Source organism: Azolla caroliniana, unplaced genomic scaffold (assembly GCF_043228905.1).
Source record: "Azolla caroliniana isolate FFs.n. ecotype wild unplaced genomic scaffold, voAzoCaro1.0.p SCAF_6, whole genome shotgun sequence".
Classification (NCBI taxonomy): Eukaryota; Viridiplantae; Streptophyta; class Polypodiopsida; order Salviniales; family Salviniaceae; genus Azolla; species Azolla caroliniana.
Genome location: NW_028230441.1, coordinates 22,937,731 through 23,009,819, shown reverse-complemented (window position 1 = coordinate 23,009,819; position 72,089 = coordinate 22,937,731). Strand labels below are relative to the sequence as shown.

The following is a 72,089-nucleotide window of genomic DNA, read 5'->3' as shown; positions in this document are numbered from 1 at the left end:
TAGTTGTTCTGAGGAGCTTTCCCCTCTTGACTTGTGTGGATGCGCTTGTAGGTGCACGTTGTATGCGTGAAATGGGCGAGCTTGTATTTGATGGTTGAATGCATTGGAATGTAAAAAGAGAGCAAATGCTAAGCTATACACACAAGGATTTGAATTTGCACAATTGTGCTATATGTACAAGTGTTTTTAGGAAGTTTTTTTAATGTTCTTATGTAGTAGGTTGTGCCTGTCAAGGGTTAAAATCAGGAAATGAGTGATTGGGTTTGGGTGAAGAAAATGTGATGAAAGTGCATCCTAGAAGTGAATCCTACACTTGGCATCATGCATTGGAGGTGAATGTAAAGTTTTGGTTCTAGTGTAGAGTTGCTTGCAAAACTAGTAGCAATAGTATTGATGTGTAGGTCTTTCGATGTTCGTTTTTCTACCTCTATTTCCATTATCCTCGAGGCGAGCCTTATTGTGTCCTCATTCCTCACTTTTGTTTTGAGTGTTTAAGAGAATCTTCTTGTATTTTGTTCCTCATTAAAGTTTTGAGCGTCACACAATTGGAAAGGCACCACAACATCAAAATCTAGAGGCACACATTTAATTCTTTTTATTATTATAAAGCAATTACCATATTGGACTTGCTCGTTGTTCATAACGATTTTAGGGTTTAATGAATGGGAATCCCTTTAGATTATAAATGAACTTGGTGCTTAGAATATGCAACCTAGAACTCATGAGCATTGCATGACAGGCTTGGTTGTACAAGGCCCAACACTAAAGATTTTGGGATCATGTACCAAGTCCCATTGTTGTGGCAGGGTATGTATGATGGGAGAAAAGAGTTGGAATCCAAGTGTACAAAAGGTTAAGGGTTTGGTTGAAAATGTAACTAAGAGGACATATAATGAGCTTAAAGTAAAAATAAAAGATAGATTGACAAGAGTTAACAACTTAAACTAATAAGGTCGAGGCTTAGAACCTTGTTCGGATCTTTGAAGGGATTACTAAGAAAGTTATAGCAATGAAGTTAATATGGACATCTAGATAGGTCCTTTTGTAAGATAAGAATATGTCCATATTAAAGGAGAAACTACTATTTTTATCTGGTGGAGAAACTCCAAAATGGTATAAAGAACTATGATTTTCGTAAGAGGCAAAATTCTAGCTCAAAATTCCATTCAATCCATCACCATCACCGAAAACACTCTAAAATGGTCGAAACAAGTGTTTCAACTCAAAAATCTAGACAAACTTGCCAACTCTTTCAATATTCAAACATTTACATCGAGAAATTAAACAACTAGATGTGAGGACCACCTTCCGTCATGGTGATTTGAAAGAAGACATTCATTAAATAACAGCATGAGAGAGAGCTTAGTAAGTCTTTTCCTATTAAGAACTTCAAACCATCTAAGCAAATCCTTAGTACGAAGATAACCAAGGATAGAGAAAATAAGAAACTTTTGACTATCTTAGGAAAACACATTCAAAAAGTTCTTGAGAGATTCAATCAATGCTCTAGTCATAGGGCACTTTAAACTTAGTATGAATAATGCCCTACAAATGAGAAAGATCAAGGAGAAATGAGACATATACTGTCAGGAATAGTGCTAAAGCAGAGATGGAATTAGTACTAAAGAAGAGAAGTACTATTAGAACTAAGAGGAGGGGACTGCGTAAGACTCCCGAGAGAGAGAGAAAGAGAGAAGAGAAAAGAGAGAAAGTGAGGATGAGAGAGAGAGAGATGATGATAACAGCCAATATATTATGTGAAGGATAAGTACAAAATGGCTAAGAGGCTTAAGACTGGCTTTGAACCAATTTGGTTCAACATAATGCCTAGTGCCTTCTTTTATAGTGTTCTCAGGAGTAATCCTGAAGCTTCTAGAATGTTCCAGAGAAATCTAGAATATACATTAATTTCCTATAATAAAACTTAAATGAAAAATAGATGGTATAATGGTCTAGAGCTCGACCCATATAACATAAGGGCATGGGTTCGATTCTTGCCATATCATGACACTATCTCCCCCTTAAAGCGACAAGTGGAACGAGTCGACGCTGATTGCGGACCGGGTTTGTCCGAATACTTTCGATGGAACTCAGCAAGAAGATCTTGAGCATTGGCGACATGCTCGACGGGTTCCCAAGTACGTTCACTCAGACTATAGCCGAGCAAATCGACCAAATAATAAATTTGGAGTCGAGGATGGCAGCAACTTCATACTCCGGGCTGGCGGCGGTGGTGTAACACGATTGGGAAGAGTGTTTTCTTTATAAGGTTCAAGAAGAGAACTATGGAAGACCGGATGTATCCGAAGATGCGGAGGAAGATCAAGGCGGAACGTGACATCATTAAGCTTACCGGTAATACGAAAAGGACCGAGTCGGCGATAATCCAACTTGTCGCACGGTCGAGTAGTCTTGATGTGACGACGTAAAAGCCATACTCGATGTCCGATGGCAAAAGAGAAGGGAAGCCGATGACTGCGGAGGAAGATCAAGGCGGAACGTGACATCATTAAGCTTACCGGTAATACGAAAAAGGACCGAGTCGGCGATAATCCAACTTGTCGCACGGTCGAGTAGTCTCGATGTGACGACGTAAAAGCCATACTCGATGTCCGATGGCAAAAGAGAAGGGAAGCCGATGACGATCCGCGTAAGTCTTCTGTGTCTGTTGAGCATGATGAAGATGAGTAGAGAGATCCATCTGGATCTTGCGTAGTCTTTCCAAATGATCCTCGGCTCGAGGATTGGTAGGTAGCTCCGGGGTGTCAATCATCGACTAGCGAGGATGAGAACCGGTATAAGTGTAGAATGGGGAGACTCGAGTCGAGGAGTGAATGTCAACATTATTATACGCAAACTCCGCAAAGTGGAGAATCTCAGCCCAATCGTCTTGTTGATAACTCAGGAAACACCGGAGATATTCCTCCAGCGTTTGGTTTGTTTGTTCCGCTTGCCCATCGGTCTGAGGATGGTAGCTAGAGGAGAGGTTGCAAGAGACCTTGAGCATCTTGAAGAGATGCTACCAAAATTTGGAGACAAATTGCAGTCCTCAGTCATTGATGATACTGTCTGGGAGGCCATGATGCCGAAATACCTCACGCATGACAAGGGCGGCGGTTTCCTCGCTAGTGATGGCCTTAGTACACGACACAAAATGTGCCATCTTCGTATATCGATTGACGACGGTTAAGATAGCATCGAACCCCTTCGAGACCGGTAGATCTGTGATAAAATCAAGACAAATAGATTGCCACGGCTTACTTGGAATTGCTAAGGGTTCCAACAAGCCATATGGATGGTGTCGTGGCATCTTTGCTCGACAGCAAGCATCACAGGTCCGAACGTAGTCGTCGACAAAACGTCGCATATGGGGCCACCAAAAGGATCGTTGAACTAGATCCAACGTCTTAGTGCTACGGAAATGTCCCGCCATATGGGTGTCATGACAACTTTGGACGATTTGAAGACGACAGGAGCAATCGGGGACATATAGAAGCTTTTTAAAGAATAACAAACCATCATGATATTTGAATTGTCGGTAGTCCATACCTGGTTGTTGAGACTGGGAACAGGATGCCCGAGAGGTATCAATGTGCGCTTGAATGTCTTCAACAAAATTGTCTGTCTTCAAGTTCGCACGTATGGCATCGGTAATCCGGGAATCCATTGGGGTGTGAAAAATCCGCGTTGTTTGCAATCGTGTTGGTCCCAATATTACTTGCTTTTGATTATCAAACGCTGGATCACCAGAATGAGGTGCAAGATATGAACGTCGTGATAGCGCATCTGCTTTTCCTTGTTGCTTCCCCGGTCGATATGTGATTTTGAAGTCGAAACGCGTGAGGAATTGAGCCCACCGAGCTTGCTGTCGATTTAGCACCCGAGCGTTCTGGAAATAAGCAAGGTTTTTGTGATCACTAAAGACGATGACCTGATGTGGAGAGCCCTCTAAGAAATGCCGCCATTGCACAAAGGAATCCACGATGGCTAATAACTCCTTGTCATGTATTTCGTAGTTGATTTCCGCGGCATCGAATTTGCGCGAATGGAAAGCCACAAGATGTAACTCTTCTTTATCTCCTTGTTGAGAAAGGATGCTACCGAGGGCGAAATTTGATGCTCAACTGTCACATCGGACCGCTCGATTGATTGCCTCCGTAAGAGACTTTGGTTCTTCGGGAAATGTTAGAAGTAGATCTTTGACATCGTTTTGCAAGCCGTAGCGAAACTGCTCCATTAGTGCTTGATCATCCCAGGGGATATCTAAAGCGAGTAGACGGAAATCCGCCGTGTAGGCAGAGGCTGGACGATCGGCTTGACGCAATCGTCGGATCTTGTTGATCGCCGTCCTGATGCTGTCGGTGTCTTCAAAGCAGGCTTTAAACTCACTAATAAAATCTTCAAAGTTATTAACCAATGCAGATTGTTTTTCTAGAATCGGAGCGAACCATGCTAAGATTGAGCTGCTAAGCAACGTGCCTATTAGGCCGACTCGGGATGCATCAGTGGGGTATCGGGAAGGATGCATTTGGATGACTAATCGTACTTGATTTAGGAATCCCCGGAATTGCAATCGCGTTCCATCAAATTTCACCGTAAGTCCAATCTTCGGCTCTTTATGAAATCCTTGGGGACTCGATCCTTGTTGTTGCAATGCTGCTTCGAGTTGTTGTACCCGTAATGCTAACTCCCCATGATGTTGCTGCGTTTGTTGTTTTTCTAGAGCAATTTGTTGCAGATCCCTTATCAGTCGTTGGTTTTCTTGTTCCAAGGCGACAAAGTTTTTCTTTTAGGCACTGGAGATCGGAGAAAATGGATTGATGTTCTTGGGCGCTAACAGTAGCCATAGTATAGGGAAAAGGGTAGGAGGATGAGGGAGAACGACAAGTAGGCTTGAGGACCAAAATTGGTTCAAACTATCAGGAATAGTACTAAAGCAGAGATGGAATTAGTACTAAAGAAGAGAAGTACTATTAGAACTAAGAGGAGGGGACTGCGTAAGACTCTTGAGAGAGAGAGAAAGAGAGAAGAGAAAAGAGAGATAGTGAGGATGAGAGAGAGAGAGATGATGATAATAGCCAATATATTATGTGAAGGATAAGTACAAAATGGCTAAGAGGCTTAAGACTGGCGTTGAACCAATTTGGTTCAACATAATTGACGGGAACTGGACGTTCCTTATGCGCAAGACTCGGCCACAACCGAGATTCTTTTCACAGAAAAAAAAGGTAATGAAACGCGACACAAAGAAGAGAAATGGTACACAGGAGGTTTACGTGGAAAACCCCAAACTAGGGGAAAAAACCACGGCAGCCCACAGGCTGCAAACTGTCACTATGTATGAATGTACAAAACAGTGAGTTCACGGAGGCAACGACCTCGGACTCATGCTCTTCGCCACAGGCGGCGGTTACAACAGAGGCAACGACCTCGTTCTCTCTCTCTCTCTCTCTCTCTCTCTCTCTCTGTAGAGTTATGCGCTCTCTCTTCTTCTTGCACCAACAAAGAAAAAGATTAACAGCAACTAACTTTTTCTAAAAGTTTGCCCTAAGTCATATTTATACTAATATGACTTTTCGGCTATTTACAAATGTAGTCACAATGGGCTCTCAGAAACATATTTACGAATATGTCTCTTCCTCCGGTTCATACCGGTTCAGCTCCATCCGGCTCTCCGTAGCCGGGTACGCCTCATCCGGTTCACACCGGGCCTACACCATCCGGCTCTCCGTAGCCGGGTACTACTCATCCGGTTCACACCGGGCTTGTATCATCCGGCTCACCAAAGCCGGGTACTCCTCATCCGGTTCACACCGGGTTTGTATCATCCGGCTCTCCGTAACCGGGTACTCCTCATACCGTTTCGTCGGCATTGTTCTTCTCCCTTCCCATCCGGAGGGACCTATCTCCCAACAAACTCCCCCTTCACTCCGGCATGGGGTGTCTTACCAGTCCGATTCTCTTCCGGCATGCATCCAGCTTGTCGGGTGTCAGCACTTTGGTCAGCATATCTGACCCGTTCTCGGCCGTGTGGATCTTCGTCAGTGCGAACTCCTGGTCATCTACTCTTTCCCGGATCCAGTGATACCTCCGCTGGATATGCTTCGTCCGGGAATGGTAGGCCGCATTTTTAGCAAGGTGGATGGCACTTTGACTGTCGCAATAGAGTCGGTATTCCTCTTGCCGTTGTCGTAGTGTAGGTTGCACACTATGTGGAAATTATATTTTTGTCCCTCCGGATAGAGAATGGAGTGCTCGGTGAGAACCGGAAGAAAACGGCATACCGGCAAGGAGGAAAACGGCATACCGGCAAGGAAGAGCCGGATAAAGAGACATAAATGTAAAAAAAAAAAAGAAATACTCATTACTGCGCAGGGCGTGATTTGAACTCTGCACCTCCACGTTGACAAACCCCAACCTTACCATTACATTAACTTATCTTAAGTGTTTTAAATATAGATTTAATACGTATAAGACCTTTATTTATGCATACCTTTATTAAAAGGTAAATCGTGTATTTTTTTAATATATAAAAAAAACACGAGACACTAAAAATAACTCATGCACATCTAGCGTGCATGAGCCCTATACTTAGGAAATAAAAAAGCATCACATGCACATTTAGTGGACATGAACACTTTTTGTAAAAAAAAAAAGCATGAAGCCATGCTTAGCTCTTCCTTCCTTATATAAGGAGGAGAGAAATATATAAAGGGTTGTTGATTATTTGGATTAAGAATTAATCAATACAAAAATTATTCGTGGGATTCACGATTTATACATCTACTTCTCTCTTAACACCCTAAGTACCAATTAATATAGTATACTCGTGTGATTCACGAGTTTCTTATCTTTCTCTTCGCTATTTACTCATAATTAATCTCTATCTCACGAACTTCTTTCTCCTAGTCCAAGACCTCTGTGGTTCCCACCCGACTCACGCAACGATCCGGAGCCGAAAGGCACGACACAGTTGGTGAACCCGACGTGAAGACGGGTGGCAAGGAGATGGAGGCTCAACAAGCTAACAATATGATGGCGATGTTCGAACGGATGCTTCAAGAACAACGCACGATGTCGGAGATTTCGGCATCAGTAGAGCGGCTCGTGCAACGCAACGGGCAATTTAATGGTAAGGATGTGTCGCGATATTTGCAGGACTACAAGGCGGAGATGCTCCGGTGCCGGGCTTCGGAAGGACTGCAAGTGACATCCTTTAACCGGGTGGCGACCGACGGGCTTCAAGGGAGTATCCACGGGTTGCAACAACAAAATCCGACGTGGGAAGCATTCGAAGAGGCGTTAAAAACCACGTTTGCCATCGAGGACTCCTCCAAGGCAACGCGGAGGGGATTCGAGGATTGGGTGGAAACGTCAGGTAAGGGGCTGAAGGTCCTCGAAGTGTTTTCGACATTCGAAAGTCGGTTCGGGAGGTTGTCCGCGAGAGATCAAACTATTCTTGCACCGGACAAAGTCCTCATGTTTTTGCGAGCTGTGGACGTCCGGGACCGGAAAGATCTCGGAGTGCTTCTTGAGGACACGACCACCGAAAGCGGCCTCACCGAAACATGGGAAAGCGTGCGGGATATCGTCGCGCGGTACACGAAGAGGGGGCAATGGCTTGCCAACGAAGAAAAGAGGGTTTCGGAACCGATTCCGAAACCGAGAACGGGACTGGAAGACCATCAACCGAGGGCTCGGGAGATTACGGCCGAGAAGGGAGTCGACGCGTCTACGGTGGAGCAGCTGCTGAAGGAGATGGAGAATCTAAAGATCGCGATGGTGAAGAAGTCGGATGACCGCCCCACAAGCTCCAAATATACGGATCGACGGTGCATATGGTGCGATAGCGCCGAACACGATCGGAGGGATTGCGACGACCATAAGGAGGCGCTACGACGGGATCTCATCTACTACGAGGGAAACCGGATTCATTCGATGGACTCTCGGAAGCCACTCCGACCGAACTTCCGGAAAGGCGGCATGAAGAAGGTGCTCGAGGAGGAGTTAGCGGCAAGAAGCAACTATGCGACAACCGCGGGAATATGTGTCGGGGAGTCAACGGGAGCGAAGGCGTCTTTCTGGCCGGAGGTGCTAGGAAATACCGAGAAAACCGACTCCAACGATATCCGAAACACCGCGGAAGGCGTCCGGGAAGCTACGGGATGGGAGTGCCCTGTCGACAAGAATAGCATATACGCCCTGTGTCAATTACATGAGGTGTATGTGGACGAGAAACGACGGCGCACGGAGGATGCGGCCGGACCATCGAAGATACCGGAAAGCTGGAACTCCGGAGGTAAGGGAAAAGAAAAGGCGACTCCGGCATTCAAGCTCGCCTCGGACATAGAACAACAAACCGACTTGAAAAGAGTGTTCGAGGAAAGAATCTTGGATAGCCGGGTAGATTTTTCGCTGCGGGAACTACTCGGAATAGCGAAAAAGGAGTTTCACGATCTTCTCGTGGATCTCGTAAAAAGGAAGAGACAAAGTACGAAGGAAAATGCTCCAAGGGTGAATGCAAATACCGTTTCAATGAACGACACCGAAGTGGAAGGCGAAATTCCGAACTCCCACTATACAAGGCCACACTGGGCACGTGCGACTACGGAGACTCCGGTCCGAATCGGCAACATCAAAGAACCCGTGCTAGCATTGATTGATCACGGATCGGAGATCAACTTGATGTCCAAGGAGTTCTACCGAAAGGGGAAGTGGCCTATAAACACCAACCATGGATGGAAGATTCGGGCAGCCACGAAAACGACAGAAGACCTATTTACGGCTTGTCCGGATGTGACGGTAAAGATCGGGGATGTCGAAATTGACCAAAATTTCTTTGTGCAGGATGAGGTTTCACATTCTGTCATCCTCGGCCAACCCTTTATCACGGCTTCACGGATGGAGACGAAGGTGCTCGATAGTGGTGCGGCTTTTGCGCGAATTCGGAGCCAAAACGGAGGGAAATCCGTCCAATTCCTAACGGTGCCGGCAAATCACGAAAGGAACAAGAGGGAACTCTTGTCCCAAGTGAGAATGGATTTTTAAAGCGGACTGTTGCGGAGTGGGGAAGTGATAGTCCGAGAAGCCCTGATACCCCACACAGGAAGAAAACTCTCGGAGCAAAACAAGTACGAATCGGGCCGGATGGGGCATCTACGTACACGGCCGTAACCGGAGGAATGAAGAAACAATGCCGACAAGTGGAGGATAAGCTACGGTCGGCATCAATAATAAAAGAAGACGAAGAAATCGTGGGAGTGATCGAGGAAGTGTTCTATGGGAATACACTACAATGGCTTGAAGAGCTTGCGGAAGATAAAAGCCAAAGGAACCGGGTAGTCCCGGTGGAATCGGTCGAGATGTACGAGATCATTGCGAAAATGGAGCCGGATACGCTCCGCAAAGAAGAAGCAATGGTAAGTACGAAATACAAGACCGTGGAGAAGAAGGTGAAACCGGCCGCGGGACCACTACCCGCCGATAGCGAACAAAAGAAGAAAGAAGTCTCGGGAGATCCGACACTTCGGAAGTCCGTGGATATCGGACATGCCTTCACAGATGAGACCCGGAAGAAACTTCGGATCGGTGGAGGTGGGTTCCTCTTACAAGAAGAAGAAAAACGGTTTCGAGAGATGTTGGAGCAACATGGCAAAGCATTCGCGTTCACATCGAGGGAGATCGGATGCATTGATCCAAAGATAGTGGAGCCGATGGTGATTTTCACGATTGATCATGTACCGTGGAACCTGAAGCCGATGCCGGTGCCACGGGCGCATATTCCGAAAGTCATCGACTTGCTCAAGGAGAAGGTGGCGATGGGGATTCTAGAGCCATCAAGTGCTCCGTACTCAAATCGATGGTTTACGGTTCCGAAGAAGAATGGGTCACTCCGATTCATCCAAGACTTGCAACCGGTGAACAAGGTCACGATCCGGAACTCGGGAGTCGGTCCGATAGTGGACGAATTCGCGGAAGCTTTTGCCGGACGTGCGATATACTCCATCGGGGACCTATACTCGGGGTATGACCAATTCTAACTAGCCGTGGAGAGCCGAGACATCACTACCATGCGGACACCGATAGGACTAGTTCGAATGTGCACACTACCACAAGGAGCGACAAACTCGGTTGCACATATGATGAACGCGATGAACAAGGTGCTTCGAGATTGCATCCCGGAGATAACGATGCCGTTTCTAGATGACATTCCGATGAAAGGATGCGCGATGGAAGAAAAAGATGAGACTATGGATGATCGGGGATGCCGAAAGTTCGTGGTCGACCATATTCATGATTGCGAGAAAGTGTTGCGAAAGCTAGAAGATGTGCACCTAACACTTTCCGGGGAGAAATCGGCATTCGGGCAAGAAGAAATATTGGTGGTCGGACATCTATGTGGACCCTACGGCCGAAGACCGTCACCAACAAAGATCGATGCGATTCAAGCTATGAAGGAAGTATGTGAGTCAACATCGGAAGTCCGAAGGTTTCTGGGTGCGTGTGCATTCTATCACATATGGATTCCGCACTATGCACATATAGCGGACCCGCTCTATCACTTGTTGCGGAAAGGTAAGAAATTCGAGTGGAAACCAGAACACACTAAAGCCATGAGGAAGCTCAAGAAGACACTATGGAGGGCGGAATCACTTAAGAAGCCAAGCTACGAGCGGCCAATCATAGTAACGGTTGATACAAGTCCAACCGGTATCGGGTGGGTCATCAATCAAGCCGACTCGGATGGTTCGCGGTATCCGATCCGATTTGGAGCAAAGGTCCTCAACGAAAGGCAACGCGGATATGCACAAGTCAAAAGAGAATTGTGGGGAGTCGTGTCGGCGATAAAATCGGATCGGGATTATTTGATCGGAGCTGAAGTGGTGATCGAGACGGATTGTCTTCCAATACTCGGGATGATGCGGTGTTGTACGATACCGGATGTGGCTATGCTAAGGTGGATTGCATATGTCAAGTCACTTAATCCGGAGGTTCGACACATCTCGGGGAAGGACAACGCGGTAGCGGACATGTTATCGAGGGCGCGGTTTGAAGACGACATAACCGAATCAGATAATGAAGAAGTTTCCGAAGACTACTTCACGTCAGAACACATATGCCGAGTGAACGTGATCCGAGAATTCCGGGAAGAAGAATACGAGGGGGAAACCTTGATGATCGGGAAGATGCTACAAGAGGTCGAGGATTCAACCAATGATAAAGAAAGGAGAGCCGAGATCCGAAGGAAGAAGAGGCAAGTCCAAAAGTTCTTCTTGGAAAACGGTTTAATATGGAGGACGCCGAAAAGACCGGATGGGATACCACTTCGAGTAGTCAGGACGAAAGAGCAACGAAACCGGATAATGTCCGAGTTCCACGAATCCGATTGGGCTGGACATCGAGGAACATGGGCAACTTTTGTGAAAATCAAGCAAAGATATTGGTGGAAGAACATGTATAAAGATGTCGCGGAGTTCACAGAAAGCTGCGAGAAATGTCAAGTCTACTCCGGGGTCCGACACCGAGATGAGCTGCATCCGACATTCTCACCGACAATCAACTTCAAGTGGATGGTCGACATTGTAGCTATGCCGACCGGGATTGGACAAAAGAAATACTTGGTGTTAGCTCGAGAAGATCTCACAAACCAAGTTGAAGGTCGAGCGCTTCGGAGGAAAACATGTGCCGCGGTGTGCCAATTTCTTTTGGAAGAAGTGTTTTGTAGGTACGGCTGCGTAGGACAAGTGATTGCGGACCGGGGAGAACTCGACTCGGACAAAGCTAGGGGATTCTTCGCCAAACATGGAGTTCGGTTAACGTTGACAACGGCCTACAATCCGGAGGCCAACGGGAAGATCGAACGAGGACATAGTCCGATCGTGAAAGCACTTGCGAAGGCATGCGACGGAAGGGTGAAGGATTGGCCACAAATGCTTCCGTATGCACTATGGGCGGATCGGACGACGCATAGCTCCGTGACCGGTTACATGCCGGCAGAACTCATGACCGGACAAGCACCGGTAATGCCAATGGAAACCGCAATCGCGACATGGACAATACTACTGTGGAAGGAAGAGATGAGCCGGGAAGAACTACTAGCGGTCCGGATACGACAACTGGAGGGAAGACCGAAAGATGTAGCGGAAGCGTCACGCCGACAACAAGAAGCACAGTTCCGGAACAAAAGCTGGTTCGACAACGGGACGTACCGACTGTCCGAGTTGGATGGAACAATACTACGAGTGCCTATAGCCGGGAAGCGGGTGAAGATTTTCAAGAAGCGGACCGACGACAAACCTTATGTGATCCAAGTCGAGGCCGACAACGAGGAGCAATCGGACGAAGACCACATTGATGCGGGAAGCGAAGAAAGTGGATTACAACTCATAGTCGACATAAGGGGAGAATCGGAGGAAGCTTCGGATATAGACGGATACGAAGAATCAAGAACTTCGGCACATACCGGAGGATGTGCGGGTTTGGAGGGGGCGAGTGTCGTAGTGTAGGTTGCACACTATGTGGAAATTATATTTTTGTCCCTCCGGATAGAGAATGGAGTGCTCGGTGAGAACCGGAAGAAAACGGCATACCGGCAAGGAGGAAAACGGCATACCGGCAAGGAAGAGCCGGATAAAGAGACATAAATGTAAAAAAAAAAAAAGAAATACTCATTACTGCGCAGGGCGTGATTTGAACTCTGCACCTCCACGTTGACAAACCCCAACCTTACCATTACATTAACTTATCTTAAGTGTTTTAAATATAGATTTAATACGTATAAGACCTTTATTTATGCATACCTTTATTAAAAGGTAAATCGTGTATATTTTTAATATATAAAAAAAACACGAGACACTAAAAATAACTCATGCACATCTAGCGTGCATGAGCCCTATACTTAGGAAATAAAAAAGCATCACATGCACATTTAGTGGACATGAACACTTTTTGTAAAAAAAAAAGCATGAAGCCATGCTTAGCTCTTCCTTCCTTATATAAGGAGGAGAGAAATATATAAAGGGTTGTTGATTATTTGGATTAAGAATTAATCAATACAAAAATTATTCGTGGGATTCACGATTTATACATCTACTTCTCTCTTAACACCCTAAGTACCAATTAATATAGTATACTCCTGTGATTCACGAGTTTCTTATCTTTCTCTTCGCTATTTACTCATAATTAATCTCTATCTCACGAACTTCTTTCTCCTAGTCCAAGATCTCTGTGGTTCCCACCCGACTCACGCAACGATCCGGAGCCGAAAGGCACGACACCGTATACCGAGCTCTCCGATGAAGTCCTTCATCCATAATATTTCCTTGCCGGCTTCCACAGCCGCCTTGTACTCCGCCTCTGTGGTTGACAATGCAACTGTCTTCTGCAACCTCGACTGCCACGAAACAGCTCCCCCTGCATATGTCATCACATACCCGGATGTAGACCGGCTGGTATCCACATCAGCCGACATGTCCGAATCGGTGAAACCGTCCAGTTGAAGTTTTCCGGAGCCGAATCGGAGACACATATTTGAAGTGCCCTTCAAATACCGGAGTATCCACTTGACCGCGTTCCAGTGCTCCTTGCCGGGATTGCTCATAAACCGGCTCACTACTCCGACTGCGTATCCAATGTCCGGTCGAGTACAAACCACTGCGTACATCAAGCTCCCGACGGCAGAGGCATACGGGATCTTCATCATATCCGCCTTCTCTGCTTTCGTCCTCGGGCTTTGCTTACCGGATAGCTTGCAGTTAGCCGGAAGTGTTGATCCGACCGGTTTCGCTTCTGACATGTTGGACCGGTGAAGCACCTTTGTCACGTACTTCTCCTGTGACAGCCATAATTGCTTCGCTTTACGGTTATAGATGATGTGCATCCCCAACATCTGTCTTGCCGGACCCAACTCTTTCATTGAGAAGGTCTGGTTTAGAGCCTTCTTCAGCATCCGTATTTTGACTTGGTCACGTCCGACGATCAACATGTCATCCACGTATAGGAGGAGTATTAAGAAGTCACCTCCTTCGAACTTCTTCACGAACACGCAGTGATCAGCCTGCGTCTTGTGGTATCCTTGATCGGTCATGAAGGAGTTGAACTTCCGATACCATTGCCGGGGAGCCTGCTTCAGTCTGTATAGGCTCTTCTTCAACCGGCATACCAGGTGATCCTTCCCTTTCTCCACAAATCCTTTCGGTTGCTGCATGTAGATCTCCTCTTCGAGGTCGCCGTGAAGGAATGTCGTCTTCACGTCCAGCTGCTCTACCTCAAGGTCCATGCTTGCTGCTATACTCAGCACCGTCCACATGGAGGTCATCTTTACTACCTGGGCAAATATCTCGTCGAAGTCCACGCCCTTCTTCTGCTGGAACCCCTTCACCACGATCCTGGCTTTGTATCTCGGGGGGTTGACGGCATCTCCCGGTTTCAACTTGTACACCCACTTGTTTCGGAGTGCCCGCTTTCCTTTCGGCAACTCCACCAATTCGTATGTATGGTTCTCATGCAGGGAATCCATCTCGTCCTGCATGGCACTTAACCATCTTCGGCTGTGGGTGTCTTCCTTCACTTCTTCGAAGCTTTCCGGCTCCCCCTCATCGGTCATCAGAACATGCTCTGCATCCGGAAATCTCCGGGGGGCCCTTCTTTCTCTGAGAGGATATCTACATCTTCGGGCTTCGGTAACCGGCTCCTCCATTTGCTCTTCATCCGAATCCGATTCGGGGTCTTGGCCGGTTCCGGTCTCAGCTTCCTCTACTTCTTCTTCTACCGGTTCGGTATCCTCACCATAACCGGCTGGTTCCTCGAGTGCTAACCGGTTTCTTGCCGGTTGGGTCTGCTCATCGTAGAGTCAATCCTTACCTGTCGACTCAGAGTTCATTATTGTCATAACTAGACTCGAACCCATAACCTTTTGTTACATGGGTCGAGACTTTACCATTAGGTTATGAATTGTAATTTGAAGGATATTATTTTCATTTAGGTTTTATTGGGAAATTGATGTATATTCCAGATTTCTCTGGAACATTCTAGAAACTTCAGGAGTATTCCTGAAGACACTATAAAAGGAGGCGCAAGGCATTAGTTCGAACCAAATCGGTTCAACGCCAGTCTTAAGCCTTCTAACTACTGTTGTATATCTTCCTTCATATAATACATATATCTTTCGCATCATCATTCTCTCTCTCTCTCTCTCTCTCTCTCTCTCTCACTCACTCATTCCTTCTCTCAAAGTTCGACACCTCTCATAGTACTAATCCTTCTCTGTCTTAGTACTATTCCCCAACAATAGTACTAATCCTTCTTTTAGTACTAATTCCTTCTCTGCCTTAATAGAGTTCCTGACAGTTTGAACCGATTTTTGGGTGCCTGTCTGGTCTTTTCTCTCCCTCTTCCTTCTGTCTCCCTCCTTTCCTACTAGTCTCTTATTTCCCTTTTCCTTCATCCCATGGCCACCGTTAGCGCTGAAGAGTATCAATCCGTTTTCTCGGAATTTCAATGCTTGAAAGAGAAGTTTCATGCTTTGGAACAAGAAAATCAACGCTTGTTGGGGGATCTTCAGCAAATTTCCTTAGAAAAGCAGCAAACGCAACAACAGCATGGGGAACTTGCGTTACGCGTGCAACAACTCGAAGCAACCATCGTAGCAATGCAACAACAAGGGCACGGAGCACAAGGGATTCATAAAGAACCCAAGATTGGCCTTCCCACGAAGTTCGATGGAACGCGATCGTAGTTTAGAGGGTTTCTTAACCAGGTACGGTTAGTTATTCAAATGCATCCGTCCCGATATCCCACCGATGCATCACGAGTGGGTTTAGTAGGCACTTTGTTAAGTGGCTCAGCGTTGTCATGGTTCGCTCCACTATTAGAAAAGGAATCTCCATTACTCAACAATTTTGAAGAGTTTCTAGGTGAGTTTAAAGCATGTTTCGGAGATACTGACAGCATTAGGACCGCAATCAACAAAATCCGGCGATTACGCCAAGGTGACCGTCCAGCCTCCGCATACGCTGCAGATTTTCGCCTACTCGCCGCCGATATCCCTTGGGATGATCAAGCGTTGATGGAGCAATTCCGTTATGGTTTACGCAACGACGTCAAGGATTTACTCTTGACCTTCCCCGAAGAGCCAAAGTCCTTAACAGAAGCAATCAGTCGCGCTGTCAGATGTGACAACCGCCTCTTCGAGCGACGTTCGGAACGACAATTTCAGATGCCGAGGGCAAGATCCGAGCCTACCTATGCCTCAGTGGTAGCGAAACCTTTTCAAAGGGAGTCACATAATGCGCCTCCAGTAAGTACTCCAACTCCAATGGAAATTGACACTACACGTCGTCGTGGGCCGCTATCGGAGGAGGAAAAGCAACGACGCCGAACAAACCGATTATGCCTTTATTGCGGTGGACCAGGGCATATCGCGATAAACTGTCCCCATAGACCAAGAAGGCAGGTAAACCAAGTCGTTGTTAGTTCTGACTATACTAAACCCGAGTCTATTTCAGTAGGAATCTCTGATAGTCCTCATAGTCATAATAGTCCTAATAGTAGTCCGAATCTCGCAAACAAATTTGATGTCCTTAGCCAATTAGAAGAAGAGTTAAACGACTAAGTCCAGCCAAAATAGGAGCCGCTTGGTTGGACAGCCCTAGATCTGTGCAGCCCATTAGTGGTTCCATTCCCTCTAAGCAAGTTAGTGATGTGTTCGTAGCCCAAGTAGCAGTTAGTACTAAAAGTACCCCTCCAGTACATACCTTAGCCCTTCTAGATTCCGGAGCTAATTCTTGCTTCATGGATAGGAATTTTGCCCGAGCTCATCAGATATCTCTCAGAAAGCTCCCATGTCCAGCCTCAGTAATAGTCATTGATGGTCGTCCCATTGCTTCTGGTAATATCATAGAAGAGTCGGAACCCGTTAATATTGTCCTAGATAACTTAACATGTGTAGTATCATTTAATATTATTAGTATTCCAGAACATCCCATAGTTTTAGGATTACCATGGTTCGAGTTACATAACCCAGACATAGATTGGAGGACAAGGGAAATCCGGTTGCGACAAACCCAAGGATCTACCCAGAAGGTTGCAACCATTTCGCTACGTCAGTTGCGTGAGGAAGGGCGCAAGGAGGAAATGTTTCTCTTCGCAATATCAGTACAACCCTCCAGCACCACCAAAGAGGAGTCCACCGTTCAACTTCCCGAGAAGTATCGTCAGTATGCTGATGTGTTCGATAAAGTACAAGCCAACACACTTCCTCATCATCGGCCGTACGATTGCGCCATCGACTTACAACCGGGAAAAGAGCCGCCATGGGGGCCGATCTACAATTTGTCACCAACCGAGCTAGAAGTCCTTCGAGCCTATATAGAGGAGAATTTGGAGAACGGTTTCATTCGGCATTCGAAATCTCCAGCCGGCGCACCCATTTTCTTCGTCAAGAAAAAAGATGGCTCGCTTCGACTCGTTGTAGATTACCGTGGCTTGAATAAGGTCACAGTAAGAAATAGGTATGCTCTTCCCCTTATCTCAAGTCTTTTAGAACGGATCAACGGTGCCAGGTTCTTCACGAAGATCGACTTACGAGGAGCCTATAACCTCGTACGGATCCAACCAGGAGATGAATGGAAGACCGCGTTTCGCACCAGATATGGGCACTTCGAGTATACGGTCATGCCGTTCGGACTCACTAATGCGCCGGCAGTCTTCCAGCACATGGCGAATGATATATTTCGAGATCTCTTGGATGATTTTTTGATCATCTATTTGGATGATCTACTGGTTTATTCAAAGACCCAAGAAGAACATGATTCTCATGTACTATTAGTACTAAAACGACTTCGAGAACATGGTCTGTATGCAAAGTTAGAGAAATGTAGTTTCGGGTGCAACCAAGTGGAATTTCTCGGCTATGTCATCTCCTCAGAAGGCATATCCATGGACCCAGCCAAGGTCAAAACGGTGATAGAATGGCACACTCCGCGTTCGGTGCGGGATGTGCAATGCTTCCTAGGCTTTGCAAATTTTTACCGGAAGTTCATACAAAATTACTCAAAAATTGTGCTGCCTCTCACACAGCTCACCAGCAAGGGACAATCATTCATTTGGTCTAAAGAGACGGACATGGCTTTCGAGAGTCTTAAGAAGGCGTTTACATCAGCTCCAATTTTAGGTCATGTGGATCCGGAAAAACCATTCATTATCGAAGCTGACGCATCGGATTTCGCATTGGGGAGCATTCTGTCACAACAGGGTAACGACGAGAAGCTACATCCTGTGGCTTTCCACTCCCGTAAGTTTGATGCCGCCGAAATCAACTACGAAATTCATGATAAAGAGCTATTAGCAATAGTTGATTCTTTTATGCAATGGAGGCATTTCCTGGAGGGATCTCCTCATCAGGTCACTGTATTCAGTGACCACAAGAACCTTGCCTACTTTCAAGATGCTCGTGTACTGAATCGACGTCAAGCTCGGTGGGCCCACTTCCTCACACGCTTCGACTTCAAAATTACATATCGTCCGGGGAAGCACCAAGGGAAGGCAGATGCATTATCACGGCGTTCGTATCTAACACCACGTCCCGGTGAGCCAGCCTTCGATAACCAGAAGCAAGTAATCTTGGGTCCAGCACGACTGCAAGCAGCACAGGTCTTTGACATGCCCGTGGATTCCGACATTACCAATACTATACGTGAGGACTTGAAGACTGACGCTTTCGCCCAAGCTATACTAGCACAAATTGACCCCTCTCGAGCGTCATGTTCACAATCACAATCACCAGGTACGGATTATCGGCAATTCAAATACTGTGATGGATTACTCTTCTTTAAAGAACTTTTGTATGTTCCTAATGGTTCTTGCCGCCTTCGAGTAGTACAAAACTGCCATGACACATATACAGCAGGACATTTTGGTAGTACTAAAACATTAGATTTAGTACAACGATCATTCTGGTGGCCTCGTATGCGACAATTTGTCGAAGATTTTGTTCGGACTTGCGATACATGCTGCAGAGCGAAAATGCCAAGACATCATCCATATGGTTTATTAGAACCATTACCAATTCCAAGCAAGCCATGGCAATCCATTGCTCTTGACTTCATTACAGATCTTCCAGTCTCTAAGGGATTCAGTGCGATTCTCACAGTGGTGGATCGATATACGAAGATGGCTCATTTCTTACCATGTACTAAAGAAATATCTAGTGAAGACACCGCCGAAATTGTCATGCGGGAAGTATGTCGGCATCATGGACTCCCTGATAATATCATCAGCGATCGTGGACCCCAGTTTGTGTCAAAATTCTGGAAGCACCTTTTTAAAATGCTGAAGGTCACTTGTAACCTCTCCTCCGGCTACCATCCACAAACCGACGGTCAAGCCGAACGAACAAATCAAACACTGGAGCAGTATCTGCGGTGCTTTCTCAACTATCATCAGAATGACTGGGCAGATATTCTTCAGTTCGCCGAATTTGCCTATAATAACACTATCCACGCATCGACTAAAGTCACGCCATTCTACGCTTATACGGGATATCATCCCCGGTGGTGTGTCCTTGAAACCCCAGAAGTGTCCACAAATCCTTGCGCGGAGGATCGTTTGGAGCGGTTACGCAAGATACAAGCGGATTTATCTACTCAACTCCAGCAAGCTCAACAATCACACAAGGACTACGCAGATCGTCATCGACTTCCATCCAGTTTTAACATTGGAGATCGGGTGTGGCTGCTACGACGACACATCAAGACTACTCGCCCATGTGAGAAGTTGGATTATCGGCGATTAGGTCCTTTCCGTATTATCGGGAAGATTAATGATGTCGCTTTTCGTCTCGAGCTACCTCCGCAACTTCGGATACATCCGGTGTTTCATAGTTCTCTCCTCGAACCCTATCACGAGAGCACTATCCCAGGACGTACTATACAACCACCACCTCCTATCGAGCTCGAAGATGGACCTGAGTATGAGGTCGCTGCCATCCTCGATTCCAAGATTGTTCGCAACAAGCTCTACTATCTAGTCGATTGGCTAGGATATAGTCCCAGCGAGCGTACTTGGGAACCGATCGAGAATGTGACCAATGCTCGTGCTCTTCTAGAAGACTTCCATCGACGATACCCCGAGAAACCGGGTCCTCAATCCAAAACGACTCGTGGAACTCGTCGTTTTAAGGGGGGGATAGTGTCATAACTAGACTCGAACCCATAACCTTTTGTTACATGGGTCGAGACTTTACCATTAGGTTATGAATTGTAATTTGAAGGATATTATTTTCATTTAGGTTTTATTGGGAAATTGATGTATATTCCAGATTTCTCTGCAACATTCTAGATACTTCAGGAGTATTCCTGAAGACACTATAAAAGGAGGCGCAAGGCATTAGTTCGAACCAAATCGGTTCAACGCCAGTCTTAAGCCTTCTAACTACTGTTGTATATCTTCCTTCATATAATACATATATCTTTCGCATCATCATTCTCTCTCTCTCTCTCTCTCTCTCTCTCTCTCTCACTCACTCATTCCTTCTCTCAAAGTTCGACACCTCTCATAGTACTAATCCTTCTCTGTCTTAGTACTATTCCCCAACAATAGTACTAATCCTTCTTTTAGTACTAATTCCTTCTCTGCCTTAATAGAGTTCCTGACAATTATCTTCTTCTCCGACTCTCAGTCGGCGAGCGTCTTGTCCTCCATGAAGATAATATCTCGACTCCGGAATACCTTCTTGTCAACCGGGTCCCACACTGTAACTGAGGAATATGCATGGCCGGGTCTTTGGATCTAACTTTCCTCTCCGGTCCTTTGCTACATGCACGTACGCGAGACACCCGAACACCTTCAGATGCCCGTAGGACACTTCCTTACCGGTCCATACTCTCTGTGGCGTGTCTCCGTCCAAGGGTACTGAGGGTGATCTGTTTATCACATGTGTCGCCGTCGACAGTGCCTCAGCCCAAAACTTCTTGGGTAGTTTTGCATGCGCTAGCATACTCCGGACCCTCTCCATTATGGTCCGGTTCATCCTCTCGGCCAGTCCGTTTAGTTCCGGCGTCTTCGGCACGGTAAATTCGAGCCGGATTCCCTTCGAATGGCAGTACTCCTCGAACTGCCCCCGGTACTCTCCTTCGTTATTTGCTCGAACCGTCTTCAGCTTCCGGCTGGTTTCTCTTTCCACTCTTGCGTGGAGCTCTTTGAAGACAGATAACACCTGATCCTTTGTCTTCAACGGTGTGGCCCACAGCTTCCGGCTGTGGTCATCTATGAACGTCACGAAGTACTGCGCTCCGGCATGTGACTTCGTGTCTACTTGACACACATCCATATGCACCAACTCCAGTGGTGCATTACGTCTCATCGGTGGCCTTGATCGAAAGGAGGTCCGGTTCTGCTTACCGGCCAGACAATCAGTGCACTTCTCCAAGTGCACGTTCTTCACTGGAATGAGGTTGTCGTCTGCAAGCCTCTTCATCCCCTTCTCGCTCATATGACACAACCTCTTGTGCCACAGCTCACCGGCAGTGTCGAATGCCACGTTCACTTCTTCCGGACATAACCGAGCATTCATCAGGTACAACATGTTGACGTTCCAGGCCCGAGCCACAATCAGGCTCCCTTTGCTGAACTTCATGACACCGTTCCGGATGCTACCCGTGTAGCCTTCATTATCTAGCCGACCGGCTGATATCAGATTCAGACGAACTTCCGGAACGTGTCGGACATCCTTCAGCAGCAACTTGCATCCGGTTGGTGTTGACAGCCACACGTCTCCTATGCCGATAATTCGGCATGTACCTTCATTCCCCATCCGGACACAGCCGTGGTCACCGGCTGAGTAGGATGAGAAGCATTTCCGGTCCGGGGTAAGGTGGAACGATGCTCCGGAGTCTACCACCTAGGTCATCTCGTCGCCGGCAAGGTTTATCTCACACTCCTCGGTGATGAGCATCAACTCTTCTTCACTTGCCGCGATTGCCGTCGTTCCCTTCCGGTCCGGTCCCCTCTGGTCTTTACTGTTCCGGTCTTTACCGTTCCGGTCCGGGGTTTGCTTCGAATCGGTACCGTCGATTTCCTTGTCTTTACGGAAATGCCGACAGTTCTTTTGGAAGTGTCCCGGCTTGCCGCAATAGAAGCAAGTAGGCCTCCCCCTTGACTTTGACCGTGTCCCCGACTTCTCCTGGTTCTGAGGACTACGGTTTCTATGTCTTCCGCGTTCCGATTCGGTAAGGAGCGCTTTGGAGTCGGAGCTCGTATCTTTATCCTTCCAACGCGCCTCCTCATCTAGCAAGCTCGACTTTACTCTTGCTAGGGATAACCGTTTTCCTTCTGGCCCGGCGTTGCCCAAAGTGACAACCAACGTCTCCCAGCTATCCGGAAGGGAACCGAGCAGGAGTAGCGCTAGTACCTCGTCGGCAAGAGGTACTTCCAATGACGTTGCCTGAGGTATCAACCCCTGGAAGGCATTCATGTGCTCCGCCATGCTGGAGCCATCTTGGTACCGGAGTCTTACTAGCTTCCGGAATACCGACACCTGATTGACAGCATTTTTGTTCTGGAACATTATGCCGATCTTCTCCCAGAGCTCATGAGCCTTGCTCTCTTCATTGAAGTTGTTGTATAGGCTCATGTCGATGAAGCACCGTATGTACGCCGTTGTTTTCATGTGCATCACCTCCCATATCGCGGCGTCGATTTTGTCCAGTCTCTTTTCCCCGAACTGAACCGGCAGCCAGAGGTCTTAAACCACGAGCATGTCCCTCATCTTCGACTTCCACACTGAATAGTTGGAGCCGGTGAGCTTGAACATGCCGCCAAATGATTCGTCCATTTTCTGTGTCGATTTCACTCTGATACCACTTGACGGGAACTGGACGTTCCTTATGCGCAAGACTCGGCCACAATCGAGATTCTTTTCATAGAAAAAAAAGGTAATGAAACGCGAAATAAAGAAGAGAAATGGTACACAGGAGGTTTACGTGGAAAACCCCAAACAAAGGGAAAAAACCACGGCAGCCCACAGGCTGCAAATTGTCACTATGTATGAATGTACAAAACAGTGAGTTCACGGAGGCAACGACCTCGAACTCACGCTCTTCGCCACAGGCGGCGGTTACAACAGAGGCAACGACCTCGTTCTCTCTCTCTCTCTCTCTCTCTCTCTCTCTCTCTCTCTCTGTACAGTTACGCGCTCTCTCTTCTTCTTGCACCAACAAAGAAAAAGATTAACAACAACTAACTTTTTCTAAAAGTTTGCCCTAAGTCATATTTATACTAATATGACTTTTCAGCTATTTACAAATGTAGTCACAATGGGCTCTCAGAAACATATTTACGAATATGTCTCTTCCTCCGGTTGACCATCCGGCTCTCCGTAGCTGGGTACTCCTCATCCGGTTCACACCGGGCCTGCACCATCCGGCTCTCCGTAGCCGGGTACTACTCATCCGGTTCACACCGGGCTTGTATCATCCGGCTCACCAAAGCCGGGTACTCCTCATCCGGTTCACACCGGGCCTGTATCATCCGGCTCTCTGTAGCCGGGTACTCCTCATACTGTTTCGCCCTCGGCCGAGTTTGTTCGTCGGCACTGTTCTTCTCCCTTCCCATCCGGAGGGACCTGTCTCCCAACAATAATGCCTAGTGCCTTCTTTTATAGTGTTCTGAAGAGTAATCCTGAAGCTTCTAGAATGTTCCAGAGAAATCTAGAATATACATTCATTTCCTATAATAAATAAAACTTATTTTACATATTGCAATAGATGGTATAATGATCAAGAGCTTGACCCATATAACATAAGGTCATGGGTTCGAGTCATCACATATACCACATTTTTTTGGAGTTGGGAATTTGATGTATGCTAAGGTGTGCGTGAGGCTTGACATTGATGATAAAATTGGTGTCGTAATCCATTTCTGTCTAATCATTATAAGATATTTGGCAAGCAATGAAATGGATTCTACCATATTTGGGAGACCCTTCTAGAGTATTTTAAATTTTGGTGATAACCAAACATGGATCTACACAGTTTGAAACATGGCTAGCAATATTGACTCTAGAAAGTCTACATTTCGGTATTTTTTGATATTGTTGGACGAGTCTTCTCTTCGCAACCAAGACTTGGCATTATCCATAACAAAGGAAGAGTACATGGTCTTTTGGTCTCTCTTGCACACCTCATGTGCGTAATAGCATGTGTTCCAGTCATTTAATTCATGTCAACATCCTTGACCTAGTGGCAAGGAGCAACATTTGTCAACAATATCGGAATTTGGTTGATATTGTGTGAATAATTTTGTCAAATGCTAGTCCAATAACCCGAACATAATCCATATGCTATATTAAGGCCATGTGACATCATTCGCATGATTAGAATAACACCTCTTGGTCCAAACAACAAATCAACTACCACTACATGCAATGTATTATTTATAGTAATGCTTATTGAGAATACATCTGTTAATATATCATACACTATGATCTCTAAGGTCAATTTCTAGCAACGAATTTTGATATAAGATAATGAATTGTTGTAGTTTATAAGTTCAAGTTCGTTTGAATAATATTGAAGCCAAGATTCATCTTAGGGCAAGCACACCTTCCCAATGTTGGCATAAAAGGCCGACTCTTTCCAACTTGTATCCGTCCGAGTGTGAACTCGTCCACATAGTTAGGGCTTAGTATATAAGCAATAACCTAACGTTTTAAAGATGGGGTGATTATTCATATTGTATTAAGTCTCTGAGTGAGAGAGAGAGAGAACACAGTAAAGCTTTCCATTAAAGCTCGACTCTGTGCAAGTCTCCACCTTCCTCCCTTTTTGTGTCGTTTTCTGAGTACGCAAATAGGTTCTCATATGATTCCTCGTATGCACACACATTCCAACTATCCAGAACTGGTATCAGAGCAAGGTTCCTGCTCGGCGGCAACAGACAACAAAAACAACTCAAAAGAAAAAGATGAGGTCAGTAAAAATCTCACTTTCATAGAAGAATATGGCTTCAATATTCGGAACAGGAGCTGAAATTGGAAAGCTCAATGGCAAAAAAATTGCACTTTGGAAGGAGATGATGCAGGATGTTCTGATCATAAGAAGACAAGTCAAAGTTATTCGACACTCCAAAAATCCTTCTTCAATGTCAGCCCATGAGTGGAGATCAATGGACGAAATCGCACGCTCCACCATTCAAATGCACCTAGCCGAAAACGTCTACTTCAGCATGGCAAAAGAGATGACAACGTTCTCACTATGGGAGAAACTAGAAGTTGTGTACGAGAAAAAGTCCTCATCTTCAAAACTGATTTTGATCAAACAATTGTTCAACACCTGCAGCCGGGTGTGTTGTCAGAACTCTCCTCACAAGGGATCAACTTCGAAGAAGAAATGAAAGCCCTTGCTCTCCTATCGAGCTTCCGGCGAGTTGGGAGGTATTCTGTACGACATACGCCAGTAGTCAACCGATCCTAAATCGGGATGAGACAATTGGCCAATTCCTCACTGAGGACATTTGGCAAAAATTGATAGGACTTACCATCGATGAATTGGTAGAAGACCATCACTCAACCGAGTCATTCGACCAACAAAGTCGAATGAGAGAACAAGCCGACAAAACCGGTTGAAATACCAACCGATCAAAAACAAGGGGAGATCGACAACAGTCGAAGTCGAGAATGGGCCGATCAGGCGAATTCTGCACACACTGCAGAAAAGCTGGCCACAATGTCTCCGACTACTAGTCAATCAAGAGGAAAGAGAGTGGTTGGCGATCCGAGCAGAATTGAGGGCGACCCGACTCAGACCACTCTCCAATTGCCAACCAAATCAACGTTGCTGACTCCCGATCAGGAGAAGTTCTCTCCTTAGAGGACTCAATGATCCGAGTAGCCCTCTACAGTGCATAAGATGCAGACACGTGGTGACTGGATTCTGATGCCACATTCCACATGACCCCCAACATTGAATGGTTTTCGAACTATTCAGCCGATGCCAGCGGCACAGTCCGGCTGGGAAATGGTCAAGAGTGCAGAATTGCAGGGACCAGAGAGGTACCCATCCGATTGCCCAATGGCAACACAATAACCTTGCACCGAGTTTGGCGCGTACCCGATCTTAAAAGGAGTCTAGTCTCCATCGGCATGCTAGTTGAAGACGCGTATCGAATGACTCTAAGTGAGTCAATATGGATGATCAACCAGGGAAATCTCAGAATTGGGAGTGGACACAAGTACAATAACTTGTACCCATTAATGGCGATCAATCCAGAAGGGGTTGTGAATGTAGCCGAAAAGACCGACCCAAACTTATGGCATGGCTGACTTGGTCACATGTCTCAAGCTGGACTTGATCGGCTGATGACGGTAGGCTAAATCCCAAAATTGTTGGGAAATCAGTGTCTCCGGATGGGATCCAATGATGAATAAAGAGGACCCGGTGAGAACCGAAAGAGAAGACATATCTATAAATATGTTTTGAGTAAGCCTATTGAGGCTACATTTGTAAATAGCCCTAAGTTCATATAAGTATAAATATGACTTAGGGCAATCACTTTGTATAAGGTTGTAGTTGTTATACTATTGTAACTGTTGTATAGAAAGCGACAGAGAGAGAGAGAGAGAGAGAGAGAGAGTAGCTATGAGCACTCTCTGTTGTAACCGCCATCTGACGAAGATTGCGAGCACGAGGTCGTTGCCTGTGTGCCTCCACTTTGCATTTCCTCTCATATAGTGATAGTTTGGAGTCTGTGGGCTCCCGTGGTTTTTCCCTATTAGGGTTTTCCATGTAAACATCCTATGTCATTTCTGTGGGCTCTCTCGTTCTTACCCATTTCTATGATTCAAGACTCGGTTGTGGCTGAGCGATATTCCGCGCTATTCCTCTCAAACTGGTATCAGAGCGAACAACACAGAAAATGGAAGAATCGTTCGGCGGCATGTTCAAGCTCACCGGCTCCAACTACTCAGTGTGGAAGTCGAAGATGAGGGATATGCTGGTGGTCAAAGATCTTTGGTTGCCGGTTCAGTTCGGGGACAAGAGACCGGATAAGATTGACACCATAGTGTGGGAGGTGATGCACATGAAGACGACGGCATACATCCGGTGCTTCATCGACATGATGTTGTACAACAACTTCAATGAAGAAAGTAAGGCTCATGAACTTTGGGAGAAGATCGGCACCATGTTCCAGAACAAGAATGTTGTTAACCGGGTTTCGGTATTCCGGAAACTAGTGAGACTCTAGTACCAAGACGGTTCCAACATGGTGAAGCACATGAATGCCTTCCAGGGGCTAATACATCAAGAAACCTCTTTGGAAGTACCTCTCACCAATGAGGTACTAGCCTTACTCCTGTTTGGTTCCCTCCCGGATAGTTGGGAGACGCTAGTTGTCATGCTGGGCAACGCCGGGCCAGAAGGAAAATAGTTGTCCCTAGAAAGGGTAAAATCAAGCCTGCTAGATGAAGAAGCTCGCCGGAAGGACCGGGAGTCCGGAACCGTTCCCAAAGGCCTTGGTCATGGAAGATGACCACAACCAAGGAAGAGGCTAGTATCGAAGTTGCCAAAACCGGGACAAATCGGGGACGAGGTCGAAGTCAAGGGAGAGGCCCATTTGCTTCTATTGTGGGAAGCCAGGGCACTTCCAGAAGAACTGTTGGCATTTCCAGAAAGAGAAAGAAATTTCTAGCACCGATTCGAAGAAGAGTTCAGACCGAAACGGTTCGGACCGGAGATGCCCCGATCAAGAACTGATGCTCATTACCGAAGAGAATGACATAAACCTTGTCGGCGACAAGACAATGTGAGTTGTCAATTCCGGAGCGTTGTTCCACCTAACACCGGACCGGAGATGCTTCTCATCCTACACAACCGGTGATCATGGTTGTGTCCGGATGGGGAATGAAGGGACATGCCGAATTATCGGCATAGGAGATGTGTTGTTGACGACATCAACCGAATGCAAGTTGCTACGGAAGGAGGTCCGACACGTTCCGGAGGTTCGACTGAACCTGATATCAGCCGATCGGCTAGATAATGAAGGCTACATAGTTAGCATCCGGAACGGAGTTATAAAGTTCAACAAGGGAAGCTTGATAGTGGCTCGAGCCCGGAAGATCAACAAACTGTACTTGATGAATGCCCGGTTATGCCAGGAAGATGTGAACATAGCATCTGACACTGCCGGTGAGCTATGGCACAAAAGACTGTGTCACATGAGTGAGAAGGGGATGAAGAGGCTTGCTGAAGACAACCTCATTCCAGTGAAGGACGTGCAACTTGAGAAGTGCACCGATTGTTTGGCCGGCAAGCAAAACCGAACCTCCTTCTAGTCAAGACCAACGATGAGACGGAATGCACCACTGGAGTTGGTGCATACCGATGTGTGTCAAGCGGACACGAAGTCTCATGCCGGATCGCAGTACTTCGTGACGTTCATAGATGATCACAGCTGGAAGCTGTGGGTCTCACCGTTAAAGACGAAGGATCAGGTGCTAACCGTCTTCAAGGAACTCCACGCGGGAGTGGAAAGAGAAACCGACCGGAAGCTGAAAGCGGTTCGAGCGGACAATGGAGTAGAATACCGGGGGCAGTTCGAGGAGTACTACTGGTCGAAGGGAATCCGGCTTGAATTTACCGTGTCAAAGACGCCGGAACTAAACGGGCTGACCGAAAGGATGAACCGGAGCATGATCACACATGCCAAGTTACCCAAGACGTTTTGGGCTAAGGCGTTGACGACGACGACCTACGTGATAAACAGATCACCCTCACTACCCTTGGGAGGAGACTCACCTCAGAAGGTATGGACCGGCAAAGATGTATCTTATCGGCATCTGAAGGTGTTCGGGTGTCTCTCATACGTGCCTGTGGCGAAGGACAAGAGAGCAAAGCATGACCCGAAGTCCCGGCCATGCATATTCCTTGGATACGGTGATTATGACTTCGGTTACCAGGTGTGGGATCTGGTCGACAAGAAGGTGTTCCGAAGTCGGGACATAGTCTTCATGGAAGACAAGTCCATTGCCGACTGAGGGTCGAACAAGAAGATGACCAAGTCCGGATCATCCAATGAAAACCGACCTGAGGACACAAGGACCTACCCGATTGAATACCGGATGACACTCGGCGAACATCGAGCGGATCAACCCAATCGCCTTCCGGTTAGCACTTCCTCCAACATTTAGGATTCACGATGTTTTTCACGTTTCCCTCCTCGAACTCTACCATCCTTCTCGAATTCCGGGACGACACCCTCCTCCACCGCCACCTGTGGAATTGTCGACGGGTGAAGAATATGAGGTTGACCAAATCCTCGACTCTCGATATCATTGTCGACAACTCCAATATTTGGTCTTATGGAAAGGTTACCCCATTTCCAATGCCACATGGGAACCAATTACACATTTATAAATGCTCCGGAGGCCATTTGCAATTTTCATCAACGATACCCACATAAGCCAGCTGCAAGTCCCGGGGTCAACCCTCGACTCTCGATATCATCGCCGACAGCTCCAATATTTGGTCTTATGGAAAGGTTACCCCATTTCGGACGCCACATGGGAACCAATTACACATTTACAAAATGCTCCACAGACCATTTGCAATTTTCATCAACGATACCCACATAAGCCAGCCGCGAGTCCCGGGAGGCGACCTTAGAGGGAGGATAATGTCATAGACACGATGGAATGTAGGGGGTTGAACCCATGACCTCTTGGTCTTATCGGGCAACCTTACCAATTGAGCTACATTCCATCTATGCATTATTGTATTGTATAAGTTTCAACTTATTACATTGTAAGTTAATCACTAGAACTTTCAAGAAACTTCTAGAGAATGCATAGACATGCACTCTCTAGAAGTTTCCATGGATTCTCTAGATGTTTCCTAGCTTACATGCATACCACCACATTCTTGTATAAATACTTCGTGATTACAATCAAGTTGACCAACACCAGTTACGGAAGCGTAATTTAGTTCTCGCTCTTTTGTCCACCCTCTCTCTCTCTCTTGTTCTCTTGTCTATGCTCCTCTCTATCTATATATCTATCTTTCTCTCTTTGTTAATATTGAGCTCGCCTACTTGTCCTTGCCCTCGTCTACGTTCGTGACACCACATTGAAACTGACACCTCTGACTTTGCCATGGGAGTTGTCCTATCCCAACTAGATGACAATGCCACCCTACATCTTGTTCCCTTTTACTCCCAAAAGTTTAGAGCCCCAGAAATCAATTATCCAGTCTATGGCAAGGATCTTGCATCTATCATCTATGCCTTCGCCGAATAGCGGCTCTATTTGGCTAGGGCCCAACATTGTATCCAAATGTTGACTAGCCACAAGAATCTAATTTACTTCACCACCAATCATACATTGAATTGGAGGTAGGCCCGATGGTCGTCTTTTCTCGCCGACTACGACTTCGAGATCTTGTTTCGACCCAACGTTCAACATGGGAAAGATGATGCTCTCTCTCAGCGACCTAATTTCACATTGCGCCCAAGGGAAGATGCATATTTGCAGAAACCCCATTGTTTGTTGAGGCCTGATCAACTTCAGATGACATTTAGAACCTGCATGTTGCGTGAGGATTCTTTTCTCAACGAGATCGCCAAGGCAACCATATCAGACCCATTCGCCAAGGAAATCATGGCCCTCATCAAAGCCTCATCCCCAAACATGTAAAACTGATATCTCAACCAATTTACAACCTGGGATGGGTTACTCTATCGTAATCACCTCCTGTACATTCCAGAAGGATCATGTCACACAAGGGTACTACAAAACTGTCGTGATGATCCTCTTGCTGGGCAGTTTGGGGTCATGAAAACAATGGAGTTGCTATCTCGGGGGTTTTGGTGGTTGCAACCTTGGAAAGTTGTCAAGGAATTTATCAAGACATGTGATGTATGTGTTCGCTCCAAAGTGGCTCACCATCGATCATACAACCTTCTCCACCCGCTCCCAATTCTAAGTCGATCATGGGCCTCCATATCCATGGACTTTATAACCGACCTCCCTTTGGTCAGTGGCCATGCCACGGTGCTAGTGATTGTCAATCCGTTTTCAAAGATGGCTCCCTTTGTCCCATGTTCCAAAACAATTTCGGGGGAGGAGACAACTGACATTTTTATTAAAAATGTCGTCCAATTACATAGCTTACCCGAGGTTCTCAATTCATCTCCCACTTATGGCGACGACTTCTACAGATATTCGAGATTTCTTTAAACTTGTCATCAACATACCATCCTCAAATTGATGGACAAACCGAACGAGTCAACCAAATCCTCGAACAATACCTCTGGTGTATCGTGAGCTACCAAAAAGAGGATTGGCTGGACTTCCTTACAATGGTGGAATTTGTGTGCAATAATAGTATCCATGCTTGAACTAAGGTTTCCCCATTCTTTACAAACTATGGATTTCATCCTCGTTTCAACATTTCCATTCCTTCAAGTTCGTTTAATCCTTCGGCAAAGACACGTGCCCACACTTTACATGATGTCCATCATGACCTCTCCCTAGAACTTCGTATCACTCTGGACCAATATAAAGATCGGGCTAACCGACGTCTCTTCGTCATGCTAACGTTTGCAGATAGGGACATGGTTTGGTTGTTACGTCGCCACATCGCTACCATGTCCCTGCGAGAGATTGGACTACAGAAAGCTAGGCCCCTTTCGTTGTCACGTTATTACGCGCATGCGTGTAGAAGGGGCAAGACCACGGGCGTCTCGGACGAGGGAGAAGAGGGATGCAAAGAAAACCGACACCGGACACAACCCGGATGCAACCGAACACGAGAGAGAGAGAGAGAGAGACAAAGGAGAGGGAGAGCATGCACGCGACACCGACTCATATGCACAGGAAGTAAGGGGTTGTGCTTCCGACACCACCAAATACACCAATATGCACAAACGGATACAAGTATGTATATTACAAGGGAAAGAATACATCCCCGGCTTCGAGCCAGACCAAGGTAGGTTAGGTTACAACAACAGCCTGTTGCCAAGCCGCAGATAGGGGGAGCTCTCGGGCTCATCGCGCCGAGCGGGGTCTTGCACAGGAGACCAAGTAGAAACAAACCCTAAACAGACACAAACTCTGAACCTTCACGATGAAGAAGAAGAAGAAGAAGAAACTACCAAGACGAAACCCTAGAACAAAGTAAGAACAAGAGAAACTACCTAACCCTAAACCTAACGGTATACCCTCTAACACAAAATGGGCAACCCTTTTACAAAGGGCACGCCCTTCCTTTTATAGAACAAGGAGAGGGATGCATAATAATGTGGGATAAATCCCTTATTACATGGGATCCTCTGTCCTGACTTAACTCCTATTATTCACACGTTTTTACAAGGGTAAGTGCACATGGTGCACTCCGCCGATTCTTCTGATATTCCTCGGCTTCTCACTATGGCCCAAAATTTTCACGACACTGTATCATCGAGCGAATCAACTAAGTCACCTTCCGGCTAGCACTTCCCCAAACATTTAGGATTCACAATGTTTTTCACATTTCCCTCCTCGAACTCTACCATCCTTCTCGAATTCGGGGATGACAACCTCCTCCATCGTCACCTGTGGAATTGTCGACATGGGAGGAATACAAGGTTGACCAGATCCTTGATTCCCACTATCGTCGACAACAACTCCAATATTTGGGCTTATGGAAAGGATACCCCATTTCAGATGCCCACATGGGAACTGGTTAGACACTTACAAATTTAAATAAAGAGGTCATTCAATAGTTTGATCAACGATACCCACATAAGCCGGTCATGGGTCCTAGGGGAGGCGGCCTTAGAGGGAGGATGATGTCATAAACAAGATGCCATGATGGAATGTAAGGGGATGAACCCATGACCTCCTGGTCTTATTGGGCAACCTTACCAATTGAGCTACATCCATATAAGTTGTTTTCTTTCTATGGATAACCTCCTAGGTTGATGCATCGATCTTAGCTAGCTTTCCCTCTCTGAACTACATTGGTAGTCAGATGCCTCTACACACCAACATATTCCTCATCTTCAACTTCCACACTAAATAGTTGGAGCTAGTTCGTTTGAACATTCCTCCGAGATGTTCATCCATCAGTTTGATACCAGTTTGCTAGATATGGAGTCAACCACAACCAATTCTTAAACAACAATGAGAGAATAGCAAGAGATTGAATGACAACAAAAAACAAGGAAAAAATACAAAGATCACTGAGACACAGTATTTAACATGGAAAACCCTAAAAAAGCAAAAACCATGGGAGTCCACATATTCCAAAAAACCAATCATTATATCGAGAAGAATACAAATAACAACCTTGAGTTCTTCTTCGTCTACAAACAGTTACAGAGTTACCACACTCTCACTCTCACTCTCTCTGCTCACTCTCTACACTCACTATCATATCAAATTAATTTCCCTACTTGTATTACACTAATACAACTTTAAGGCTATTTACAATTCTGGCCCAAGTAGGCGCGACAAAACCTATTTACAAATAGGACCTTTTTCGGATGCCTCTCCGGATCCGAACTTGTCTCCCTTCTTCATCGGATCAAACTGATCCAACTCACTCTCCTTCATTCAGTTGGTTGTTCGGACTCTAGTCTAGCTTGTGCTCTCTTTCCCATCTGGAGGGACCTGCTTCCTAACACTAGGAAAGGTAAAAGTACTCATATTGACCACTTCTCTGTCTCTCTATCTCTCTGTCTTTCTGTCTATTTGTCTATCTCTCTCTATGGGTGGGATTATGGCTATTTGTACGTATTCTTATCCATGCACTTTATATGTGGGGCTGGCCATGCTAAATTATTTGGAACTGTGCATCCCATTACTTGTTCAAAATGTACATTACATCATAAAGGTCCCCATCTTGTAGAAGAGACGAACATTGTTGGATCCGCTCAAGTTCATATCTTTCTATAGTCTTATGGCAATCTATGGGATGGGGTTGTGCCTCATGGAGTGGATATTTGAACTGAGGTTGTCTCAAATGAATGAACTTGATGAGAAAATGACATAATGACATAATGACATAACCAATGACATAGTGAAACTTGATCAAGAATACGATTCACAAAGACACGGTGAGAGTATTACGCACGTGAATGATATAATGATAATTATTCTTTATGCCCCCTACACCACAAACTCATAAAAACCTAGATCAGTAATTTGAAACTTCTAAAGTTGACACACTAAAAGAATTTACTTTTACTATTCATTTTATTCGCACATTTGATTTAAAAGAAACTTCTAAAGTTTAGATTCTTTATAGAGAAAGCACCATATTGTTTACGTATCTCTATGACATTCTCCATCCATTTAATATAGGTACCAATGACTCTACAAAATAGAAATGGTATTCAAGAAATTAAAATGAGAATGGATAATGTAAGGGTAAGACATTCAAAAACATATACATTATGCAAATATCAACGTTGTGATGTGATTCACCTCAAATAATTCAAATTGATGATAAGGTTTTGCTTGTCAAGGATATTAATGGGTGAGGTCTATATTTCACCTATACATGTGCAAATATCTAGAGATATTAATGAGCAAGTTCTATGTGCAAATTTCATATATATTGACAGGTGCATGAGATTCTTCTTTTAACAATAAATTTGTAATTTAACTAGTGCCAAAATGCATTTTTAGTATAATTTAGCATAGGAACCATTAATTAGGAATTGGGCCTTCAATATATAAAAGGAAAATAAATAAAACAATATGTTTGACAAGTCTAAGATAATACCAAAGCAATATTTTGGGTGTATACATGGATTTTCCCTTCTTTTCAAGTTTTAGTTTATTGTTTTACTGGTAAGCCATATACATTATTATTTACAAATTATAACATAGTTAGGTTATATTTGTCGGTGGAACGGAAACATCTAGAGTAGTCATGGAGTGGGGATTAATAGAACTATTAGAACATCAAGACATAAAACAAGATACTACAAGACAAGCTGCATCTTATTGGAAAGGAGAGGTTGTGGAGTGAAGAAGACATAGCGAGTCTTCTGCATCTTGAAACTACTTTAGTGGAGCTAACGAGGTTACATATTGTACCACCGTTTTTTATTCCGCATGGATCTACACAACCATGTGAAGTCGCCAACTTCTATTTTTCGAAGAAGACAAGATTGTTGTTGAACACTTGGTCTCTCTCTATAGACCCAAACACTTCAAATGACATAGTGGATTACCGACCACAAGGTTCTCTCAATTTAAAGAAAGATCTTAAAGTTCATAACTTTCAATTAATGTCATTGGTTGTGGGTTTGGATAGTTGGAATGTGTGTGTGTATGCGGAAGTGTATGAGAGCCTATTTGCGTACTCAGAAAATTGTTGGGATCACCGTCATCTTATGTGGAACAAGGTCAACACTCTTCCCTGTAAGCTCCTATAAGATAGTTAGTGGGTACAAGATCGTAGCTTTTATAGCAACAAAGACAAAAGATACAAAAAGTACGCCAATGAGAGAGAGAGACAGTTAGACACATTGTAAAGAGTCTATTACAACTTAAAGCAACAACTCACTAACTAGGTTACAAAATCAGTTTATATATTGACTGACTTAGGGCAACTACCCTTCTCACTATTTTCATAAATAGCTTAAGCCTAGTGTGTACAAAAGGAGACGGGGTGAATATGTCCATTAGAAGCCCGTATTCAACACTCCCTCGTAATGGGCATATACATCCGAAATCTGTAGACCAAAATGAATGTACAATACAGATTGCTACAATGTTTACGAACAATCGAGAATTCATTCGAGTTGGTGAACTCTGAAGAGCAGAAGGCCGGATTGGTAGAGTTCGGAGAGACTGAAGCCGAAGTTCAAACTATCTAGGTCTATTGTCCGAGAAGTGTCTGATTTAATTGGACTGATTCATTATTATGCCCATTCAATGCCAAAGGGATCGAAATTGATTCGCCGAAAGGCACTTAGTTAATGCGTCCGTGACATTATCGGTTGTCGATATTTCCTCCCAATTGATTTTCCCTGTAGTCCCAAACGAAATGATATCAAATGTCGATATACTTGGAGGTGTTGTGATGAACCGGATTTTTCGACAAAGCAACAACACCCTAACTATCACTGTACACAATTGGAGCCGAGCCGATTTCGGCTTGTCGAAACGTGCAGGCCATCCAACCGAGCCTTAAGGCCTCTTTCACCGCATCAGATGCGGCTACTTATTCAGCCTTGGTCATTCATGTGGCGGTGCACTCCTGAAGTTTCGATTTCCATGAGATGATTCCATTACCGATTTTGAAACAATATCCGGTTGTCTATGCAACCCGCAAAGTCTGAGTCGGTATATCCGACTACGCCTGAGATGTCGTTTGGACCGAATAGAATACCAATGTCTTCTGTGCCCACCAAATATCTGAACACATGCTTGACTGTTGGGATTATGCATAAATCTGTTGATGACTCCAACGGCGTGAGCGATATCCGGTCGTGTAGCCAGACCGGATGTCTGGCAGTCTCGCTGAGATAGCTGAGTATGAGTAGGGAGCGGGGTAGAGGTAGATTTCGTCGATTGCATATTGAAGCATCCAAAGACATGTCCAATGTAGTTGGACTAGGACAGAAACAATTGTCGTTGATTACGATTCCGACTTACCTTCATACCAAGGATGTGTCGTGCTGGACCGAGATCCTTCATGGCAAACTTCAACCGCAATTGGCGAATGAGTTCGGCTAGTTCGAGAGCATGGCATCCAGAGATTACCATGTCATCTACGTAGATGATCAGGAAGAGGGGTGATCCATCTCGAGTTGTTTCCATGAAGAGAGAGCGGTCTTCATCACTCTTTGAGAAGCCGATCGATTGGATGAAGTCGTTGAACTTCTTGTACCACTATCGCGGCGCTACTTTCAGGCCATAAAGACTCTTCCTGAGTCGGCAGACTAGATGTTCTTGGTCGGGTGCCACAAAGCCTTTCGGCTGCTCCATATAAATTTCCTCCTCAAGATCACCCACCCTGGAGGAAAACCGTTTTAACATCTAGCTGAATTAGCTCCAAATTCTCGGCTGCCACTACGCCGAGCATAAATCAAAGGGTGGTCATTTTTACCACTGGTGAAAAAATTTCGTCGAAATCGACGTTGTGTTCCTATCGAAAACCCTTTGCTACTAATCTTGCTTTGAATTTTGGGTTGGCTGAATCAAATGTCTCCTTAATTCGATAGACCCACTTGCACGAAAGAGCACGTCAATTTTTCGGTAATTCGACCAAGTCCTAAGTCTTGTTTGCATAAATGGAGTTCATTTCAAACTCCATTGCCAGATGCCAAGTGGCCGAATCGGCTAACGTCGATGCTTCTTTGTATGATGTCGGTTCTCCGGCGTCCATAAAGAAGATACCAAGAGAGTATCTCTCCGAGGGTTGCAATAGTCTCTCGGATCTTCGAGGTATGACTGGACTAATTGCATTGGGTGTCGTGGTCGGATGGTCCAAAGCCGAATCATTCGGCTTTGCCGAGTCGAAATTCTCCGAGTTGGTGTTAGAAGGTTCAGCTACCCATGAAGCTGATCGTGTGTTGTGCATTGAGCCTTCCGGAAGGGTTGGCACATCGGAAAAGATTACCCTTCGGACTTCAATCGGTTTTCGACCGATTGATGCATGGTCGACTCATTGAACAGGATGTTTGAAGTTCGGACGATCTGTCTGTGTTCGGGGTCCTAGAGTCGGTATCCCATTTTGCCATCTGTTCCATAACCGAGGAAAATACATTTCCTGGACCTTGCTGCAAGTTTGCGGCGATCATCTTTTGGGGTGAGGGCGTACGCCTCGCATTCGAAAATCCTCACCTTGTCGTAATTCGGATTACTGTCGGTCCATAGTCCTTGAGAGATCCATAGTCCTAGAGGCCTACTCGGTGCCGTAAGTAGGACCATTGCCCAGAAGCCATCCGACAGTCCAGAGTGTTGGAGCATGGAAACTATCCTTTCTTGAATTGTCTGATTCATTCGCTTGGCAATTCCATTCTACTCCGGACTATGAGGTGCCGTAAATTCACGTCGTATGCCGCGTTGTCAACAAAATTTGACGAATTCCTCTGATTTGAACTCTCCCCCGATATCGGACCGAAAGCATTTCAGTTTTCGGCCAGACTAAATCTCAACCATGGCGAGCCAATCGGAAAAGATCGAGAAAACCAGATCTTTGGTTTTGATCGTATAAGCCCACACCTTCCGAGTCGAGTCGTCAATGAAGCTTGTTACCCCGTACGAGATGTACGGAGAGTCAAGTGTGATGAGTGAGGGTCGAATGTTATCATAATGTTGTTGTGTATGTGTAGGGGGCATAAATGTAATTGTGAGTCGATACGTATGTGGATGGATACGAGGAGGTATGAGTGAGTGTCCAGTATGAATGCTCTAGGGGGCTTACACCCCTTTGTATCTACCCCCTCTTGTACTATTTAACCCCCTTATGGGGAATGAATGAAAAGGAGGAATCATTTCTCTCTCTCTCTCTCTCTCTTGTCATCTCTCTTCCTATCTCTCTCCCTCAACGTTGAACCCCCTTGGGAGGGGGGTGGAGCCATTCTAGGCACCACCCCCCACCCCACAACGATTCTCAACATCTTCGTGCCAATCTCTCTTACCATCATACTCTCCATTATCTTCGCTATTACGCCATGTCTATCTTTGTCATTGATAATCATCATCATCCTTAACCCTAACCCTAAAATGTACAACACCTTTTGGCAACCACGATGGCGACCCCCCTTTGGAGACGGAGTCGAAGAATGATACGCGACAATGTGAGGCATAGTGATGATGATATGTAAGAGATGTCCGGGTAATGATGGCGATATGCAGCAAAGGCGGAAGAAATCAGAAATGGAAGATTGACAAGATTGACTGCCGCACAGTTCTACAACGAATTAATCTCTATATGTGAATGTTTTGTGTGGTCTGTTTTTGCCCTAAATGACCGAGAAATGTTGGCCAAGATGTACAGAAACGGTGTCAATGCATGAGAGGAAGTTGCAAAACAAGTTGCAAAACGATGGCGTTACATGAGTGTGCGAGAATGGAAATGACAATGTGCAAATGTGCGGTTAGCAGCAACGTGTGCGTGTTCCAAGGAGACTGCGGAGGAAGACGCAATGTGTGGAGCGTGGGCCAGCAAGATGTGAGGGACCGGAATGGGACGTGTTCACAGTTTCTAGTTTCCAGAGAAGCAACGCAGAAAAAGTTGGAACTACAACAAGAGTTGGTTGGCACCAAAGCGGCCGTAATGGTCAGGCAGCCATTAGAGTAGACAGAGCTGAAACAACAACAGTGACGCCGAAAAGCGACGGATGGAGAGACAACCGTCAGATATCAACGGCTGACAACCGGATGACGACTAAACAGACCAGCCACGCGACTGCAGACCAGCCGGACAGGGCCGACGAAGATGAGAGAGGCTTCAGGAACGGTCATCACCAACCGACAGCAGCCGGAGCGGCCGGAGGGCCGAACAAGGTCAGGGAAGCAGATAGGCCACCAGGATGACGGACGGTGTCAGACGACGACGAAACCGACAGAGACGGTGATGGAGTCCGCAACGGAGGCAGCCGGAGCAACCGAGAGCCGAGGAGCGGCCAAAGCGGCCGGAATAGCCGACTAGTGGCCGGAGTGGCCAGATCGACCCGGTCGGACAGAGACAGCGCCAGCCACCGAATGGAGCGGCGGTCGTATAGTGGTAGCGGTAGAGCGGCAGCCGTTGGATAGCAGCTGGATCGATTTCCGAAATGTGCAACGACACATAACGGTCAGAGTGGCCGAACGGTGCCAAACCGGAGGCGGCCGGACCAGACGGACGACACAGGCAACAAACAATGATGGCGATGGTCGGAGCAGCGACCAAACAAAGTCGGATAGTGGTCAGAGCGGCCAAAATGGCCAGAATGGCCGGGAGATAGCTAGACCAACCAGAATGGCAGAATAGCTGTCGAAGCGAGGGCAATGGTTGGACAACCAACGACCGAAAGGACGAGCCGGATAGCCAGAAAGACACGGCTGAACAGCGACAAAAATGAAGCTAGAGACGACCGAATAACGTCGGCGCTGGACAATGGCCGCACAAAGACGGATGACGCGACAGAGATGTGCAGCCAACTGAAACAAAGAAAACAAAGAAAACAATGAAGGAGAAGAAATCACGGAGCAGCACAAATAGAGAAGAAGAGAAAGAAAGATAGGAGAAATGGAAGGAGTCACGGAGAGACGGAGAAGCGAGCACGAGAGACAAAGAAAGAAGAAGAAAGGAGATGATATACAAGAAGACGAAGAAGAAGAAGTGGAAGAAGATGTAGCCATTGATGAACAGAGAAGGAAGAGAAAGAAGAATTCATGGAAGAAGAGAAAGGCATGGACAGAGAGACAAGAGCGGGAGAGGCAAAACAGAAAAAAAAAAAAAAAGGAATGAAGAAAGAAAGAAAAGAGAGGGGAAAAAAGGAGATAGGGGTATCGAATATACTTATAAAAGCCTTGAGGGTACATAATTTTATAAAAACATAAGGGTACATATACAGTTTTCAAAACCTAAGGGCATTGTCATTTGTTTAGAAAATTTGAGGCTAAAAATACCTAAAAACTTATCCACCTAAAGAAATCGACGTGATCGACCACGACAACCCACACAAAAATTAAAGGAAGAACACACATACATACAACATATTTTTGACGACCCGAATGATTTTACGAAGTTCGTAAGTCGACAGAACGAGAATGTTCATGTCGCGGAAGATTTGCTGACCGACAAAGATGTTCGAGTCAAGCACTCCGATCGAGGGAGTCGATCAATGAAAGGACCGATGGAAGTTTCGGTCGAAGAAATATCATCATCAAGGCATGTGGGATCGACGTGCAAGGCACTTTCCCACGGGCGTGCCATATTGTGTTACCCCGTACGAGATGTACGGAGAGTCAAGTGTGATGAGCGAGGGTCGAATGTTATCATAATGTTGTTGTGTATGTGTATGGGGCATAAATGTAATTGTGAGTCGATACGTATGTGAACACATGCACACGTGTCTGCATGTGGATGGATACGAGGAGGTATGAGTGAGTGTCCAGTATGAATGCTCTAGGGGGCTTACACCCCTTTGTATCTACCCCCTCTTGTACTATTTAACCCCCTTATGGGGAATGAATGAAAAGGAGGAATCATTTCTCTCTCTCTCTCTCTCTCTCTCTCGTCATCTCTTTTCCTATCTCTCTCCCTCAACGTTGAACCCCCTTGGGAGGGGGGTGGAGCCATTCTAGGCACCACCCCCCACCCCACAATGCTTCTCAACGATTCTCAACATCTTCATGCCAATCTCTCTTACCATCATACTCTCCATTATCTTCACTATTACGCCATGTCTATCTTTGTCATTGATAATCATCATCGTCCTTAACCCTAACCCTAAAACGTACAACAAAGCTTATGAAATACAGAGCGTCGCCAATACGGCTATCTACTTGCCGTATTGGCAATGCTCGCAGAATTGATGATCTGAGAAGGAGAGTTTGGGGATGTATTTGGCTCTAGATAAGTGGGTGATGTCGGCCTTGCTGAGGTGTCCGAGTTGTCCGTGCTAGAGTGATGACACGGGAATGTCAACCAAAAACAGGTCACCCTCTCTGAGTGTGACATGCAAAGAATACAATGAGTGTATCTTCGGTCCTCGAGCAAGCAGGAGGTTCCCTTTGTGGAGTGTCCACCCTCCTTATGAGAAGCTAGCACGGATGTCGTCTTCATCGAATTGTCTGACCGAGATCAGTGGTTGTGAGAGCTTAGGTACGGGTTGGACATTGTGTAGTAGTAATGTAGAGCCACCCGCAAGGTTGAGCTCTACCGTGTTGATTCCAATTATGTCGCAGCGAGTTTCCTATCCGAACTGAGTCAGAATGTTGGACCGTGTATTGCCGAAATTGGGATCGATGAGGAGTCACATGAAAAGACGCACCCGAATCTAAGAGCCACATGCTCGATTCTTTAGTCGTAAGCAAAACTTCTGATTCGAGTGGGTTCTCAATTGATAGTATATTTAGGTCGTTTATCAATACTTTGGCCGAAGAGCCGATGTAGTTGATCTCCTCGTGTCGGCCATTCTTATGCTTGGCTCACTGAGCCTTATCGGTTTTGGGCTTGAGTGTACGGCAATCGGCTTTGATGTGTTCGGGTTTCTTGTAGTAGTTGCATACTCTATTATCCCGTGACTTGCTCCGACTTCGCGGGTTGTTCAGTTGCCGTGAAGAATCTCTTCCACGGTTGTTCGATCGGTTGGTAGAACCTTGTACTACGTAAGCGTTGTTGGCTGAATCATTAGCAAACGATTTTCTCTGAGCCACTTCAGTCAGAATTGCACTCGTGACTGAAGAGTACTTGACGACAGTTGTCGACGCATTGCACACGGTTGTGACAAAAGTTTCCCACGAAGGAGGAAGACTACTCATAAGCAGCATTGCTTTTAGTTCATCCTTGATAATCGTCCCCTGGGCCGAAATTTGGGAGCTTAAGCTTTCGTACTCGTTCAGGTGTGCCTAGACCAAGTCGGGTCTTCTTTTCTTAAGTGTCTGAAAGTGTCTTCCATAGTTGGAAGGCAGTCGAACATGATTGCACCGTGAAGTACATGGACTCCGATAGGTGCATCCGAATCGTGGCTCGGACGATTCTGTCAAGTTTATCCCATTCAAGCAACTTATATCCTTCTGGAGGGTCTTCATTCTCAATGGGGTCAATTTTCCCCTTGACTATTAGATAGTCTTGCATCTGCTCCTTCTAGAAGTTGAAGTTTGATCCATCAAACTTCCTTAGACTCATCTATGATGAGCCGGATGTTGAAGACATCTGTGTTTGTATAATAGACTTTGTTGGGAGTTAGCTACGAACTGTGATGGAGTGCAGCAACTTGGCTCACTCGATGCCATTCTAGCCGAAGTTGAACACGAGTCGTGATGATTACGAATATCAATGAATCTTGTTCGGAGTGAGTACTGTCAACTGACTTAGTTGAGTTGAACCCGGATTTGATGATTCGATTCTTCTAAAATTTCTCAACACGTATTATATGCAATACTCCAGGCCGATCCTGTTTCGGTTAACTGCAGCAATGAGAGGGATGGATCCGACTGGTCCTCCCGAATGTCGTTCAGTCGAATGAAACACAGATTGGGTTTGCCCCAGGAGTCGTGTTTGCTTGAGGTGACTATGGCGAGTAGGGGAAAAGCGTCAGATGACCTATTCGATTTCCGCCTAGCCGAGTGAAGCAACGATTTGGCCTAGTCAAGATAGAAGTCTCACTCCAAGAGGCTACGATCACATAACCAAGAGTGACCTAGAACGATAGAGTGCAGACTTCGTCACATTTCTCTTTGCGTAAACAATCTTGTTGTAGGTTGCCTATCGATATCAACTAAGATCTTCAGGATACACAAACAAGAGTTGTCAATGGAGACTCAATATAAGGCGGGAGTAGAATCAAACAGACAACCAAGCTCTGATACCAGATGTTGTGAACGTCGTCTTCTAATGCGGAACAAGATCAACACTCTTCTATGATAAGATCGTAAATGGATGCGAGACCATAGCTTTGATGATAGCAAAGACAGAAAATATAACAACCAATACGCAAGAGAGAGAATCAGAGATAGGTAGGCACAATGTCAACGAAGTTTATTACCACTTTTACAAAATGAGCAACCACCACGTAACTAGGTTACAAAGTCAGTTTATATACTGAGTAACTTAGGGCAACTGCCCTTCTCACTATTTACATAAATAGACTAAGTCTAGTGTGTTCAAAAGAGGACAGTGTGAGTACGTCCATTGGAAACCTGAGTTTTATGTTTTGCACCCGTTGGTCTTTGAAATTTTTGTTTTGTTTTTTTTCTTTTACCCTCAAGTTTTTGAAAAAGTTATCTTCTGCCCTTGAGCTTTTGAAATTTCTGCGTTCGCCCTCCAGCTTATGAAATTTTGGTAGATGCCCTTCTCGTTTTCTTCTTCTATCTCTTCCTTCTCTAGTGCTTCTTTCTTCTATTGTTCTTCTCTTTGTCTCGATCTTCTTCCACATAATCTGTCTGTCTGTCTGTCTGTCTGTCGGAGGAGGAGCTACAAGTTATCTCTGCAGGGAGAGAAACCTGCCTGAGCCATAGAATCGGGCATTGACAATACAGCGGCAGCCATATCCACATGGTTAGCATCATCATCATCATGACTAGGCTCTGCAGTGTATTCGGCCTTCTTCATTGCACTGCAAGTGCTATGAGCGAGGGTAGCAGTTGAAGAAGTGGTACCGCAGAAACATATTGTTCCTTATCGTTACCCTGAGATGAAGATGAAGCCGTCGATGCTATTATTGATCAGGAATAGAAGCACTAGAGGCTACATGAATATGTTATAGACTAGTAAATATAAATCATTGCGACCATTTTGTAGCATTCCATTTTCCTCTCACAGGTGTCTCTTTCAATACCATTTTCCCTATAAACGTCTCCTTTTGTCATTGCCAAGACATCCAACTTACATAAAAGTCACACATTAGAGAACGACACAATTTGAAACAGTAAAACAGCTGCCCCACGGGCCGATCCCATCTCATACACTTCAAGTTTCCCATCGGGGCCCCTCATTTCCCTTAAAGAATCGCGGCCAAATGTGAACAACTTCGAAACTATATTTGCACCTTGAAAACTTGTCACAACTCTTGGATTTTGGTAGTGTGTGGTCCATATTCACCACGTGATTATAATGGGAATTAGGCAGGCTATATTAAATGGATTAGGAAAGAGAGAGAGAGAGAGAGATAGATAGATAGATAGATAGATAGATTATATTATCGTCTTCGGAGGTCAAATATGACCTATGAGACCAAAAATATTACTAATATTTATCACGTGCATAGGGCAGGATTCAAACCCTGTACCTCCACGTAGCCAAACCTCAATTTTACCATTATGCTACTTTACCAGAGAGAGAGAGAGAGAGAGAGAGAGAGAGATGGAGGAGTGGTCAATATGGGCATTAGTGTTATTGGGCATCTTTGGATGGGTGCTTCTATGTCAGTATCTCCAACAAAACATGAAGAGGAAGATGAAGAGGAGGATGAGGAAACATGAGCCCCTCCATATCCCATCTCCTCCATCGCCACCTGGCAGCTTACCTTTCCTAGGACATCTCCACCAGCTCCTTATGTCTCCGCAACTTCCGCACCGATGGTACCATGACATGTCCACGCGGTACGGCCCCATCTTGTCCTATCAAATGGGCTCTGTCCCTACATTGGTTGTGTCATCTCCCGACATAGCCGGCCTCGTCTTGCATACCCATGACCTTGTTTTCGCCTCCCGCCCCCTTTCGTATTCGGCCGCCGCCCGCTTCACCTACAACTCCTCGGGCCTCGCCCGCACGCCCTATGGCCCGCTTTGGCGCAAGGTAATCCAAATTCAAAATTACATATTACCTAGATTTCTCATCACTTCAAATTCCAATTTAAGAGTTGAGGTATTTTTTAAATGGCTAAACATTTTATTCATTTTTAGTGGTCTCCAAACAAATATGTGTTGCTTGGTTGACAGGTGAAAGAAGTATATATGACCAAACTTTTCAACACTGTAAGGTTGCAAAACTTCAAGCCGATCGGAGACGAGGAGATGAGGGGTCTTGTTCGTTCGGTGTGGCAAGACATCCCAAAGGCCCAAGACATGTGCACGAAGTTACAAGTTCGTATGTGCAACAGCATCTCGAGAATGGCCTTGGGAAAGACCTTCCATGACGTTTCTGTGATCATAAACATGAATGGATTGGAGCTCGTGGACGCCATCCGAGAATCAACGAACCTCGTCGGCATTCCCAATATAGGTGACTTCTTGCCAGCTTTAAGATTTCTAGACATACAAGGTCTCGAACGACGTGCCAATGACACGTTCGAGAAGCTGGACACCATATTTCAAAGAATAGTCGACAATCGGCGGAATTCTCGTGCGAATACAGCTGCTGCTGGTAGCTATGGTGAAAATGATCTCCTGGACACTCTATTGTCCTTACATGAAGAGAAGGAGCATATATCCAATACAATCAGTTTGACAGATGACAATATCAAAGCAATTTTATGGGTATGTGGATGCATTTCCTTTCTTTAGCTGACTTCTATGTTATTACAAATGTGTGTTCGTTTATTGAGTATAACATTGCGACGATAATCATTGAATTGTTAGGATATATTTGTGGGTGGAACGGATACATCTAGCATAGTTGTGGAGTGGGGATTAACAGAACTAATACGACACGATGACATAGCAAGGAGACTACAAGACGAGCTCGATCGCGTCATTGGCAAGGATAGGCTGATGAGTGAAGAAGACATACCGAATCTTCCATATCTACAAGCTACTGTGAAGGAGATAATGAGGTTGCATCCAGTGGTACCATTATTGATCCCCCATGAATCCATACAGCCATGTGAAGTTGCCGGATTCTATGTCCCCGAAAGAACCACATTGCTTATCAATACTTGGTCTCTCTCAATGGATGAGAACTCCTGGGATAAGCCACAAGAGTTTCGACCGCAACGATTCATGGATTCAACTGTCGATCTTAAAGGTCATCATTTCCAATTGTTGCCATTCGGTGCCGGTAGACGAGCTTGCCCGGCCGTGAATCTAGGCCTCCTTAATGTCTACCTAATGTTAGGCTCGTTGGTTCACTCCTTCGAATGGAGTTTACCGCCGGGCATCAAAGAAATGGATATGAGTGAAAGCTTTGGTATTATACTCTATAAAACCCATCCTTTAGTTTCGGTAGCATCGCCAAGGTTACCAAGGGAATTATACGAATCCCTAATAAATTACTAAGTGAAGCCATTCCGATCCAGTTTGGACATAAAATTCATTGCTTGTTATGAAAGTTGTATTCATATTTCCATAACTTCAGATATTAGTGTGATTTGTTGGCATTGCAATGTTACAAAAAGGGTATATATGCCTAAAACATACAATTCTGGCCAAACGTATAAAGAATCATGAGAATTATGTTAAGTATATCAGGACTAGAACATAATTTTTTTACTGGTCATCCTTGCCCTTACGAAGCTCAAAGAGATTTCTTATCGCAAAAGACAAGATTTCTTATCGTCTCATCGCAAAAGACAAGAATTTTCCAACACAAAGTTTTTCTTTTTAATTGGAGTAGTGAAAGAATCTTCAACATTCTTGTTTCTTTCTTGTAAGTATTTATTACATGTTACCATGATGTTGTACACAATCTTTGTTGGTTATCAAAATCACAAATTTGGTTATTTAGATGCTTTCAGCAATTATCCACTCCGCATTTACCATGAGCATGATAACTGGTACATGTTCGGACTTCATTGGTCATGGTCACTCAATGCAGTAAGTGACTCGAGGCAATGAAAACGTTTTCTTAATTTGTTTGTAATTTTCGTAGACCCCGGTCAAAGAAGTTGAATCTCCTTAAGCTATTCATCTCTTGGCCAATAATTTAACTTTTCAATCTCCTCATCCTTTGGATGGCAAATGTTATCCATCCTAACATTAGTTTTTGTCTTCACATGGAGACGTTCTATCCCATTATGTTTACCCACTTTTTGCACATTATTGACAATACAATCAATGCATTAGTTTCTTGAACTCCGATATTTTCTACAAATCTATCAAAAAATGGTCATATTATATATATATATATATATATATATATAATGGCATACTTCATGATGGAGAAATGAAGTGGCTTTCAGAGTGTGTCATGGAAGCTATGAAATAGAAATGGATAATGATATGAGAGAGCTTCTCCACTTCAATGCTATTGACACCCATTCGTACTCAACTTGCACCTGAGATGGTAGGCATTTCCTCAAAACAACCCAAAACAACCTTGGTGTGAGAGAACCTCAGTGAGCAAGAGGTGCACTCGAGGTAATAATACCTTAAGGATGAGACATGAGTATGCAATCTCATTAGAATAAATGGGAAATCACTGAATTGATTCCTTTTGTTACTCTCATCCTAATCAATATTTACACCATCCTTATTGTGAAGTATAATTTTACTCTTTTGGAAGTTGTTACAATGACAAGGGGTTGTATTGTTACATGGGGCAAAATGTTGCCCTATCATTTTCTTATCATCGCTCTTTTTTTTTATCTCACCTTGATCATTCTTCTTGGTATTGCATTAGTATACACTCAATTGACTTAGCGACGACCTTCCATCTTTACCTTTTTCCTTGACTTTGCAATGATCTTTAAACTAGCTCACTACAAGCTGTGTTACCCCCCTAGGATAACAAAGTTTCGAATATCTAGTCCTTTGGCTATTCGACTACAAGGTATTGTGTTCAGGAATTAAGGGGAGTTCACTCCGCTTAGGACTGTTGGAGGATTTCAGGCTATGGACGATTACGTAGGAATCGAACTGAGGTTGTGCGACTGTGGAGATGAACGAGCCGGCTACAACCGACTGTAACACACATGATTACACAAAACGTGGAACTCAACACAAAGGAATTACAACACAGATTTAGACTAAGAGCATCGGAGGCAACACAATTATATTATAAGCGCAAATTACACAGTGTTAGATTAGCATTTTACATGCTTCCCATGGCCCTTTTTATAAGGCTCTTGGACGATTACAGTTATGTGTGAACCATTACTCCCTATTCAATATCTTTACCATTCCTATTTCGATTCGTAACCGTTATCCATCCCTTTTCCCACTTGGACGTCCAGACCAGCCAACAACCTGTTCATTTCTCTTTAGAATGAAATGACCTAAAACATCACATTTTAAGTAATTTTGTGCAAAAGCTTTCCCTTTAAGTGTTGCTATTAACACATTATATGGATACCAATGGAACATATCCTCAACCAATGGAGATGTGTGTATTCCAAATTTATATTTGCCTATGGAGGTACTAGAACATGAGGACACTTACGCAAATTGTAAAATTAAAGGGGGCAAAATGATTTAATGTGAGCAATTTATTTCCACCCTTTTAGAACATTATTGCTTAAGAACTTCTTGGAACTCATCCAATATCCTCTATTACAAAATATGTATTATACACCTAAAATATTGGTAAAGGATTAAACAATCTTTCGCTTTGTGGCTGTGAATGTTGACATGATCACTAGTTACCTAAACTAGGGAAGATAGAACTATTGATGAAGAATTGTGGTCATAGTTGTTAAAAAACATGTATTCTAAGTTTAGAGTATGTTTTCAAATACTCTTATGTATTCTACACGTATTTTACATTTTAGAATTGCCGTTTTTTTTAAAATTTGACGTATTCTACGTATTTAACAAATATTTATCATTTCAAAAAAAAAAAATTTAAAAGATTTTAAAGTTTTTTTTTTCAAAAAAACTTTAAATCTTAAGAAGTATTCTTCACGTATTCTAAGTATTTAACGTATTTTATCTATAAAATATGTATTTTAAGTATTTAAGACGGCCTTCCTCCACGGTTGACCTAGAGGAGGAAATTTACATGGAGCAACCGAAAGGCTTTGTTGCAGCCGACCAAGAACATCTAGTCTTCAGACTTAGGAAGAGTCTTTATGGCCTAAAGCAGGCCCCAAGGCAGTGGTACAGAAAATTCAACGACTTCATCTTGTTTGTTGGATTTCGTAAAAGCGATGAGGATCATTGCCTCTTCTCATCCTATATATCTTCCTCATCCTATAGATAGATGATATGCTTCTCTCTAGCTGGCATGCCAGAGAGCTTAGCGATCTTGTTGCGCAACAGGAGTTGAATTTTGCCACGAAGGACTTAGGTTCGTAGGACACATTCTAGGTATGAAGATAAGTTGGGTCCGGAATCAACAACAATTATTCTTGTCTGAAGCCAGCTACATTCGACATGTCTTGGAATGCTTCAACATGCAATCAGTTAAATCTACTTTGACCCTGCCCCCCATTAGCCTTCGGTTGTCTCAGTGAGACTGTCCAACATCCGGTCCGGAGGGGGAAGATATGAAGCCGGTATTGTATGCACCAACAATCAGCTCCTTGATGTACGCAATGGTCCTGACATGTCCTGACATGGCACATGTCGTAGGAGTCGTTATCAGATTTATGCACAACCATGCCCAGCAACATTGGAATGCAGTTAAGCATGTATTTAGATATCTAGTGGGCACACAAGACCTTGGCATCCTCCCAAGCGTAGTCGCCTACAGTCACTCAAACTTTGCCAGATGTATGGGCAGTCGAAAGTCAACGACCAAATATTTCTTCAACTTTGGCAATGGAGCAATATCGTGGAAGTTTAAACTTTAGGAGTGCACATCCACTTCAACAACCAAGGTTGCATATGTAGTCACATCTAACGCAACGAAGGAGGCTTTACGCGGTGAAGGAGTCATTAAGGCCTGAGATGGACGTAAAAGGAATCAGTCCAGTCAATTTGGACACTACCACTTTGGCTCGATTGACTGGGACACATAGATGAATTCGGCATTATGCATTTGGGGCAGCAAATCCGGCTCCAGTAAAAAAGTCTAGCCGATTCGGCTTTGGTCATTCGGCCTATGCCGACTAAGGAGAACATTCAATCAACTTATCATCTCCTTGTATAATTTATATTGTATTTCTTTTGTCTATTACAGATTCTTTGATGTATACGCCCATTACGAGGGAGTGTCGAATATGGGTATATAATGGTTGTATTCACATTATCCCATCTAGACAAACTAGGATAGGTTATTTATGTAAATAACATAAAGGGCAGTTACCCTAGCTTGATTATTATATAACCAACTTTGTAACCTAGTTTATGATGATGTTAGTTGCCAGTTTTTAATAATACAGATTGTATTCCTTTTGCCTCTTTGGTTCTCTCTCTCTCTCTCTCTCTCAATTTCTCTGTACAATCCTCTTGATCTTGAGAAACTAGGATAGGTTATTTATGTAAATAACATAAAGGGCAGTTGCCCTAGCTTGGTTATCATATAACCAACTTTGTAACCCAATTTATGATGAGGCATATAATTGTCGGAGTATCCCAAGACATTAGGTGCATAGAAGAGCCGGATGGAGAAGAAAATGGCGTTAGTTGCCATTTTTTAATAATATAGATTGTATTCCTTGTGCCTCTCTGGTTCTCTCTCTCTCTCTCTCTCTCTCTCTCTCTCTCTCTCTCTCTCTCTCTCTCTCTCTCTCTCTCTCTCTTCGTAAATAATGGCTTTTATTACGAAAGAAAAAACACCACCATGACTAGCTTACTACAAAGTATAGAACCCCTTCTATCTATGGGATCTAAATACTTCTACGACTCCAAACTCAATTCCACCCTACACACCAATTCAAATGTAAATGGAGAATATGATGATATGTGACCTTGCAGAGTTCTCTCTCTTCATAGTTGAGATTTTGTGACTTCTCTAGCACTATCAATTGCCACAAAAAAGTCCTTTTAACTTTAGAACATATTTTCTCACCCTAACTTGCAAATCAAAAGTGAAGGCATTCCGCATATTCTAATTGAACCATTCTCCCAAATACCTCAAGAACTCAAAAATAATTTGAAAATGAGGCATTGGTTCATTGTTCTCCTTATGTGCAAAAACCCAACTGAAGGAAGATAGGCTTACTCCCGTTAGAGACATCCATAGTAAATTGATACACCTCCAAACCATCCTTGCCATCGGCCATGAATTTAATAAATCGATGCCTATTATGTTCCAATTCCACCAAACAAAAGAAACACAATCCTTGAGTAATGTTTTTTTTCTAATGCATCCCCTAATGGTAAAGCTCCAACCATAACTCTCTAAATAAATACCTTGGCTTGTAGCATCAATCGAGAACACGAACCTGCCTTGATCCCATGAAGCCACTAAGTAATGGGCTTATGAAAACCCCATATCTTTATAACCCTTTCTTCCAGCCACTTATGTTTGTCAATCAACTTGTGATAAGCAACATTTGTTGAGATCATAGTCAATCTCTTATTTCCAACAAACCTCCAATCAAGCTCTTGAGATCACACATCTAAATCAGGAATTGGCTCATACGAAGATAGTATTTCTTGCAACTTATCCTAAATAAAGGTATAACCTTTTGGAATACGAAATGTTGATCTTATTGTTCGAAAGACCATTAATTTTCTTTGTGACACCAACATAGTATCCTTACTGTTACCAAACCTAATCTAGCCATCCAATTAAATTGAAGGTTAAGAATTTGTTTTCCTTTCCCACCTCAACAATGTTGATGTCGCCAAAACCTCCATAATTTTGTAATGAATTGGCACATCCCCTTTCTTGTGGAGGATGCCATTCCACAAAATCCAACATATTTTGCCAAGATGTCAACAAATGATTAACTATCATAGACCCTGCACATTTGACATCCCTCTCAGAATTAATTACATTCCACCAATTAGCTTCAACCTTCATGTTTCCATGTTTAATTCCGTTCTTCTCTATAAAGTACGCCACCATTTCTATCCAAGGTTGTCCACCTTCAAACATAAATTGCATGAAAGTAATTCGATGAGCCACCATATGCTCATATAGATTCAATATTGATGCCCCGCCAAGATGCTTTGGAGTACAAACATGATCCCATGCCAACCATGATAAGGCACTTTCCCTTTTCTTTTCCAAAACAAAATTCGCATTGATCGTGACAACATTTCAAGAGCTTTCTTTGACCATGGGAGCAAATGAAGATAATAAGATACCATAGAGACCATAATCGATTGGACCACCTTAAGTCATACATGAAAAGGCCAAAATTGAGACCTCCAATACATAAACTTATCCTCCAACCTTTTGGATACCTATTACCCACTCAATAAGTTTCACATGACAAACTTTCCCCCAATTGGATATCCAAGGTGACGACAAATCATACCACGATGTACTATCCTTCCTAACCACCCCAACCCTAACACATCTTGTTCTGTACATGAAATGAGGATAGATTTATGCATATTAATTCTCAACCCTGAAGCATTTGAAAAAAATTCCCACACATCTCTTGTCTTACTAATATTTTCTTGATTAGGTGCCAAAAACATAATATGGTCATCTACGAGAGCTTGAACAATACATGGATTCCCTGATGGCAACCTTAGTCCAAGCAATTCTTCCTCCATAGCCATATTGTGTAACTTAGCAAGAATAGGATGTGTCACAATAGTGAAGAGTAAAGGACTTACCGGACATCATTGTCTAACTGATCTCCGAAATAGAAATCAGTTGTGTTACTCCTCCATTAAACATCATATGTGAAACTGAACCCTCCCCTAATGTGTATATCAATCTAGACATATGATCACCAAAACCCATATGAGACATCAATTGATTTATAAATGAACAATCCACATTATTATAGGCTTTTTCGATATCCAATTGTAGCAACACTAATTCTTGTTTAGAGTCCTTTGCATAGTCAATTGTCATTTGAACATTAACATATTATGTAAAATATCTCTTTTTGCTAAGAACCCATATTAAGCATTATCAATAATAGAAGGTAAAATCTTATGCAACGTATTGCCTATCACTTTTGAAAAAATCTTGTACATTCCCCCATTAATGAAACAGGCCTCCATTGAGCAAAGGAAGATGGAGAAGGCACCTTCAGCAAAAGCTTTATCAAACCTATCTTCCAAGAATGAGGCATTTCCCTTGATGTCCACACTTTCTGAAATAAAACCGTAAAAGGCCCCTTGAACTTAATTACTTATTTTTTAAAGTGTTCATGTTTTAATCCATCCCACCCAGGACTCTTATCATCAGCAAGATGTGGCATGACATGTTCCACCTCATCCTCTGAAATATTAGCATCTAATGATTGTGCCACATCATGCGATACACGATTTTTCACCCCATTAAAAAATACATCTCTATCCATTTTAACATTATCATCGATACACACTTGTACCTCCAACAATTGTGTATAATATTCTATGCATTTCTTCACAATTTCTTGAGGATTGGAACACATGATACCATTTTCCTCTAACCTTACCCCATTATGTCGTGCATGTGATTCATGAAGGTCATGAAAAAACTTATGTGATTGACAATTAACATCCTCCGCTCTTGTCTTAGACGATGTAGTCTAGCATGTTGATAGTTTATTGCCGTAAGATCATGCATCGCAGAAATTAATACATCTTGATATCCCATCAACTCTACATCCGTTAGCCAATAAGTTAATAATGAGTTGCATTTATCAAGCAAATTAACTAGGAGACTTAATTTCTTTCTCCTTTTCGCGCTCTCTCTCTCTTAGTTTCTCTGTACAATCCTCTTGATCTTGTTGATGTTGTTTTACTTTCTCAAAAGTTGTTCACATTGATCTTGATTCTTCATCATGTAGTGTCGTTTCTGTTTCAGCCACTGACGACCGTAGGATAATGATGTTGTGAGCCTCTTTGATTCTTCATCACATTTTCTCCCAAGAATTGAACAAAACTGCTACATAGGGTAGTTATGAATAGTCCATGCTAGAATCTCACAAGGTTTAACATCTTGATGTTCTCTCGACTTGGATGCATTAATGACATGTAAACCACTCCATAATTTTGGTAAATTCAAAAATAAGAGGTGCTACATATACATTCAAATCCTTAACTTGTTTCTTTCCCGAAATTAACAAGGATTATATCGTGTGTTCCTTCTTTAATCCTAAGTGTGGTGGAAGATTGAATTAATAGCAATGAACTACCATGTTGATAAATTTGATGATTGCATAGAAAATTAGTGGACACCGTCTAGTCCTACACCTAGTTTCTTGGTTTAGTTGGAATACGCAAAATGTCATTCATATTAGCATTCATGAATGCCAACCCATAAATGTTCAGAGTTTAGGTGAACTATGTGACATACTTGTGGTGTCAATTGGAAATGCCGTAATATTTTTCTAGGGACATTAAGTTGCTAAAAGTGTGATGTTCCACAAATATAACAAATGGTAGGTCTTTCATACTCACCTCTATAGATTGACATATTTGAATTTGTGGGGTTTCCCATTCGAATGCAAACGAATACGCATACAAATACATGGTCAAGTATTCGTTGAACCCAAAAAGAAAAAAAAGAGAGTACAAGAACTCCCTCCTTTTTTAGTTTCCTAGGATAAAAAAAGGGACTTGACAATAAAAAGGGACATTAAAAGAGGGACTAAACACTAATAAAATTTTATAATAAATGTAAAAGTATTCGTTTTATTTTTAATAAATAAATAAAATAAAATAAAAGGTCATTAATTTCTAACTTTATTCTCTCAAATTTTTTGGATATTTCTATCTTGACATTAAAAATTAGACTTCACTCTAATCATATTTCTATAATAAATATAAAAATACCAAGGCACAAGTGATGACAATAGTAGTCAAACTATTCACACTTTTCCCTAAAACAATTTGTCTGAGTATCAAACTTTCATACATTGTTGTGCCTTTGATCACATTTGTTTGTGTGTTCCATATATCATTGCCTAAACCCAATCCTTGCACAATTTTCTCTAACAATCACAATATACACTATGGATCGCGACATTCATAAGTAAAGTTCTTGGACATCAGAGTTGTTACCCACTTTCATATATGTTATGTAAAATGTTATATATTTGGTCTCGGTGGTGATATTTAACATCTAGAGACAATAGCTAGACCTATCTATCTCTCCGTCTTTGCATAAGTTCTTTTACCTAATTAATGCCAAGTTGTTAAACTACCAACTGTATGTCCTTGAGTTGAAGGATCAACAATCACGACTCTTTGTTTCCCTTAGTTTAGTAGGGACTGCAATGGAATGTAGGGAGGTTGAATGTATGACCTTTATTTTCCTTGCACCTGCTTTCCCACTCACCTATACTCATTAGGGGAGAGAAACCATCAAGTACCTCCCTATCAATAAATATCCTTGAATGTGAGACCTAATCATCACTTTGAAAAATTAGAGGCAATCACATCCTAAAACCAATATTGGACTTTTATAAACGTTTTTGAATGTTTAACTTGTACACGTTATGACTCCATTCGTCACGGTCACTCTCCATTTGTCCTTTTCTTAAATGTTTGATAGCACCATTATCAATTAAGAAAAGGACAAATGTGATTTATAGTTGTTATTGCTAAAACATAAGCTCATAAAAAGAAAACAATCACAACCCTTTATATTCATATAGTTTTTATTATGTGGCCCCACCCATTCTTTTTGGGTATCCAAAATAATATTGTGGTGTGCATGTGTTCCTTTGTGCCACTCTTTTAGCTCACCCTTTTTAGGATGCACGTACCCAAGTTGACCTACCCTTTTAGCACACCCTTTTTAGCCAAGTCAACCAAAATGGGTTTCGTTGTATCAACTATAAATTGATTAAGAAGTAAGAAGCTAAGTAGACTGGTTTTGATCTCTTATGTGCATTTCACATATTGGTAGAGATGTGGGGTACCAGTCCCCCACATCCAAGCATCCGCCTCTTCCGCTTCGTAGATAGCATCACCCTCGCCACCATCACCGACACTCTTGTTAGTCTCTTGTAGTAGTATCTCTTCTATTCGCACCTCCTTAGTTCACTAGTTAGGCCTCCCGATATCCACTACTTCCTCCATCCAAGTCCCTTTTTGCGATCACCATCTATACCTCTCTAGCACGCAATCCCACTACACCTTCACCTGAGGCACTCTCACCACTTTTATGCCTTGCCCCACCAACTCTTCCCCCTCACCTTAGGTTGCCCACTAACTTCTTGTCCCATGAGTTTCTCCAATCTCCCTCCTACACGATAGCCCTCCTGTCCCCCACCTCAGCCAAGTCCAGGTGGCCCTTAGTCCACAGGAGTGATTGATCTTTCTCTGCCAAATGATCTTTTCCCCGATCCCCCTTCGACACGATAGCCCTCATATCCCCCAACTCAGCCAAGTCTAGGTGGCCCTCAATCCACAAGAGTGATTGATCTTTTGCCGCCATAAAATCTTTCCTCGATTCCCCTCCGACACAATAGCCCTCCATAGGAGCGATTGATCTTCGCCTCCATATGATCTTTCCTCGATCCCCCTCCGACATGATAACCCTCCTGTCCCCCACCTCAACAAAGTCCAAGTGGCCCTCAGTCCACAAGAGTGATTGATCTCTATTCGCCGATTGATAGCTCGTTTTCCGTCACTAGCCCCGTCCAATTATCAAGGCCAACAGTTCCACGGGGATGTCCTCAACTTCGTTGCAACTCAATTACGTGTCCGTAGATGTTTACATCCCCACGCCATCTTCATCGAACGCCTCAACAAGACCCTCACACATGAGATGGCTACATAAATCAACCCTTTTCGAGCACTCTATGGGCGTAACCCTCATCTCGCACTAGAATCATCCATGGATTTCCATTTGAAACCTGCCCTCAGATGCTCCCCCTCCTTCGACAAGCCATTGTTCTTGTTCTTGTTTATGTACCTGTCCTGTTCTTGTTCATGCCCCTCAATCTCTTATTTCTCGCAGGGGGGAAATGTGGTGTGCATGTGTTCCTTTGTGCCACCCTTTTAGCTCACCCTTTTTAGGATGCACGTACCCAAGTTGACCCACCCTTTTAGCACACCCTTTTTAGCCAAGCCAACCCAATTGGGTTCCGTTGTATCAACTATAAATTGATTAAGAAGTAAGAAGCTAAGTAGACTGGTTTCGATCTCTTATGTGCATTTCACAATATCACAACCATGCCTAACTTTATTCTCAATGTGGAAAGATAACGCCACCAATTTTGTCAAATAAAAATTTGCACTTGGCCAGACGAGATTGTTGATGCATGCGCATATGTCCATTCAATTCTAACCTTACAACATTGCTTATAGCATGTCATTTGTCTAAAAATATTTACATAGTTTACTATTGTTATCCTCATAAATTGACACATGCATGATATTCTTCATATTCTCCATGTGCAATATTCTCAATATTTGAGAATACGAAATGGCCCCAAGAATATTAGAAAACCATTCGTTTTGCAAAATAAATATAAAATATTTATTTATTTATTTAAATAAATTTATTTCACCAAAAAAGAACAATTATTCATTAATAGATTATAGTGTCAAGAGAGTTTATGAAACTTATTTTAATTAATCAATTTTTAAAAAATCGAATAATTTTATATTTATTATACAAATATGATTAGTATGCACTTTGAAGATATGGTTGGTTTGAAGTACTATTTTTAATGTCCAAATAAAAATATGCATAAATTTTGAGGGAATAAAAAGTGAGAAATTAATGAGCCTTTATTTTATTTTATTTATTTATTAAAAATAAAACGAATACTTATAACTTATAAGTTATACATTTATTATAAAAATTTAGTACTGTCAAATCCCCAAGTCCCTCTTTTATTATCCCTATTTATTGTCAAGTTCCTTTTTTTAATCCTAGGAAATTAAAAAAATTAGAGTTTTTTTTTTCGTTAAACAAATACTTGACCACCCATTCGTATTTGTATTTGTTTGTATTCGAATGGGAAACCCGACGAATGCGAATATGTCAATCTATGGTTATCCTTTAATTCATTTTCCATCATATACCATTTAACTTCTTGATAATTGCATCTTAGTTACATATTTTGGGAGAGCCCCCCCTCAAAGAAGTTGAAATTTCTTCAAGGTTTTCATCTCTTGGCCAATAATTTAAATCCTAATCTACTTGTTGGGAAACATGTCCCTCCGGATGGGAAGAGAAGTACCATGTTGGTGAGTATCTCGAAAATTGAAAATCGAAATTGTTTCGGAAGACTATAATTATAAATAGTCTAAAATGCCCCTTGTGGGCTATACTTGTAAATAGCCCTAACCGAAAGTGCTTCTCATCCTTCAGAGCCGGAGATCTCAGATCTATAAAGAAGGGAAATGAAGGAGCATGCCGAATCGTCGGAATTGAAGATGTGTGTTTGGAAACCTCAACCAGGTGCAAACTCATGTTGACAGATGTACGACACGTTCCAAAGGTTTGATTGAACCTAATATTAGTCGATTGGCTAGATGAGGAAGGCTACATGGGTAGCATCCGCAACAATGTCATGAATTTCTGCCGAGGAAGCCTGATCGTGGCTTGAGCTCGGAAGACCAACACACTATACATAATGAATGCTTGAATATGCCGAGGGGAAGCAAACGTGGTAGTCGACACAGTCGGTGAACTGTGGCACATCAAGTTGTGCCATATGAGCCAGAAGGGGATGTGAAAGCTTGCCGAGGACAACCTCATTCCTGAGGTGAAGACTGTGCAACTTGAGAAGTGCACAGATTGTTTGGCCGGAAAGCAGAATCGAACATCCTTCCGAATGAGGCCCCCGATGAGGAAGAAAATGTTGTTGGAACTCGTGGATACACACGTATGCTATGTGGACATTGTCTTCATGGAGGAAAAGACAATAGTCGTCTGGGAGATTGAGAATAAGTCTCCAACTACCGAATCAAACCGAGTCGACACTCGACCGAATCGAGAAGAAGCCGATTCGATCGAAATCAAACCCGAGCCAATCGGTCGATCCAATACTCGGCAAAATCAAGAATTGATTGAAGAATGAGGGGAAACGGCTGAACAAGGAACCGCATTCAACTTGGTTGAAGAAATCGAAGAAGAACTGATCATGTCGAATGGAGGTTGAAGATACCCCCTAAGAGAAAGGAGGGCCCCCCAAAGATTTCTAGATGAAGAACGTGTCCTGTTGACTGATGAGGGGGAGCAGGAAAGCTTTTAAGAAGCTAATGAAGATACCCACAACTGAAAGTGGTTCAATGCCATGAAAGAGGAGATGGATTCCTTTCATGAGAACCACACATATGAATTGACCAAACTATCGAGAGCAAAGAAGGCACTTCAGAATAAATGGGTATACAAGTTGAAACCAAGAGATGGTGGGAATCCACCCAAGTACAAAGCACGAATTGTCGTGAAAGGCTTTCAACAAATGAAGGGTGTCGATTTTGATGAAATATTTGCTCCGGTCGTAAAGATGATGTCAATCCGAATCGTGCTAAGCATCACGGCCATCATGGATCTCAAAGTCGAACAACTAGATGTCAAGATGACATTTCTGCACAGTGATCTCGACGAGGAGATCTATACACCAACCGAAAGGATTTGTGGAGAAAGGTAAAGAGAACCTGGTATGCCGACTAAGGAAGAGCCTGTACGGGCTGAAGCAAGCACCTCGACAATGATACCGAAAATTCGAATCCTTCATGACCGACAACGGGTACCACAAAACGCAGACCGATCACTACGTATTTGTGAAGAAATTCGATGGAGGAGATTTACTAATCCTCCTGTTGTACGTGGACGGCATGCTGATTGTCAGACAGGACCATACGAAGATCCGAGTGCTAAAGAGGACCTTGAGCAGAGCATTCTCGATGAAGGATGTGGCAGTCGAGGCTGCAGAAGGCCATGTCGTTGTCAACCACAGAAGCCGAATATATGGCCGCAGCGGAAGCCAGCAAGAAAATCATATGGATGAAGGAGTTTATTAGTGATCTCGGAATTCGGAAGAAGGAATTCCAACTCCATTGCCATAACCAGTGTGCCATCCACCTTGTGAAAAATGCCGCCTACCACTCGAGGACCAAACACATCCAGAGAAGATATCATTGGCTCTAAGAGCAAGTAGAAGAAAAGGAGTTTGCTGTAGTGAAGATCCACGCGGCCGAAAATGGATCGGATATGTTGACGAATGTGGTGTCAGCCGAAAAGCTAAACGCGTGCCGACAGAGAGTCGGTTTGGTGAACTACACCATGCCATAGTGAAGGGGGAGTTTGTTTGGAAACATGTCCCTCTGGATGGGAAGAGAAGTACCGTGTTGGTGAGTATCGACCTCGGCCGAAATCGAAAATCGAAATCGTTTCGGAAGACTATAATTGTAAATAGTCTAAAATGCCCCTTGTGGGCTATACTTGTAAATAGCCAGAAAGTTGCTTTTGTTTATAATCAACTAGGGCAAACTTTAGTAAGGGTAGTTAATCATTATTGTAAAGAGAGAACGAGGTACTTGCCTCTGTAACCGTGAGTGAGAGTGTAACTCTGTAGCCGTCTGTCAGACGAAGGAGGACTCGATGTCTTTGCCTCTGAGTTCCGTATTTGTACTTCCTCTCTACGATAGTGATCTGTTTTCTCGAGGTTTGTGGACCCCCGTGGTTTTTCCCATTTCGGGGTTTCCACATAAAATATCGATGTCTCTATGTTTTCACATTTTTCTATCTTCTTGCTAATTCTTGGTCTCTGTACACGAATACGAACGTGAAACCGGTTGTGGCCAGTCGTTTCCTAGCACTACTTTCATCCTAAAACTAATATTGGACTCCCATAGGTGTTTTTGAAAGATACATATATAGCATAATCTAAAGTAGAATTTTAAGATCTATTTTATTTATAGAAATTGATTCTTTTTTATCATTAGTTATAACCAATCGATGAAATTCTCAAATTAAATGTCTAAATAAACTACTACGGCTACAAGAAAAATCTAGTTGAACTTTAAACGCTTTAAAATAGTGTAACCTACAAAAGAATGTTCACATGCATGCATGCCGACAAATGTGAGAGAATATTTTATAGTAAATATAAATCATTGTCATTTGTAGCATTACATTTTCCTCTCACAAAGTCATAGGTGTCTATTTGAATACCATTTTTCCTATAAAGTCTCACTTTGTCATTGTCAATACATCCAACTTGCATAAAACTCACACATTAGAGAACGACACAAATTGAAACAGCTGCCCCTAGGGTCCGACCCCATCTCATAGATCGTCATGAGACGGTATAAAAGTATTTATCTACTAGTAAAACACTTAAAATTTCCCATCTCATAGATCGTCATGAGGCGGAGGTTTGTGCCCCTCATTTCCCTTAAAGAAACGGGGACAAATCTGAACTTATGACTGAGATTCACACATCGACTAGAACAACTTGGAATCTATATTTGCACCTTGAAAACGTGTCACACTGATGGCTTTTGGTAGTGTGTGGTCCATATTCACCATGTGATGACAATGGGAATTAGCCAGGCTATATTACATGGATTAGGAAATGGCTCCTCAATAAGATACATATGTAGTAGAAAGCTTCCCTAAGATAATAGACAACAGGGAAGCAGAGACAGAGAGAGAGAGAGAGAGATGGAGTGGTCAATATGGGCACTAGTGTTATTGGGCATCTTGGGATGGGTGCTTCTATGGCAGTATGTACAACAAAACATGGAGAGGAAGATGAGGAAACATGAGCTCCTCCATATCCCATCTCCTCCATCCCCACCTGGCAGCTTACCTTTCCTAGGACATCTCCACCAGCTCTTTATGTCTCGGCAACTTCCGCACCGATGGTACCACGACATGTCCACGCGGTACGGCCCCATCTTGTCCTATCAAATGGGCTCTGTCCCTACATTGGTTGTGTCATCTCCCGACATAGCCGGCCTCGTCTTGCATACCCATGACCTTGTTTTCGCCTCCCGCCCCCTTTCGTATTCGGCCGCCGCCCGCTTCACCTACAACTCCTCGGGCCTCGCCCGCACGCCCTATGGCCCGCTTTGGCGCAAGGTAATCCAAATTCAAAATTACATATTACCTAGATTTCTCATCACTTAAAATTCCAATTTAAGAGTTGAGGTATTTTTTAAATGGCTAAACATTTTATTCATTTTTAGTGGTCTCCAAACAAATATGTGTTGCTTGGTTGACAGGGGAAAGAAGTATATATGACCAAACTTTTAAACACTCCAAGGTTGCAACACTTCAAGCCGATCAGAGGCGAGGAGATGAGGGGTCTTGTTCATTCTGTGTGGCAAGACATCCCAAAGGCCCAAGACATGCGCACAAAGTTACAAGTTCGGGCGTGCAACAGCATCTTGAGAATGACCTTGGGGAAGAACTTCAATGACCTTTCCGTGATCACAAACATGAATGGATTGGAGCTCGTGGACGCACTCCGAGAATCAACGAACCTCGTCGGCATTCCCAATATAGGCGACTTCTTGCCGGCTTTAAGATTTCTAGACATACAAGGTCTCGAACGACGTGCAAATCACACGTTCGAGAAGCTGGACACCATATTTCAAAGAATAGTCGACAATCGGCGGAATTCTCATGCAAATACAGCTGCTGCTGGTAGCTATGATGAAAATGATCTTCTCGACACTCTATTGTCCTTACATGAAGATAAGGGGCATATATCCAATACAATCAGTTTGACAGATGACAATATCAAAGCAATTTTATGGGTATGTGGATGCATTTCCTTTCTTTGCTGACTTCTATTTTATTACAAATGTGCACGAACATGATTTGTTTATTGAGTATAACATTGTGATGATAATCATTGATTGTTAGGATATATTTGCCGGTGGAACGGATACATCTAGCATAGTTGTGGAGTGGGGATTAGCAGAACTAATACGAAACAATGACATAACAAGGAGACTACAAGACGAGCTCGATCGCGTCATTGGCAAGGATAGGCTGATGAGTGAAGAAGACATACCGAATCTTCCATATCTACAAGCTACTGTGAAGGAGATAATGAGGTTGCATCCAGTGGCACCATTATTGATCCCCCATGAATCCATACAGCCATGTGAAGTTGCCGGATTCTATGTCCCCGAGAGAACCACATTGATTGTGAATACTTGGTCTCTCTCAATGGATGAGAACTCCTGGGATAAGCCACAAGAGTTTCGTCCGCAACGATTTGTGGATTCAACTGTGGATCTTAAAGGTCATCATTTCCAATTGTTGCCATTCGGTGCAGGTAGACGAGCTTGCCCGGCCATGAATCTAGGCCTCCTCAATGTCTACCTAATGTTAGGCTCATTGGTTCACTCCTTCGAATGGAGTTTACCGCCGGGCATCAAAGAAATGGATATGAGTGAAACCTTTGGTATTGTACTTTGTAAAACCCATCCTTTAGTTTCGGTAGCATCGCCAAGGTTATCAAGGAAATTATATGAATCCCTAATAAATTACTAAGTGGAACCATTCCGGTCCAGTTCCAAATAAATTAGAGATAGGTCATAAAACTTATCCCTAAACTATAGTCTGTGATATTCATTTCTTGTTATACAAGTTGTATTCGTATTTCCATAACTTCAAATATTAGTGTGATTTGTTGGCATTGCAATATTACAAAAAGGGTATATGTCTAAAACATACAATTCTGCCCAATCGTACACAGAATCATGAGAATTATGTTAAATATCAGGACTAAAACATAACTTTTTTACTGGTCATCCTTGCGAAAACTTTGCCTCTTAAGTCGCTATTAACACATTATATGGATACCAATGGAACATATCCTCAACCAATGGAGATGTGTGTATTCCAAATTTACATTGGCCTATGGAGGTACTAGAACATGAGGACACTTACGCATTGTAAAATTAAAGGGGGCCACATGATTGAGTGTGAGCAATCTATTTCCACCCTTTTAGAACATTCTTGCTTAACAACTTCTTGGAACTCATCCAATCTTTGAAGTGACAAAATATGTATTATATACCTAAAATATTGGTAAATGATTAAACAATCTTTTGTTTATGATCACTAGTTACCTAAACTAGGGAAGATAGAACTGTTGATGATGGATTGTGGGAATTTATGTAAGTGCCAAAATGTAATAGTTGTTCTGATGAGCTTTCCCCTCCTGACATGTGTGGATGCGCTTGTAGGTGCACGTTGTATGCGTGAAATGGGCGAGCTTGTATTCGATGATTGAATGCATTGGAATGTAAAAAAAGAGCAAGTGCTAAGCTATACACGCAAGGATTTGAATTTGCACAATTGTGCTATATGTACAAGTGTTTTGAAAAAGTGTTTTTAATGTTCTTATGTACTAGGTTGTGAGTGTGAAGGGTTAAAATCAAGAAATGGGTGAATGGGTTTGGGTGAAGAAAATGTGACCGAAAGTGCGCCCTAGATGTGAATCCTACACTTGGCATCATGCTTTGGAGGTGAATGTACAGTTTTGGCTCTAGTGTAGAGTTGCTTGCAAAACTAGTAGCAATAGTACTGATGTGTAGGTACTCATTTTTATACCTATATTTCCTTGATCCTCGGAGCGAGCCTTATTGGGTCTTTATTCCTCACTTTTGTTTCTAGTGTTGAAGAGAATCTTCTTGTATTTTGTTCCTCGTTCAAGTTCTAACCTAAACCCAATTAGAAAGGCACCAAAAAGTCAAAATCTAGAGGTACAATTTTAATTCTTTTTTTTATCATAAAGCAATTACCATATTGGACCTGCTCGTTCTTGATAACGATTTTGGGGTTTAATGAATGGGAATCCCTTTACATTATAAATGAACTTGGTGCTCAGAATATGGAGCCTAGAACTCATCGACCATTGCATAATGGGCCTGGTTCTACAATGCCAAACACTAAAAAATTTCTGTTCATGTACCAAGTTCCATTGTTATAGCATGGCATGTATAATGGGAGAAAAGTATTGGAATCCAAGTGTACAAAGGATTAAGGGTTTGATTGAAAATGTAACTAAGAGGACATATAATGAGCTTAAAGAAAAAATAAAAGATAGATTGACAAGAGTTAACCATTTAAACTAATAAGGTCAAGGCGTAGAACCTTGTTTGAATCTTTGAAGGGATTGCTGAGAAAGTTATAGCGATGAAGTGGATATGGACATCTTAGTAGGTCCTTTTGTAAGATAAGAATAGGTCCATATTAAAGGAGACACTACTATTTTTATTTGGTGAAGGAGCTCCAAAATGGTATAAAATGAGCTAGAGTGCTCATTGTGATAGGGGTACAAATTGGCATCTGAGATGGAACTCCTATTGAAATTTGGTTTAACATGGAAAAGTTAATCGCAACGGTATGTAGGAAGCGTACATCGACCAACACCAACACGTTTGTCAATTATAGACACTATGAGAAACTCAAGGATCAGTCTAACAAAAAATTTACTTGATATTTCAATTTATTTACCTCTTGCACCCTATGGTCTTTGTAAAACGAAGCGTTGGTGTGAGGTAAGAGCCAAAAAAAAAAATCTTGATGTATTAAAGAATTTACTTTTGGACGAGTAATGTAACTTGGTAGATTATAAATTGTTATGACATTTGTGTCTACTTGAGGACTTCCACAGATTTTTCAAATCAAAATTTTGATTTCCAAGCGGAAATATATGTAAAGAACTATGATTTTCGTAAGAGGCAAAATTCTAGCTCAAAATTCGATTTGATCCATCACCATCACCAAAAACACTCTAAAATGGTCGGAACAAATGTTTCAGCTCAAAAATCTACACAATCTTACCAACTCTTTCAATATTCAAACATTTACATACAAATTTACAATACAAACATCCATTTACACTTACATATTTACATAAAAATACAGCTTGGGACACCCATAATTGACATATAGATACATTGGAAAGTTAGATCCAAAATATACTAATGAAGTTGGGACCACCATAATTTACAATTACTAGCGTTCTAAGGTCATCAACTTGACCACCATACCCATCTTCCCTGTTCAGATGGCCAAAAGCTCCCCTCACATTTCACACACACACACATAACCTTGCAACATCATGATATTCAATATTCAAGTTAGGTTGAGTGAAATTTTATGATTGATGCTCGATTTATGAGCCCTAAATTCTGCAATGATTTTGGTTTAAATTGAATTGGTAAGAACACGATTTAGAAATGTTTTGAAGTAAGTTAAAGGTTGCTACAACTTTCATAGATTACAGTAAATTTAAAACGAGCAAATAAAATGAAGCTGAATTTTATTTTTACAGAAGATACCTCTTTCAGAAAGTTAGATATTAAGATAATCAAGAAAGAAAATTATGTTATTTTATGTGGACTCATTATCCACTAACTTACAATAATATATATCTTGACTTTACGAGTTTTCATACAATTTTTGAAAGACAAACCGGAGGAAAGCTAAAAGGCATTTATATAGATAATAGTAGTGAATACGGGGATCCATTTGAGCAATATGTCGTGATCATGGTATTAGGCTTGAGAGGAGTGTTCCAATGACACCTTAGCACAATAGTGTGAATGAAAGGATGAACATAACAATTTGTGAGTGGATAATGTGTATGTTGTCTCACTCTAAATTGGCTAAATCCATTTCGGGTGAGGCAATGAGGATTGCAATTGATCTAAATAGTGAATATGGGGGTCCATTTGAGCAAATCTAGCAAAGAAAAGCTATCCCAATAAACAACATGAAAGTCCACAATTGTCATGATCATGGTATTAGGCCTGAGAGGAATGTTCCAAGAACATCTTATCACAATAGTGTATCTTAAAGACGTTTCAACTTAAAGAGTGTTTGGTTGCAGGGCTTATATTGACATCTTAAAAGCAGAAAGATCCAAGCTTGATACAAGTGCAAACCATGTATCTTCTTCGGATATGGTCATGAAGAGTTTGGCTCACATTATATGGCCCAACAAATAAAAAGGTTGTTAGAAGCAATAATGTAGTATTCCTTGAGGGTCAGACTTTACAATATCGAGAGCCAAGTGAATTATCATATTTCACTCCTGGAGACCTAGAGGTCTTTAGACAAACCATGATACATGATCAAATAAACACATGGTTTGAGGTCTTCACTAATAAGGTAAAGTCTTCCAAGATAATCACATGTACAGCTTGATAAAGCTACCTAAGAGTAGAAAAGTTAAAAAAACAACTAGTTTACATGGTCAAGATTGTGGAACATCGCTTACAACCACGATGCAAGCAATATTGGTTATGAAGGGGTTCAATCAAGAAAGGGTGTTGATTTCGAGGAGATATTCTCATCAATTGCCAAACGGTCTTCAATAAGTGTTGTGTTTGGGATTGCAACTAGTTTATCCTAGAAATTAAACAACTAGATGTGAGGACCGCCTTCCGTCATGGTGATTTGAAAGAAGAAATTGACCAAATAACAACATGAGGTGTTTCGAGTCAAAAGAAAAGAAAACCTTGTAGGTTAAAGGTGACCTTATATGGTCTTAAACAAGCTTCTAGACATTGACTCATTCATGTTAGAACATAGGTACAACTGAACTAGCTCAAACCATTGTGTGTTCTTCAAGATATTGTTTGATGGTGATCTCATCATTCTACTCTTGTATGCAGATGAGATGTTAGCTAGTTGTCAAGATACCAACCAAATTGAGAAATTGAAGAGAGAGCTTAGTAAGTCTTTTGCTATGAAGAACTTCAAACCAGATACACAAATCCTTGGTACAAAGATAACCGAGGATAGAGCAAATAAGAAACTTTTGGCTATCTTAGAAAAACACATTCAAAAAGTTCTTGATAGATTCAATCAATGCTCCAGTCATAGGTCACTTTAAACTTAGTATGAATAGTGCCCTACAAATGAGAAATGAGACATATACCACATTTTCTTGGAGTTGGCAATTTGATGTATGCTAAGGTGTGCACGAGGCTTCACATTGATCATGGAATTGGTGTCTTAATTCATTTTTTGTCTAATCATTGAAAGATACTTGGCAAGCAATGAAATGGATTCTACCATATTTGGGAGGCCCTTCTAGAGTTTTTAAAAATTTGGTGATAACCAAACTTGGATACACAGTTTGAAACATGGCTAGCAATATTGACTCTAGAAAGTCCACATTTCAGTATTAAATGATATTGTAGGGCGAGTCGTCTCTTCGCAACCAAGACATGGCATCATCCATAACAAAGGCAGAGTACATGGTCCTTTGGTCTCTCTTGCACACCTCATGTGCGCAATAGCATGTGTTCCAGTCATTTAATTCATGTCAACATCCTTGACCTAGTGGCAAGGAGCAACAACTATCGACAACATTGAAATTTGGTTGAGCCTGTGTGAATAATTTTGTCACATGCTAGAACAATAACCCAACCATAATCCATATGCTATATTAAGCCCATGTGTAATCATTCTCATGATTAGAATAACATCTCTTGGTGCAAACAACAAATCAACTACCACTACATGCAATGTATTATTTATAGTAATACTTATTGAGAATACATATGTTAATATATCAATGATGCACTATGATCTCTAATGTCACTTTCTAGCAACCAATTTTGATATAAGATAATGAATTGTTGTAGTTTATAAGTTCCAAGTTCATTCATAATATTGAGACCAAGATTCATCACAGGGCAAGCACACATGCTTCCCAGGACCAATGACAATAATTGAAAGTTATGACCTTTAAGATCTTTATTTATATTGAGAGAACCTTATGGTTGGAAATCCACTAGGTCCTCTGAAGAGTTTGGGTCTATAGAGAGAGACCAAGTGTTCACCAACAATCTCGTCTTCTTCCAAAAATAGAAGCTGGCGACTTCACAAGGTTGGGTGCTACAGTATGGAACCTCGTTAGCTCCATTAAAGTAGCTTCAAGATGCAGAAGACTCGATATGTCTTCTTCACATTGTGGGGGATATTGATATAGAAACTATTGATCCAAAAAAGAGTAATGTGATGGTTGAATGTAATCCTGAAAGGGAAAACATTGAAAGCTCTAAGAGGTTTAAAGGTATTGAGGAAATTAATGAGAAAAAATGGACATATGCCGAAGTAATACATGTAGATGAGTTTGACAAGGATCATTGTAATTGGGAATTGCCAATACCTTGTTGTCTGATATTGTGCAAGAAAATGAAAATTAAGTGAAAGAATGCATTGATCAGGATATGCATGATGTGGAAGTTGATGCTATGGTAGTGTTGCAATCTTTTGATGTATTCTATGATCATGCGGTTATATTATTATTTTACCGGGAAACTCCCATACATTAATTGGATTAAACAATGGTTGAACACAATCATGTCACCTAATTGAGTTGAAAATATATATGCAGGACCACGGGGGTTTTATGATGTAATATTTCGTTCACTAGAACATTGAAGTGCATTGTTGGCTAAAGTTCACGTGTTTGTTGATAAACGATTAGTGCATGTAATGCAATGCTCCCCCATAGTGGACTACCATGCTTTGTTAAAACAAGAATGCCTTGTTTGGGTAATAGTGGATTGTGAGCATGCTTTTTTATGGCCACTTTTACCAAAGTTGATGAGTCAAATGGGTAAAGTATTGGTTTCTCTACATGCAAATGCTACAAATAAGTGCAGATTTTGTGTGTTATGACATACATGCCGTAAGAGGCTAGGATGGGTGTGTATGGACACTTGGTATGAAAAGACTTTGTTTTAAATTGAAGTGGGAGACATTTGCAAGTCATTGTTTTGGATGTGGTGAATGGGATCACTTTATGGCGGAATGCCATCATCATTGTCCTTCAACTATAGAGGTTCCTAATGAAGGGAATGTTAAGGAAGGTGTTGGGAAAGATATTGGTGTGTTAGATATTGTGGTTGTTATGGAGGAAGGAACACTATCTAGAGTAGGTTATAAAGAGGTCTCACTTCAAGGTTTGGGCCCTAAGAATAAGGGAACTCAATCTATGGATATGAAAAAACAAAGTTTAGTGGTTATAAATAAGGGGAAAAAACCGTTGGATAGAGCTAGTAGTGATGTTGTTGACAAAGATTTGCATCAGGTTAAGGGCAAGTCTAAGGGGAAATCAATGAATATGCAACGTAATAGTTTGCCTACTACTTGTGAGATTACTTGGCAAGGTAATTTAGGAACTAGGGAGGGTCCTCGAAAAGTTCCTTGGCAATGACAATTTAGGGATAAGGGATTACCCCTTCACCTTCAATTTGATTCATTCGGATGGGTTGTAAATTCATTGAATTCTCGAGGTTTTTGTCAAGAAAGAGGACCTAAACAAAAGATTTCGGTAGACATCCCTAAGGATGTGGTGCATGAGAATCCATATGCAGCATTGGAACATGCTTTGACTAGTTTCATGACATCGGTTGCTCTAAAGGAGCAAGTGCACCCATAACATTGTTGATTGAATGAAAGTGGTAACATGGAATGTGAGAGGGGCATGTTCTCCTCATAAGAAGTATATATTATGGGAAACTTTGTTAAGTAAAGAATGGGATGTATTATGTGTTGGATATTAGGTCCCTCCGGATGGGAAGAGAATGAGCCGAATCGATGGGTATGTTCGGCTGAGGCCGTATGTAATAGCCAAGATCATTAATCCTAAAATAAAGACATAAGTGACACAATCATACTAAAAATACTCGTTACCACACATCTGCCCCTACGCTAGAGTTGTTAGCACAGACGAGGAATCCCGATCTATCCCATACCAGCCAAGTTCTCCACATCAGGACCTTGGTAGATTACTAGTCCACATCAAAGAGAGCTTCGTCAGAACCACTCATGGGGCTCCCCCTTGACAAAGGAGAGTATCCCCTATTTATAGGACCTAGGCCATGTAATGACATCTACTTGACCAATCAAGTGTGGGGTACCCAATGACACACATTAGGTCAGTCCAATAAAGCCGACGACTCAGATATTACAGTATGATAGCCCCTAAATAAGCACGTCTAAACCAATGCACATTACATACTTCTCCCGTCCATTTAATTGCACTCTTGCAATGGGAAGTTAGGAAAATGTTTGTGTAATGTCTCTTCTGTTTCCCACGTGTTGTCTTCTGACAGGAATATGCGGAATATTGCTCGGCCACAACCGAGTCTTAGGATCAACCACAGAAAGATGGGAATAGGAAGAAATGCACGTATACACACAAACAATAGAGCAAGAGAGAGTACACAGGATGTTTACGTGGAAAACCCTAAACGGGAAAAACCACGGGAGCCCACTAGCTCCAAACTATCACTATGTCTAGAAGAATGCAACAAAAAAAAGGAACACAAAGGCAACGACCTCTTGCTCACAATCTTCGCCTGGCGGTGGTTACAATAGAGACTCGCTCTGTATCTCTCTCTCTCTCTCTCTGTACAACAGTTAAGCATACAATACAACAACTCTTACAATGATCTACAACAACTCTAAATAGTGTTTGCCCTAGGTCATATTTATACTAATATGACTTTAGGACTATTTACAAATATAGCCCCAATGGGCTTCTTAGAAACATATTTACATATATGTCCCTTCATCCGGTGAGAGTATCTAAGCGGGTCTGCATCA

General features: G+C 43.0%; 2 protein-coding genes across 2 annotated transcripts; both read left to right on the top strand.

Moving 5' to 3' along the window:
- The first annotated feature begins 45,004 nt into the window (after nucleotides 1-45,004).
- LOC147863393 (cytochrome P450 CYP736A12-like) lies at nucleotides 45,005-46,880 on the top strand. Its single transcript, XM_087321200.1, has 3 exons — nucleotides 45,005-45,440; nucleotides 45,584-46,120; nucleotides 46,223-46,880. The coding sequence occupies exons 1-3, from the start codon at nucleotides 45,006-45,008 to the stop codon at nucleotides 46,856-46,858; spliced, it is 1,608 nt and encodes a 535-aa protein (XP_087177326.1). The 5' UTR covers nucleotide 45,005; the 3' UTR covers nucleotides 46,859-46,880.
- Nucleotides 46,881-62,137: 15,257 nt separating this feature from the next.
- LOC147863392 (cytochrome P450 CYP736A12-like) lies at nucleotides 62,138-64,080 on the top strand. Its single transcript, XM_087321711.1, has 3 exons — nucleotides 62,138-62,573; nucleotides 62,717-63,253; nucleotides 63,363-64,080. Exons 1-3 carry the CDS (start codon nucleotides 62,154-62,156, stop codon nucleotides 63,996-63,998), a joined length of 1,593 nt encoding a protein of 530 aa, XP_087177837.1. The 5' UTR covers nucleotides 62,138-62,153; the 3' UTR covers nucleotides 63,999-64,080.
- The last annotated feature ends 8,009 nt before the right edge of the window (nucleotides 64,081-72,089 follow it).

What these genes read in the sequence shown, in the direction of transcription:
- LOC147863393 (XM_087321200.1), top strand. Translation starts at nt 45,006, where the DNA reads ATGGAGGAGTGGTCAATATGGGCATTAGTGTTATTGGGCATCTTTGGA. An exon ending in ATGGCCCGCTTTGGCGCAAG is followed by an intron (nt 45,441 to 45,583) that starts GTAATCCAAATT and finishes CTTGGTTGACAG; the next exon opens with GTGAAAGAAGTATATATGAC. An exon ending in ATATCAAAGCAATTTTATGG is followed by an intron (nt 46,121 to 46,222) that starts GTATGTGGATGC and finishes TTGAATTGTTAG; the next exon opens with GATATATTTGTGGGTGGAAC.
- LOC147863392 (XM_087321711.1), top strand. Translation starts at nt 62,154, where the DNA reads ATGGAGTGGTCAATATGGGCACTAGTGTTATTGGGCATCTTGGGATGG. An exon ending in ATGGCCCGCTTTGGCGCAAG is followed by an intron (nt 62,574 to 62,716) that starts GTAATCCAAATT and finishes CTTGGTTGACAG; the next exon opens with GGGAAAGAAGTATATATGAC. An exon ending in ATATCAAAGCAATTTTATGG is followed by an intron (nt 63,254 to 63,362) that starts GTATGTGGATGC and finishes ATTGATTGTTAG; the next exon opens with GATATATTTGCCGGTGGAAC.